The 53,099-nt window shown below is 39.4% G+C and overlaps 1 protein-coding gene across 1 annotated transcript; it reads left to right on the top strand.

Annotated features, from left to right (window-relative positions):
* Positions 1-573: 573 nt before the first annotated feature.
* Positions 574-52,130, top strand: itga9 (integrin, alpha 9). The gene is made up of 28 exons (XM_077581166.1): positions 574-1,008; positions 1,204-1,331; positions 3,131-3,237; positions 5,739-5,862; positions 7,119-7,186; positions 10,060-10,189; positions 10,276-10,361; positions 10,442-10,504; positions 11,755-11,892; positions 12,135-12,240; positions 13,541-13,635; positions 14,746-14,836; positions 15,147-15,192; positions 15,290-15,441; positions 16,675-16,835; positions 34,271-34,423; positions 34,978-35,054; positions 36,415-36,562; positions 40,214-40,300; positions 40,401-40,480; positions 41,578-41,661; positions 42,053-42,161; positions 42,246-42,353; positions 44,380-44,505; positions 44,586-44,705; positions 44,791-44,886; positions 47,918-48,037; positions 49,093-52,130. The coding sequence occupies exons 1-28, from the start codon at positions 833-835 to the stop codon at positions 49,189-49,191; spliced, it is 3,078 nt and encodes a 1,025-aa protein (XP_077437292.1). The 5' UTR covers positions 574-832; the 3' UTR covers positions 49,192-52,130.
* The last annotated feature ends 969 nt before the right edge of the window (positions 52,131-53,099 follow it).

Genomic DNA, 53,099 nt, shown 5'->3' with positions numbered 1-53,099 from the left:
TTTATTTATTGTTGCACTTTTTTTGTTCAATATGTTGCACATGCGTGTAAAGGAGTGTGTAGTGTAGTCATCAGTTATTATTGTGGGTGGTTGGAGTGTTTGCATTCTACAGCTTGGTAGTGGAAGCTGTTTTTGAGCCTCGTCGTCACTGCTAGACTTGAGTATTCTGTGGCGTTTTTAATTCTGTATTGTGAATTATCTCTCTCATCCATAGATCCCCCCTAATTTTAGTTTGAAATTAGTGAGTTTACATCATTTAAGGGGGGCGTGCACGCACTGTCAATGTATAACCGTTAGAGGGCGGCACAGCGCCCTCAACGCAGTACCAAAGAAATGCAATCTCCAGAAATGCGACCTTCAAAGCTAGAGTGTAGAAACTAAATGTGACGGTACACGTTCCTTGTTTTGTCCTTTCAAAGTAAAACTGACCACGACAAGCTACCGTCGTCAATTTCATCAAACACTTATGCTTTTACTTTCTTAAAAATCTGTGTTACTTCCTGTCCCGCCTCTGCTACTTCACGTGAGTTTGATGTTAGATGACCGCGTTTATCTGCGCGACAGGCTGCCAGAGTGCAGCAACTTTATCAGATGGACTCAGAATGGAGAGAAGCTGACGCACCGTTATTCTGTGGACCGTTAACTCTCCTCCGAGAAGCTTTTCCTCATGCCATTACAGCCTACGTTCTACGATAGAGCGGGAAAAACGCTCCACCTTGTTTTGGGAACTTTTTGACTCGCGTACAACCGAAATATCCTTATAGTTTTTTTTTTTTGCTTTTTACTCCATTTGGACACATACTGCGTAATTACGCACGATACGCAAAAAGGAATGGCTCCTCGTCGAAGACAAAAAACGGGAGTACAAACAATTTTTCATGTATGCCTCTCTATTTCTGTGGTTTTCTCATACAATATAGACTTGGAACATCCATTGGTGTTCCGTGGACCTAATTCTAGTTTTTTTGGCTACTCTGTGCTGGAGCATTATCATGACAACACACGCTGGTGAGTCTCATTTGTTGCCAATGCTGCTGTTTTACCTTCAGGTGAACGTAATAGAAGAAAAAAGTCACAGCTGTAGCTGTGTTTTTGAGCTATAACAAAATGTTCAACTAAAGACGCTTGAGGGATGCTCATTGATACAAACTTTTCATGCATGCATTTAAATGGCTGTATCCTCCCCCTTCTTGGTGTGTTCAGGGTCATAGTAGGGGCTCCCAGGGCCAACTCTACCTACAGTAGTTCTGTGCACGCTCCTGGTGCTGTGTTCAAGTGCAGAGTCCACAGCAACCCGGAGCGCCGCTGCACGGAGATGGACTTGGGAAGAGGTCAGTTAAGCTTGCAGCATCCACACCACGGCCGTGTGTTAAGTTGGGACAACATGCACCCACACAAGAAAACCATCCACGGTCTCACCTTCCAAAATCTACATAAACTCCCCCAAACATCTGCTTTGTTTTATCATAATAATACAGCCCTTTACTAGTCTTTTCTTTTCAGTACATAACCAGTGATATTCACACGAGACAAGAGATCTCTGTGTGGAGATTTTCTCACTACTTGCCTGGATAAATATGATTTATTCCCTGGCTAATGTTTCCTGTGCGTACAAGCCAAAAAAGATGAGCTTCCACCACCCACCGTCTGCCCTCATTTTTTGTTCTTGGGGAGAACACCGGGGTGCAAGAACGACTTTGATGTAATCAGTGTGTCACCAAAAACACATGCTGACTTACGGGAAGTATCATCTTGATCATTTCTGACATTAAAGCGTCGAAACATGACTAATCCTAGCATTATTTTGAAGAAATGTTGATGTACTTTATTCACGGTAAAACGTGTTTGACGGTCAGCAGAACACTGCAACACCATTCTGAAGCCATTTTATCCATCGGAAATCGAAGTTAGCCACTGTATAATAAAACAAAACTAAAATTACATACCCTTAAAGATGCCTGAGAGACATAGGGAGAGAGGGGAAAAAAAAGAATAATTTGTGTCCAAGCTAATCTGGTCATGTGGTCATTAGCTTAACATTATGCTTATCTTAATGCTTTTTACTAGGGGTGGGAATCCTTGAATGTCTCACGATTCTATTCCGATTTTTGGGTCTGCGATTCGATTCAGAATCGATTTTCGATTAAGAACGTTTTTTTAATTCAAAATGATTTGATTGCCAATGATTTTTGCTTCAATCTATAGATGTGCAAGGAATTGTAATGATCTACTCCAGTCTGACTCGCTAATGCTAATTAGCGCGCTACTCGCGGCACTTTTACACTCCAAAAAAATTGCTCCAGGCTGAAAAAACAACAACAAACTTTTATTGGAATAACTTGATCGTGACTTTTTCCTTCTACTCTCTTATGTGGATACAACTTAACAGTGTATTAGACCGCGTGGAACCACATTGCCCCTCAGTGGCCAAACCAGGTACAACATGAACAGCGCTCCAAATTAAGGCACACACAGACAAAGGCAAGACAGTATAAAATTATTTAAATAAAATCGATTTTGGGACATTTAAAATCGATTCTGAATCGTACAAAATGAGAATTGCGATTCTTATGAGAACCGATTTTTTGGGCACACCCCTACTATTTACCGTTGCAGTTGTTTGGTAACATTAGTTTGTGGATGAAATGTACCGTATATTTGGTTAATTGTATTGCTCATTTTCTGCTGCGCAGACACTCATATCATAAGTTTAATTTTATTCAGTGGTAGCCTTCTATAGGACAAAAAGCCAAAGGAAAAGCCAAACACGCTTTTGGAGATGCTTTTGAAAATGTGTTGATATCTAGAGTGATGTTAGACACAATGATGATTTGAAGTTTCAACCCCTACTTTCTTATGATTTTTTAAGCCCATTTGTCTTGAAATTGTGCCACTTGAAGAGATACTAATATTGTAGACGTTATCTCTTGGCTTGCAGCTGTGCAGCTACCAAGAGACTACATTTAAACAAACAACTTCCCGGATTTTTAAGCGCCAGGATATTGTTTGCCAAGCTGACAGGACGAGACCCAAAATTATGACAATAGCGGACAAGTTTTTTTTTTTTCTCTACAAGGCATCCTTTGTGCTGATGTTGTGACGTCTGCAAACTGCTCTCATTGTCCACCAGGAAACAAGCCGCGAGAGTCGTGTGGGAAGACGTGCCAAGGGGACAGAGACGACGAGTGGATGGGAGTGAGCCTGGCGCGTCAGAACAGAGCCGACGGCAGAGTTCTGGTGAGTTGATGAATGACAACTGATTAGTACAGCAACATCATTGTTTCAACAAAAAAAAAAAGTCCCAACATCACTTCTTGGTATTTTCTCTCATTAAGACAACAGTTGCTTTCTTTAAGTTGCTTTTTTACATGCCTGAGGCGGTTTTAGTGCATATCAATTATAATGGACTGCCCCCTATATGTCAAAATTTGAACTAAACTTCAATTTGTGCTACTAGTCATCTGAAAGATGTGCCTTTTTTCTATTCATTTCTGCACCTAACCTAAAAATGACAAATGGAGTTAGCCCGCTCTCATTCTCGGTGGCTCATATACAGTATGGTTGCTTGCCTTGACAAAGCTTAAAAATCCTTCTCAGCTTGCATGAATAAAAGGGAATGAGGTTAGCCAATTTGACGGCTATGATAGAAGTTGCCTGTGACCACTCCCACACCGACACACTGGATCCACTAACCTGTGCTGGTCTGCGAAATTACCAACACGTGGTCTAACATGCCTCTGCGCAGATATGCCACGTGCTGGGCAGCTGCCAGTCACAAAAATAGAGCCCAAAGTGAGATTTTATCATTCAAATTAGAGAAGTAAGAACAGTGAAAAGAAAATAATTGCGGCAACTAATAATCAATTAATCTGTCAATTAATTGACAATTAATTTATCGATAAGTTTGATGAAAGATTAGTTGTTGATTAACCTCCAGTTCACATGATAGTTAAGCAGCTTTGTGTAGGCTTCAACCCCTCTGTGGTGGTCCTAATTAACCTCGAACCCCTCTCATAATGGGCGGCAAGGGAGCTATCAGTTAGTCAAGCAGAATAATGTGAAAGCGAGTTTCAAAATCATTGCGAGTCACTCAGATTTACTGTAAATACTCATTGTCTCAAAAACCCTTCCTCCTGACTCCCTCCTCAGGGAGGAAAAATTACAGGAATCTTTCTCAGAGGATTTCCGGGTCCTTCTTGGGACTGTTTAACCTGTATGAATATGTTATCTACACTCCGGCGGAATCTATTGGCGTGATTTTGCATACTCTTGGCTCCATTGTGAGGAATGCTAGTGAGAAGTTACGCAACCTTTGGCTGCAACGTGTTGCGGCTGTCTTCATAGGTGTATGATAAAAGAAAGGTGCTGACTTTTCATAGCCCGCGTGTTGCTTAACTGCTCTAAATCCCTTTTTAACGTTTTTTCGCTCTCGTCATTTGAATGAGCTCATGTTACAACACATCAGGGGGGGGGGGGACCGGCTGCATGGCAGATGTTTCTTCCGAGACACTCACTCGACAAGAACATGACAGTAAACTCTGCCGTCATTTGCAATGTCTTCCTTTAGGTCATTCTATTGCCATTTTTGATGTTACAAAAACAAATCTACAGTCTCGTACGCTGGACTGTATTAACTCATTCACTGCCATTGACGGCTATTGACGTAAAAAAATCATTTAAACTATTTCTATTAGTGTAACTTTTTTTTTCACTTTTGTTAACAGGAGTATGAAAACCTAGAAAAAAAATATTGTACATTTAGAACAGATATAAAATTTGTGATTAATCGTGAGTTAAGGAGTGAAGTCAAGCGATTAATTACAAATCACCTGACGCCACAAATTTTTTTTCTTCTTTTTTTTTTTTCTTCTTTTTTTTTTTTTCTTCTGGAGAGCTCAGTATTGTTCATTCGGTAATTTTACCGATTTGACATTTCATCATCATTGCTCTCTTTTTTTTGTTTTTGTTTTTTTGTATGTGGGTGAGTATGTGTATGTGTATGTGCGTGCGAGTGTGTGTGTATTCATTAGTTCACCTAAAACCTATTAAAAAATCCCACACCGTTCACCTAAACCGAACACTTCCAGCCAGAGTCGTGAGGCCGTCAGGAGACCCGAGGAAAGACCAAAGAAAAGAAAGGAAGCGCCCCTAATTTTTAATAATCTTTTCTTCTTCTTTAAAAAAAAAAACAAAAAAAATGTTTTTATTCATTTTTAACAATCTGTTGTTTTTTTTAAGAAAAGAGTTTTACAAATTAGGGGCGTCAGGCGATTACATTTTTTAGTCAATTAATCGCATGACTTCACTAGTTAACCCACGATTAATCACAAATTTTATATCAGTTCTAAATGTACAATAAAAAAATTCTAGGTTTTCATACTCTTGTTAACAAAAATGGGAAACTATTAGAAATAATTCAAATTAATTTTTGACGTCTATAGTCGTCAATGGCAGTGAATGAGTTAAGAAGTCGGTGTACCATACAAATGATTTTAATGTTATTTTAAGGTCAAATTTGTGTTGCTTCAGGCTTTTTGTATACAATTCCTCCACACTGCATGTCATAAAAGCTGCGCTGAGTTGTGCACCCTGCTGAGTGGAACTGCCGCCTCCATTGAAAAAGGTTCCACATCCTTTGAGACACACTGACTCCAGCCCGGCGCCTTGAACAAATACAGTGCAGTCCAGGTCAGTCTGCTCTCTCTACACAGATTAAAAGTAGTATTTTATTCCCGCAGGCCTGTGCCCACCGCTGGAAAAACGTTTACTACGACTCAGAGCACATCCTCCCGCATGGGTACTGCTCCATCATCCCCTCGAATCTCCAGGGCAGGACGCAGCCCCTCATCCCGTGTTATGAAGGTACAGTGATTTTAGATTTCTTTTGCAACAATTCTCCCCAAATCAAAACGTTGTCTTATTTGAACATTTTCTTTACAATAATATATTCTGGTGTAAACACAGTATTCTGATCAATTTTGTGTTATCCACCCATTATTATTCATTTTAGGTGCCGGCCATTTTGCCACTTACTAGTGTCGACATTGATATACCAGTATTGAGGCTATTTAACAACTGTGTCATAAAACTAAAATAAAGTAAAACCACTCATCAATTGAATACACCTGACTGACACTTACGAGAGGAAACAGGAAGTTGTTTGCGTTGCAATACTGTCACCTAGTGGTGTCTCATTACTGGAATTAGCATGTTTTTGGCTACATGCTAGCATTAGCATCACCTTGGTGAAATGGATTGCAATATGTATGTACATAATTGATGTGTAACTAATTTGTATGCACAGCTATAAATTATGGTTACCGGATACATTTTGGTATCGTTAAACTTTGCTCACATGATGATGATGTTTCCAGAAACTTTGGGTTGAACTCCAAATTGTACCACCTCTGGATTCAGTTGCCTGTTATGTACTAATGATAACAATAATAGCACTAATTTATTTCGATTATTATGTAATTCATGTAATGCCTGAATAAGAACCAAAGGGCATTTTTATTGTTTTTTTTAAACCCCTTGTTTACTACTTGTGAGCGTGCACTTTCATTTTAGTCACGTGAGCCGTCACAGAGCCGCACATCTGCTTTTGAGCTTCTGAAAACAGGTAGCGTGAAGTTTGATCTCCCCTCCGCAAGTCCAACAAAAGTACACTTACAAAGTTGAAAGTATGTGATGGTTTGGTCAGTCCTTGAAGAAGATTTGATAGCCCATATACGCACTATTCCGAGAAAAAGAGAGAAGAGAAAAAAAAGGCATTGACCGGGTCTCTCTTCCTTCCATAGCTTCCGATCTGCAGCACCGGACTTGTGATTTGTGTTGTATTCAACTTACTGTGCATTTTACGCTGATCCAAGTTGAGCTTTTTTTTGTAACCTGAGAGCGTCCCCCTCAAAGTGAGTGGTCTCCTTGGATGTTGCACGGCTCCTTTCTGCCTACGCTCTGCTCCCCCAGATTCCTTTTGGATGTGACCAGCTCCTTGACTAGCTCCATATGGAATGCCGGGAGAAAGAGAGAGAGAGAAAGAGAGAGAGAGAGAACTCCAGTAAATGTTGGATCAAGCACACAGTGAAATAATTTGTGGTTTGTTTTTTTGTGTTCAGATTATAAGCAGAAGTATGGGGAAGAGCACGGCTCCTGCCAAGCTGGGATAGCGGGAGTTTTTAGAGAGGTCAGTAACAGTGCTTGTTCATCTTCTTAATCTCCTTAACACATCCAGTGGACAAATGATGTGTATTTAATGTTTTCATGGTGTGTACTTAATATGACTTCCTTACCTTATTGCTCTCCTATAAGCATTTTATTGGAACTTTGCAACCGTCTATTTTTACTCCTTGACTCTGTGGGATCATGAGAATATTTTTCTTTGTCTGTCGTCAACGTCTTTTAAGATGTGAAATGATGTGGAAAATCAAACATGTAAGATAGTAAGGCATGGATGTTGCCTAATAACTGCAATCTTGTGTTTCCTTTGGCTGCATTGGCCTCTCGTCACCTCTGGGGTCCTTCCCCGAGATAAAACGATTAAGAAAACACACGTTTCCATTTTCTGAATACAGCGAGGATGCACTACTGACCGATGACATCATCCAGTGTCGCACAATAGCTTTTTGTGTTGCACTCCTTCTTTATTTAAGCAGCCTGACTGAAGCCCAATTGAGCAAAACAGTTGGGAAAAGAAGTGTATATATAAGGCATACATGAAAATGTGGCCCAAAAATTTGCATTTCTATACTTTTGCAATATAATTCTTTCCTAGTGTCTCAAATTTCAGTCAAAATCAATTTAGGCAGAGGTGGTCACAGACATGAAATGAATAAATATTAAATGAATTTTACTTCCATTGAGAATCAAATGTGATGTTTGAAGCAAACTTATTTACTATGCATACTTTTTTACTGATTGAAGATGCTTTACTGTGTCACTTAAAAAATCGTAATGGTCATACAAGTTAAACATTAATATTAAAACTGCGCTTTACACGATCAGGATTTTTCAGATGATCAGCGATCAACAAGTTTGAAAAAAACGATAACCGATCACCGACTCGATCAGAAGATGAAGCAATATAGCTTACTCTACAGTCGACCGCCGACATTTGCAGTGGATAGGGACTATACATGTCTAAATGATGCCAATTGTAATGCATGGAATAAAAATAATAATAATTAAAACTCCAATAAACACTGAGAAACTTTAAATATAATATAGACACCTTCTTTAAATAATCGCCTATGTAACTTTTTTCAGATTTTTCAGGAATCACAAAAAAATTAACCATTTGCATCATGACGAGATGATTTAGGCAAAAATAATAATTTGGGGAAAAAAATATGACTTAGGCAATTATTTTTAGAGGGTGACAATATGTAATGTCTCATTTCATGGAGCCGATCACCGATTTTGCATAAAATGCAAAATATCGGCCAATCCCGGTCCAGCCAATCAGATCAATGTAAAGTCTAATTTAATTTTTAAAACCCGTGGGCAGTATTTTATTTTGAAATGGCTTGGTCAGAACCATCAAAAGGCCCAAAACGGGTCACAATACCACCTAGGGTTTTAAGTGTAAAAAGAAGTTAACAATGGCATAATGAAAACAAAAATAAAACACTCTACAATATAACATTTATAATTAACTAAGCATTTTTCCGACTAAAAATGACCGGGCCCACAATGAATTTGGTAATGGCTGTTTCAGTTCCATAGAAGACAATACAGATTCATTTGCGTATATGCAGTATATAGGTCAAACCTGTTACTGAATAATATTTCACAGATGCAAAATGAATAGAATTATCCCGAAAAGCAACATTGTTAATTTGGCCTTTTTCCGCAAATTCATATGAAAAATGTGTTTTGCAATTAGAAATTGGAAAGCAGAAAAAGCGCAACTGCCTATGGAAAGTGGATTGAACATGTTTTCCATATTCCTGATATCCATCTTAAGGTATACACTCTTTATCCTCATTAGTAAGACTATTCAGCGCATTAGTAGAACAACTGTGTCGTACGAATAAAGTTGTTTTTGAATATATATATATTTTATCCCTACTGTATGTCAATACTGCACACAAGTAGTACAACTTTGGCATACTAGTAGGGCAACTCCATGTTTCTAGTGAGGCAAAGCTAATTGTGGGTATTTTGGTGCTAATAGTAGGTTCTGGGACGCTACTAGTGCATGACACATGACTATTAGGTGGACCTAGTGCAGCACAGTAGTTGACCAGTAAGGTTTAATTGTATATTAGTAAGCCAAAAGTACCTCTAGTAATGAAATAGTCTGCCCTACTCATTCTACTAGTGTGTTGAAGACCATACTAGTACATACTGTCAAAAGTTTTAGCCATGACTGTACAATTTGTGTTTTTATTTCATATGAGACTGGAGAGTGTGGTTTTAAATGAGAAAAGTGAAATCATCAAACGCTTATATCGACAATGGTTCGCTGTTGAGGCATTTGAATCCCCCCCACATTGACAAGCCCTCACTCCTGAAAGAATGTATGGAATTCCTTGAAAAGACGTCCAACTGTTAAATCTTAGCCTCGTCTGCACCGAGCTCACCGGTCGCCAGATGTTTGACGTCTGGAACTGATTGCTATGACTGTGTGTGTGTGCGTGCGTATGCGTGTATGACTGGTCCAGCGTCACGCGGTGTCATACGTGACACAATAAAGCAGGACGTTGCCTAATGCAATAATAAAATAAAAGAGAGACATTTAAAGTAAATATATCTTTATTGTCCATCAGCGATCTATAATCTGCTACAATGGCATCAAAGTGTCACAGGGCAAAGCCGTGGCTAAACAAGTCATTCTACAGCTGTCCATTTTGCACGGGCTCTGCATTCCTCGTCACACTTCCTGGCCGCCGGCCGGCCGGGTGGTTTCGCAGCAGATAGCGCACGACCGTCTGTGGCCTTCGGTTAACCCAAATTTCACCCTGTGGCACTCGTGTGCTCAATTTGAGCTGTCCAGATGAAAGGAAATTCACGGGTGAGAGAAATATGTGAATGAACATGGTGGGTGTTCATTTTCAGGAGCTGGTGGTGATGGGGGCCCCGGGGTCTTACTACTGGACCGGGACAATTAAGGTTTACAACCTGACGTCTGACACCTTCTACAGTCCAAACAAAGATGATGTTGACTCGCACAGATACAGCTACCTTGGTGAGAGACGGTTAATATGAATTATTGTGGAAAATATAAAAAGGTTAACAAATCAAAGACTTGTGTTTGTGTGTGTGTGTGTGCAGGCTATGCTGTGACTGCTGGACACTTCTCCTCACCTAATGTGATTGACGTAGTCGCGGGGGCCCCTCAGCACAACGGCAGCGGGAAGGTAGTGACCTCATCTTTCTGCTTAATTCTCTAGCTGATGCCGATCATAATTCATTATGTCTTTTCTTCTTTTTTTTCCAGGTTTACCTTTTCAAAATTGATGGCGTGTCTTTGGTGAAGAGTTTTCAAGCCTCAGGGAAAATGGTATGGATTCAAATGCGGTTTAAATGCACACACTGAGAGTCATGTTTTAAATTATGATGCAGAGGCTATACGTCATGAATTTATGTGATGCTGCTTAGACAATCTTTTACTGCAATGTTTAGATCTAAATTTAAGTGATTAGCTAATATTTCCCATACAGGGAACGGAAGAGGACTCCCTAAACACTCACATTTGAACCAATTGATAAATAAAAGTACATTAAAGGCCAAAATGATGAGACAATTTTTTTAATCTTTTAGCTGGAATTGACACAAAAAAGTGCCAACAGCCTTTTAATATTATGTATAACTTTATCGAATGAAAGATATCCACTCACCAAATAAAAATTCAACAGGGTTCCCGCAGGTTATCAAAAAGCATTAAAAGTCGTTAAATGAATTTTGCTCCAATTAAGACCTGAACTCATTCGCTGCCATTGACTGCTATAGACGTAAAAAGATCGATTTTTACTGGGCTGGCAGTGATTAAATGGCATTGTAAAGCATTAATTATGATGTTCAGAGGCATTAAATGTTGAAATAAAATACATTCGTTCATGCTTTGTTTTACATACAGCGTTGTGAAAAGGAGTCACTATAACACAATTTAGCAATAATAAATGTGACAAAAATATATTTATTTGTGAGGACTGGTGACTAGTTGCAATTTACAATGAACAAAATGGTCCACGAGCTGCTTCATGTTTCTAACACCAATTGCTCTGAATTTGAAAGGGAAAACATACTTCATATGTCCAACATGAAACACTAATGACACCTAGTGGCAGATTTTTTTTTCAACACAAGTGTATGACTCAATGACTCCTTTCAACTGTTTATATTGTATATCTTATTTATATATTATTTATTTGTATATCTTTTTAACTTCAAATAACTTTTTGAATTACTTACTATAAAATTACTGTATCAGTCGTTAAAATGATACAACCACTCTTGTATTTGGTAACCATATTTGTCAATGTCTATGTTCATTAACAAGAGTATGAAAAACCTACAGTACGACATGGGTAATGTTAAAAAAACATTAAATTAGACTTGCTGGTACCTGCAGAAACCCTGGTCAACTTCCTGTCGAACTATTCCTTTCATGTCAATGCACCTTTGCAAGGGAACATACCATCAGTCAGTCTGTCTGCATACCATCAGTCAGTCTGTCTGCATGTCAATGATGAAACAGAAAGAAAATGTCTGTGATCTGACCCAATGCTCTGTGGCTCGGCTTGGTTCCAGATGGGCTCTTACTTTGGCTCCTCATTGTGTGCAGTTGATCTGAACAAGGACGGCCTGTCAGACCTGCTGGTGGGGGCACCCATGCACAGCCAGCTACGGGATGAGGGCCGCGTATTTGTGTACCTCAGCAAGGGCAATGTAAGTGGGGATCTCCTGAGTTAGAATGCAGCTGCCGAGTTGTTATACATTTTTAAGAAATTTGAAATTGGTTCCACACTGGTGGCACTCTTTAACGGTATTGACACGCAATTTCTGTAGGAATTCATTTCTTCTTGTAATGTTATGTGTACAGTGTTTTTCCTACCACCACACACAAGTTATTTCATTTCGGAGCTCCCATCATGAGCTTCCGTTTAACATCATGAGTTCTGTGTTTTCAGGGGGTGATGGAGGAGCAAGCCGTTTTGACCGGGGACAATGCTTACAACGCCCACTTTGGAGAGTACATTTCCGCGATTGGAGACATCGACGACGATGGCTATGAAGGTCAGTGTAAAGTAATAGCATCACGGTTCACTTACTCAATGGCTCCAGGGCCAGCATAGGGCAGTGCGGCTCAGGTGGTATAGTGGCCATCAAGTAATTGGTACTTGGTCCATACCACTTTTCTCCAGGTACTCCGGTTTCCTCTCACATTCCAAAGACATGCATGGCAGGTTAATTGAACACTCCAAATTGTCCCTGCGATTGGCTGGCAGCCAGTTCAGGGTGTACCCCGCCTACTGCCCGAAGCCAGCTGGGATAGGCTCCAGCGCCCCCCGCGACCCTTGTGAGGACAAGCTGTTAAGAAAATGGATGGATGGATGAACAACAAAATGAGTCTTTGTATGCCCTCATGTATGCTCATTGAACAATAACAAGGCATTCTTAGAGATCATATGATGAGATGCTAACTTAGCAACCATTTAACAGTGACCAGTCATTTTTTTTTCCAGTCCCAAGTAAAATATGAAGTGACGATCTTGTGTGTCCTTATTTGTGCAATCGAGGAAGTCTTTCATTAACTTTCAATAACTACTGTTGTTGTCCTTTGGCCACTGTACAAGTTTCTAAAAGTGAATCAACCGGCGAGAGTTAAGAACCTGGTCATGTTTGCTCAACACTCAAAGTTGGTTAAATTGTCCGGTTTTGTTGACTTAAAGGCAATGGGATGTCATAAATGTAGCTCAAAGTCTGACATTTTCTTAATATGTACAAACTGTCTTTTTTCTTGGCTTGGCTCTACGGGTTTGATCCTACTCACACCATACTCATTCATATTCTCGGCCTGCAGCCTGGCACAGTTTTTATTTGTGAGGGAAAAATGGCCGCGAGTCATGTTATAACCCATCATCATTATAAACCTTTTAATGGTGAAAGAGCCAGACTGACTGACAGAGTTGCCATTTAATTTCAAGGGACATATGTAGAAAAACGTTTTTATTAAAATAAATGCCTTGTTGAGTCATAATTAGTTAATGATTGCGTGTTAGATACTCAGACGAGCCATCTTTTATGATTTCTGCTTCGGTATGCTTGAGTGCACATTGAGGCTTATATGTGGCTCTTTCTGTGGAAATGGGATATGGTAATGTTATTTAACCGCTCTTGCCAGCACTTTATAGTCTTGTTTCCACTCTCTCAGAAGTCGCACAACTTTATGTAGCCACTAACAACATTTAATTGTCTTTTAGGAGTCTATAGCTTGTGTACTGCACGCCCGAAACAAACACACACTAAATCCTCAGTGCTTCATAAGCATACATTCTACCATTGTTGTATTTCATTGTCATATATTCCCCTCCAGATGTAGCCATAGGAGCTCCAAAAGAGGATGACTATGGAGGAGCTGTTTATATCTATCACGGGGATGCCACGGGAATCATCAGAAAATATTCCATGGTAAGACATTGCCATTAATGTGCACAAATGCATGTATAATATAGGCTGTATGCTGAATCGTAAATGAATAGAAAGCATATGGTCACCATGCATGTGTGTCGAATAACAACTCTTGAGGTAACAGAGAATTGTGAGGAGAATGTGGTCCATGGTATTAATGGTAGTCCTCCAAAGCTTTTAACTGAGCTATAACTATATGACCCACAATGCATTTCCATGCTGAAAATCTTGTGTAACCCCACAAGCCATTTTAGACCATAAAGCTGTAATCCTAATACTGTTGAATGGTTACAATGTCTTTACACACAAATGAGTGGTGTACCGTATTACAGTAATATTCAATTTGTGGATTAGACTGACAGTTTTCATTTTAGTGAGCATAGCATCATGACTGGCTAGCTTAGCCTAACTTAACCTTAATAACTAAAAAAAAAAATGTATGGTGTGTTTTTGTTTTGTGCATCTTTTTTATAAGGACTGCTCACAAGAACACACTGTATTTGTAATTATCTGGGGGCAATTAACACCCTGAATTGATATGCTGTGGGGTTGTCAGGATGTAACATAGGCTAACTAGCGCAAACTAGGGTTAAATGTGTTTCCTTGCTAATAGGCCAGACCTTAAATACAAGCCAAAATTCTAACGACGGTCATGTAAATATAAATGAAACTCAGGATTTATTTTGCACATAAAGATTTTTTTTCTTCAACAGCAGAGTGAACTGTATAAGCATACAGTGAAGTGATGTGAGAGTGTTATTATTAGCTGCAACGGTTTCATTAGCTACTTAGCCTGTGCCTTGCTGAAATATCGAACTTGATGCGATTTCAGTAAGTAACATAAAACATATGTTTGTGTATAATTTAAGTACTATATGCATGGAATATGTAAGAACTGAAATGATCTACCAGTTGTTTTGTAGAGAAATGTAAAAGGCAACTTTGGGGACATGTTTTGATAATTAGTCTTTATTAATGACTGCTCTCTGACTTGACCCCAAATGCTTTAAAATCTGTCACTGTGGAAAAATAAACACAAAGAAAAGTGGTCTCACAGTGTTCATGTTAGCTTGAACTGTGTATTTTAATGGTCGCTATCTTGTGTTACAGAAAATAACTGGGCGTAGCGTCAATCCTGGTCTCCAGATGTTTGGACAGGCAATATCTGGCGGTGTGGACATGGACGGCAATGGATACACAGGTAGGGTCATATCAGATGTGGTTGAGGTTTGCTAGATTTCCCCAACCACATCATAAAGATTAAATGACAACCTCAAAAAACAAAGATAAAGAACATTAAATACTTTTTTGTTTCTTTTAAAAGTCACAAGTTTCTTCATTCTCCTACAATAGCCTCACTAAAGACACTCGTGACAGAGGCATTTTGTTGACAACATTCCTCAGACAATGTTCAGTCAGAAACAGGATGACTGACTCAGTTGTTTGTTTATCAAGTAATATCTGACACATATTTTGCTATGATCACACTTTGTGACATGTTCTTGTTGCAGATGTCACAATTGGAGCTTTCGTGACGGATAGTGTGGTGCTACTCAGGTGAGCAATTGTTCCACATCAATATAATATAGGTCAAGCAGCAATGTCTTTTTTTCGCTTTAAACTCACTCTTAATCCCTGTCCAATGTGGTGCAAGGTCCCGGCCTGTCATTACAGTGGACGTCTCCATCTTCTTGCCTGTGTCCATCAACATTTCTGTACCTCAGTGCCACGAAGGCCAAAACACAAACTGCTTCAACATCACGGTCTGCATGCGCTTCCATGGAAGACAACTTCCTGGACAAATAGGTGAGGATCAGTTTCACTCACACAGTCTACTTACCAAACAAATGTCAGCTACTTGAAACACTTTGAGTTGTTTTAGCTCGAGATCAACATTTTTGCACCCTGCCTGCTCGCAATTCAGCACATAATGGGAAAATAATGTAGAAAGCCAAACATTCTTTTTTCGTTTACTGGTGCTGTTGCTCAAGTAAATTTCTTGCTTTCTGACCTTTTGGTGGTCATTTAAACAGTGGGAACCTTTTAAAGAAGGATCATACAGGAAAAGCGTCTGTGTGCTTTGCCTTTGCTGAGGTAGAGCGCTGAGGTGATGTCCTGTTCCAGTGTTTGGGTGCGGTCTCTCCCAGCTCCAACCCCCCGGGGAGTAAGAGCCATGTTGCATAATGACTCCGTACTAGCTTGCCAGGGATAAAGCCCCTCTGTTTGGCCGTCTGGCAAAGCGCATGGAAAGTGCAGCGCCATGTGTTTGGTGACGTCCACAATGAAGCCTTCCGTTGCCTCCTTGAGAGTGAGCTCATGGCTCCGCCTCCACTGGATGGAGGAAACAGAGGGGTTCGGTCCTACCTGGGTGTGTTTGCCACCCCTCCCAGTGTTTTACCAGCGTAACACCCTGTGAAGCAATTACTGCAGACTGAGGCTGATTCATACGCGGTACTGGAGTTTGAATGACAAGAGACCTCTCACACTTATGATTCCTCTTCAAAATACAGTAGTTGTTCATTTTCTCCATCACTAAAGCCAGGGGTGGAACCAGCAGGGGTGCAATAAAAACATGGTCTGCTAGACCAGCTGGAGGATTGGTTTCCTTTTTACAATGTTTTTCATCATCTTCTCACCTTAAAATCTAATATTACACAACGTTCTGCTTTATTCATTTTAGAATAAAAATAACTCATTTTGTAAGCAACCTAGAATTTAGATGGCAATCTTAAAATAATATCACCACTCCCCCACCAAGGAGGTTTTTTCCCTCCCTGATTTCTGCTTCACTCTTTAGCACAATACCTTCTAAAAAGGTAGGCCATGGATGAATGTTATCTCACATTTGTGTATGTTATTTGGAGAACTTTAATTTCTCAGTAAATAAGTGCAGGTCTTAATGCCCATTTTCATTTTATGTGCTCAAGTCTTCTGCACTCTACAGAGTGCCATTCACTTGCCAAAATGGCATTTAGAAGTAAACCATTCAGTGCTGTGCCCATTGGATTCAATTGATACTGTGTTTGTGATCCGGTTCAGAGCTGCTTTACAACCTGACGGCCGACGTGGATAAGAGACAAAAGAGCCTGCCATCACGGGTCTACTTCATTCAGAGTGGCTCTCAGATCAGCCAGAAGAGCCAGCAGCTCAACCTGGACATCAACAAGGACGAGTGCCAGCACTACACCGCCTATGTCAAAGTAAGTTTAGACTGTCTGGTCTTCTTGTTGGTTTGTTTTCTTTGCCGTTAACTCCCTTAAATAGTCTCTCAGTCTGTTTCCCACGAAGGAAACACTCATCATGTTATGTGGCATTAGAACTATTTGCCTCAGAAGTTTGTTTTTATCTTCATCTGTTTATTTGGGAGGCCAAGTGTACACTTTTCCAGTTAAATTGTTTACGCTGGTTAATACAAACAAGCAAAATACACAATAAAGGAAGCAACGTCACAGAATGCTATGAGAATATTGGCGCCCTCCCTACCACCAGTTGCTGAGGTTGATGTAACAGTCACGTGCTTGATGTCTGGTGAAATCATGCTGTCATAGGGCTGTGTGTTATTAGCCTCAAGTGTACCGGTACTTATCTCAGAAAAAAGACAGAAACAAAGTCTCCTTTGTCATCACAGTCCCTCAATTGTGTTCCGCTGTGATTAAGCTGTGCAGTCACAGGGAGGGTCCACGTCCTGAGGGCACCGGCCATGCTTTCCTTCCTTATGCATGGCAGCCTATAGTGCATGCTTGTAAATTTCATGGCCATTTTTGTACAGAGCTCTCCTGGTACTTTCTCTCTGGGAGGCTTGGCTACCTACTGGGGAGGGGGCAGGGAACATAATTCTCTTCAGTGACCCACGGAGACAATAACGAGCATCACACACTACAGGTGGAGCAATGAGCTCCTTTATCAACAATATGTTGATGTGTTCCGGGTTTCCGCGGCTCATTAAAAAGTATTAAAAGTCATTAAATGGATTTAGCTAAAATTAAGGCTTCAAATGGCATTAAAACGCATTCAATACAATGTACCGAGGCATTAGAAATTTAAATACCATTGATGTAAAAACATTGCTGTTCATGCTTTATTTTACGACAACGTTGTACAAAGGAGTCACTAAAACACAATTTAGTAAGAATAAATTTGGTAAAATACAGAATATTTATTTGTGGAGACTGGTTACTAGTTGTGATTTACAATGAACAAAATGACCCGGAGTCCACGAGTTGATATGCTTCATGTTCTAAATACCAATTGCTCAGAATTTGAAAAGACGTACTGTTCTTGTCACCAATGTTCAATATGAAACACTAATCCCACCTAGTGGCACAAAATTACTTCAACATAAATGTATGACTCAGTTATTTACACTCCTCTTAACTGTATAGTATATCTATTTAATTTCAAATAACTTTATGAATTACTTACTATAAAATTACTTTATCAATGAATGAACATACGATGGCTGAAATGTTGATGCTTGTGTATGTATACTTTACTGTAAGTGTCAACAATCCATACTTCATGAGCACAATATTGATATATTGTTCCTCTGCTATTATATTGCTTGGTTTATTTCTGCTGTATCTGAAACATCTATAGGGCTGTGGGTGTTTGATGGGATTATCACCAATTGTGCTAATTTCTCATAAAATGCTGACGATGGTCATGTAAAGTGGTTGTTTGATTATTATTATTATGATATATTGTTGTGTCATGCTACTAAAAGTCAAATAATCAACCTGACATTTGACAACTGGCAGAAACGCATAAGTGTGAAAATGAGAGCGTCCCTGAAAAATCATTGGTTTGTCACATGTCATTCAGGGATTGGTAGAGGAGATAGTTGGATGAAATTAATTGTAGTGTAATGTAGAACTAAAATGACACAGTCTTAGCTAGGCCAGCTAGGCTAGGTTAGCTAGGTATTCCAGTTTACCGAGGCTAGGCTAGGTTAGCTCGGTTTTCTAATATACCGAAGCCATCTAGGCTAGGTTAGCTAGTTTATCTAGTTTACTGAGGTCGGCTAGGCTAGGTTAGCTCGGTTTTCTCATATACAGAGGCCAGCTAGGCTAGGTTAGCTAGGCTAGGTTAGCTAGGTTATCTAGTTTACCGTGGCTGTGGTGAAAATGAAGATGAAGAGGTCTATGACCTGCTGTGACTCTTTATTCTTTTCCAGCATGTGTTTTCCCTAAACTTTAAAGAATCATCAGTATCACAGGTGATGCCCTTTCAAAAATCCTTCCTGACCAGTGGCGTCATTTATCTTTCTCACATCAACCAGCCAGTACTCCCATTCTCCAGAAAAGGTATGCTAATAGAAAGCATCTGGTTTCCCAGTTCTATCCTTATGGCTGGGTTGTAAGGCTTTCCAGGGAATCTTTGTATACAGTGCCTCATCAGGGTGTAAGACTTGGGTTGCTTTTATGTCGGCTGCACGTCAAAGTTGATTTATTGAGCTGTGATGGGTGAGAGTTGCTAGACGTTGACTTCAGGCTATCAAATGAATAAAAGATACTTGCAGATACTCAAATCGTCTGTCAACCTGTTGGTTGTTGGCCAAATAGATTAGTTTTAAAGATCATTAAAATGAAACCTAATAATATACTGTTATGTTGAATTTGTTCAGCAAAATGCACAGGACTGGAACAGACATGCTCAATTTCTACCATCTGAGTTCAAGTGAAAGTCTAGACCAGTGGCTCAATAAATCACACCTTGAGAAAACATATAACATAACAGCAGGTAAGCCGCACGCAGAGGCTCATACTTCAGCACATATTCAGTATTACCTCCTGAAATTATGCAAGTCTTTCATGTTGGCCATTTTCAACATGTTTTCATTGGCATGGACTTGCGGCATACCAGCCGTCCAGATGGTCCATGTTTGGTTATTTTCGGCGAAATCAACCGCTCACTTACTCTTGCCCCTGTTGGAGGAAAAAATGATTTTGCACAGTTATGATCAATTAGGATTTAAATGACCAGAGGTGATGTGTGCCACTGAGTCATGTTGTCAGGCAAGCCAAAGTCTTCAGTGTGATTTGTTGCCTTAAGTGATTTGGAATAATCGACATCCTTTTCTGGTGTAGTGAGGTTTCGATGTATTGTGCCAGAATAAACACTTCTTGAAAGTTTGGCAGCTGAGGACATAGAACTAACAATGAGAATATTTTTTTATTTATGACTTTTTAGGTGACAACATACTTATACATCTAGCATGTTCTTGTGAACATTTAATAGGAAGCCCCATGGAAAGTTGTACTATTTTCTACTAAAACAGCTTTGTTGATGCTTACTGGTAGTTCCGTCTGCATGCATGCACAAATGGAAATAATGAAACTCTTCAATTATGAAAATAGCAAATATGGTTTGAAATGTGGAAGGGAAGGTTTATTATTATTATTATTATTATTATTATTATTATTATTATTCCAGGTATCTGGCTTTATTTCAAGGTATTGGCTGCCTTTTTGTGGGCGTTCTACCATTAGGAACTACAAATTAAAAACAAGAAGAATTTTTTTTTTTTTTTTTTTTTGCAATTTTATGGAAAAATGCTATATTGGGATATATACAGTTTGGTACTTAGTTTTTGTGTGTGTGTGTGTGTGTGGGGGGGGGATCTCAAAAGAAACAGGTGCGGTGTTAACATTACATTGGTATAAACAGTCTCACTATAACATAGTTATCATTCATTATGTCCACGCATAGAGTCGACATGGCTTGCTTTGCTTTGATTCATTTGATCCATAGCTCGTCCAAGTAAACAAACTCCTTAAAATAATCCCTTTTTAGGTACTCTGCACTTCTCCTGAACTCTGTCTCTGGTCTCATGTCGTGCGTATAGCTTGTTTACATCGCTTGTATAGTGTCCATCGTCATATGTGTGTTTTTATTCCAGTAGGTCCGTCACAGGCTCATGCATGCGTGCCTTGAAATCACAGCAAGAGCATTTGTGGACATTGACTGGTATTTTGTAGTAGATACATCTGTGTCTCTAAGGAGGAGCTAAAATAAGCTGCTAAAGCCCTGCCTGCAACAGTTGTCCGTTTAATTTAGCTTGTAAGTGTCCTGCTTTCTACACCCCAAACACATGCACTTCACTCTGGCCTATATTCCACTGCCCCATTAACATTTGCCTGGCACCAACACAGTCATGGAAATTTACTTTTGCTTCTGGTCACGGGGAGGATGTCTCATCATTTCTCATTGTTTTCATTCATGATCAGCTTGTGAGCAGCTGTTTTCAGGACAAAGCACTGACAGACTTTTTGATACAATTCAGCATACAATTAGCCAGTAACATCTTTTATAAACGGTAAAGGCACTTGTAGCAATTAAAAAACTAGATACGAATTGGTTTTGAAATAGCGATAACCACAAAATTTATGATTCTCCAACATTGTTTAAATAACTTTTTAATTTTGTTTAATCACCTTCGAGTCCAAAATGTAATTGCAGCTTTGATTCATTTTGTAGCTAATTAAACAAGCTAATGATTCTCAATTCATACTCTAAACCAAAAGAGGCAACCTCATATTATGTGGTACAAAGTAGTTACTGTTTGTAATAATCTGGGGTCTACTTTTTCCCCAAGCAAGAACATTCTAACTTTGTTCCACCCCAATCCACCAGCAGATTATATTGCAACAGTCACGTGAATGTGCTGATAAATGAGTTTTCTCTGTAGGGTGACTGGTCTGCTTTACTTCCCCATCATGCCGGCATCTATGGTATGTGACGCATTGGGACTCTCGTATCATTCCGTTTTCCCCACTGCTGATGAATGAGGGCCGTTGGGAACAGGCGTATGATAAACTCCATTAATTTTGACATAGCCACTGCTTATTCTCACCGCTTTGATTTACTGTTGCTTTGTGATAACAATATGATATTACGAGAAAAGACAGGACTTCATCAGTAAATGATCTCTGAGGTTAGATATAATTCTACCTCCAATTTGTCAGGTTTGTAAATCATTTCCCCGAAGGAAAATAGAAATAATCTATTAGCAGGTCAAACTGTTGCCATCATAAAATCTCCTTTTGAGATTTTGGGAATAGCTGTCACTTACAAAAAGATGCACTGCAATCTCTAGCAGTTTGCACTCTGACCTTTGTATTCTGCACCATTTGACCTTAAGGGACTACTTCCACTGTGAGTGCTTTTAGGGCAAGTCTTTTGTTGAACAAAAGCAACATTCAAGGCAAAACTGTAAAGTGCAAGGTAAAAGTTGAAAGAGTGACCTATAGATTTAACAGCTAACTCATTGTATGTGGTTATCGGTATTGCCACAGTTACCCTAAAAAAGCAACTTGGCTACTTTACTGATTACTTGCTTGGAAAAGTACCTTAGTTACTTTACATATTATATCATTTTAAAAGTAACTGCATTACAATACAAGTTACTTTCGATTACTTAGATTACTAGTTACATTCAGAAAATGCAGACAATCCTGCTTAACATAAAAATTATACCCGGTTTTGCCACTTAGTTGGAAGTGCATTTTTAACAGTGAGGTTAAAGCATAAAGTATGTTTACATTGAAGATATAATAAAAACAACCTTTTTGACTTATTTTAATTTAAAAAATGGTTCTTTTATGGTCTTAACGTAAATGGGCGACTTGTTTATAATTTAAAAAAAAGACTAAAAATACAGTCTTTGAGACTTCATTGAAGAAAAATACATTTTCTAAAAAAATAAAAAATTTTTTTTAATGTAACAGCAAAACTCAACTTTTTTCAATGAACATTGTAAATAAAACGGTCATTTGGGGACGTGCTGCACTCACACAATCTGGCGTGACTCCTCTTTAAGCATGAATGAGTGTGAAATAAACTTTTTTTAAATCAAAATAATGACTGTACTTTCGGCTTGAAAATGCGAATCTCTCAGACTCGTTCCTCTATTGCTGTTCATGGACACTTGAGTAGCCAATGGGCTGAAAACGATGATGTCACTCCCTCAGAAAATTTGTCTACTCCCACAATGTCTTTAGCCATGTTTAAGATTGTAAATATGCTTTCTACACTCTAAAAAGAGAATTGCTGAACCAATTTCAGATTACAAATTTAATTGTTGACCTACAAAAATTGGTTCAAGTGGTAACACACGATTGAATTAAGTTAGTCCAAAGTGAATATATTAAGTTTAAGTGATTATGAGTTCATTCAATTTATTACTTTGGATTTGAGTCACTTTGGATTAACTTTATTCAGGTTTGGACTAATTTAATTCAGTCGTGTGTTACCACTTGAAGCATTTCTTTTTTCCAGTTGGTCAACAATTCAATTTCTAATCTAAAGTTGGTTCAACAATCCTCTTTTTAGAGTGTATAATGTGTAGTTATTTGTTTGTTTGTTGACTTTAGTAAGTACTGTAGTGTTTTTCTGTATTTTATTATTCATTAGTTTTACATTAAAACACGTGCGTGAAGGAGACACCGTGGGTGAGAAGAGTGTGTTTTTCATTTAACTCTGGTCAGTTGGCATCACTGGTGCTTTTGTCAAATGTAGCATAATAATGTACACTGGCCCTTTTGTATTAGCCATTTTTAAAGTTAATCAAATGCATTGACACTTTGAAATCCTATAATCCGCTCCTTTAAGTGAAGGTTCAAATGTTCCATGTCAATGGCACCTGGCAGCTTTCACTTGACAGACAAACAGGAAACCCTGGCGAGAGAAAAGCAAACCAGGAGTTCCTGTAACAACCTCCCAAAGAGTCCCCCGTGTGGATAAAGTCCCAGAGACGGCATTGTGCGGCACGTGGAAGCCCGGAGCCGGCCGGGCCTGCTGTCACACTGCCTACTTTGTTTGCCGCTTTACAGACAAAATACAGACTCGCCCGAAATGTGCAGTTCCCTTGATGCCGCCCCCTTGGTTTCATTTACCAAGAGAGCTGATACAGTGAAAGTACGTAGCGGGAAGGTAATCATATCCAGCTGTCTTCTGTCACACACGGCTGCACGTCAAGCATCGTGTCTAAAGAATATAATTAAAATGTGCTGTAACAATATCGTGAGTGGAAAACGTCAATGGCTAATACTTGGTGCTTTGTCCTGAAATTCCGGCTGTTTATATCGCAAGGTAGTAAAAGATGAATTGTTCCAGTTAAATTTAGCAAAGACTAATATTTTCATCAGGATTTCCCTAAATGGTCGTGCCAGAGGGGAACGTGAGACAGTTCGTCTTCAGCCTTGTTTTGGGAGTGCACAGCCAGCAGACTTTTTCTTACAGTAAAACATCTAAAGTTGTTCTCATGAACGTGTAATCGAGTCTTTAGTAAGGTGTTGTTACTACCACCATGGATCATTATACTGACTACCGAGTCTGTTCTTGCCATCGTAAATCCGTCGCCATATCTGACTGACCCAAAATTTCGCTGATTGGATGATTTGTTGCCTTTGGCAGCTCAGCACACCGGGCAAAATGATTCTGCAGGATTTTGGCAATCTTCCTACCACACGATGCCACCACAAGGAAACATTATGGGTGGCCAAGTCTGACCGCAATGAAGGGGATTCTCTGGCCATGTTTCCCCAACTTCCACTGCCGGGGAAAGCACACGGGGCTGTTATCCTATGGAGGGGAAAGACAAAAAGCTGCCATTACTTCATCACTTGGCGTCTCCGTGGCACTTCCCTGAGAGACACGGCCGTGACCGTGTTGTCATTTCCCACTTGTCTTTCTTAATGGTTGTTATTTTAGATCGTCCTTTGTTTCCTGCATTAATAGCCAACTTCTGCAGCAAAGTGAACATACAAATGTATACACTAGATATCTGTTTATATCCAGCAGAGAGGAGCTCTTGAAGGATGAATTTAGCGCACAATTGGTTTTGTGTGTTGCAGCTTTATCGGGGGTTTGGCCCGTAAATAATGTCTCCAATGACAACAGTAAAGCAGAAGTGGCCAAAGGCGTTTGTGTTGAGTGACGAAATCAGCTGCAGGAAGCATCTGGAGCCTTCTTCCATCATCAGGATGGAACAGTCTCAAACACAAACACTGCACTTTTTAGGCCGCCCCTCCCTGCTGCTTGCTCTTGTGTTTGAGCGCTCTCAGTTGTTCGCACTTTAAGGCGACTTTCAAAGAAATTCTACTATAGCAAAACAGTCATTTGAACATTATTATGGGACCATCCTCACCCGGGTTTAACTGGTTGCGCGAGTGTGGAGATGATAAGCTTCCTGTTTATGGATGAAAGTTAATGGCTTTGTTGGAGGAAGTTAATTTCTCAAAGTGAGGAAGTCTTTAAAGGGCTCCTTTTCTAAACAACAACACCATTTTGGCTCGCTTAGTGAATTATTTTACAATGAAACTGCCTGCTTGCATGCACATCTAAATGTTTATTTGGATACTATTATTTAGTTTCCTTTTTATGGGGCTCTTTGAGATACTTGCTGCAGCAGTGACCCGACTATTTGATTGCCTGTTGTTAAGAACCCAAACTGTTTCCTTACAAGGATTGCAGCTGGACTCAGCTCCTTTTTTTTTATGAGGTTTTGTTTAGTTTCTTGCATGTGACTCCACAGTACACCAGCCATGTTGCTCTAGCGATAATTCAAAGGTTAAAGGTACTGGACTGATGATGACGATGATGCCGGGTAAAAGTTGGGTTAAGAATTTGTGGAATGTAGAAGTTCTAAGAGTAAACCTTTTGACTAGCCCACCTCTCGGTTCTGCTACTGTGCTGCATCGGGACCATTTCCAGAATTAAATCCTGTGATCCTGAAAATAGAACAGAAGCAAAAGCCTGATAGAAAATAAAACAATGTGGGAGGGTTGAATGAGAAATCTGCGAGAAAAGACATCTGTGTATTTATAGACCATTGGCAGGCTTTCACATTCAGATAGTACACAACTGTGGTAACTGGCGTTGAGTCAAGTAGCTGTTGATAGAACATAGTAAAAATAACAACACAGATGATTTTGGTATGTTTGACCAGTAAGCTTATTCCATCTGCCTATTTCAAGCAGGAACGTGACGCACCTATCTCTCCACTTTTATGAAACCCAGCTGTGGTTTTCACTATCTGAGGGTCAAATGTTGAATGCCTTATTTGTGATGCATACGAGTAAGGTGACCAGACATCCTGGGTACCCGGGACAGTCCCGCTTTTGAGCCTTGTGTGCCAAGTCCTGGCGGATTTGGAACTAGAACTACTTCCTGCTTCTGTGTCTAAGAATCATTGGAAATGTAGCCTTACTAGCCGAATGCTGTGGGCGCCAAACGATAGTTGAGTTAATTCTGCCAGCCTATTTATAACGTTACAATGTGGGATTGGCACAAGGTAAACAGCACAGACGGTTTCCAATAACTGTCGGATAATGGTGAGCATTGACTTGTTTAGCGCCGTTCAACTGTCAACCAAGATAACATTTAGCATTAGTTAAAGCAATACCACAGCCACTGCTCACTAAATTGACTAGCAATTATATTTGTTATATTTCCTGGCGAGCATTTATTGTATACTTGATTTTCTGCGAAATTGTAGTGTCCCGGTTTTTAATTTAGAAAATGTGGTGACCTGAAAAGTGAAACATTGACTTTAAATTGCTAATTGCAAGTAATTTTGTAAACTAACAATGTGATATGCCTGATATTTGACATGTGAAACAGCTTCTGGCATGACAGTGCAGATGGTGTCTGTTTCCCGTCTGTTAAGTGATGGTCGTCTGCCGTGCTAGCAGGAGGAAATATGTGTTTGCTCATGGGATGTATTTCAACACAGCTATACAGTCATCTGTTTCGCAAATGTTTCATTTTTGTTTTCATGAATAATGGCAGCCAAATAAAGTACAAAAATGTGTTTTGTTCTGTCTAAAAAGCTGAAGATGTTTTTTTTCTTCTTCTGTTTTGTGGGGAGTGCAAAGGTAGCAGGACTCTGCCACAGATCAAATCTTATTTTGGGTTGGACAATGATTTAGGTCCACATAATTTAACTGCAAAAACAATACAAATGAATACAGAAGCATCCCAAGAGTACATACCGCCGCTGATGCATAAACATTTGTCACCTTGATGACTGCGCACCTGGTTATTATCTGCGGTTAGGTGGTGGTAATTTGAAAAAAGCCAAATTCTAAACATTGAAAGAAATAGAAGACATGTCCGTCATATTTAGATTAGGAATGGGCAAGTATCGGGCCGATACTGCGCCTTATTTCAAGGTATCGGTACTTGGACGACGGCCGATACTGGTTGTGGCTGTTTTATGATCAGGAACTAGAAATAAAAATATATAACTTATAAGAATAAAAAAATGCTATTAATTTCATGCAATTTTAAGGAAAAATTAGGGATGTTTGATAACACTTTTTTTCAGGTCGAGAGCAGTAAGTGGTCAACTCTTGAGTAGTCGCCAATATCAAGTATTGATAGCATACCACTAGTGCTTTTGATACATAAAATTTCTCAAAACAATGACAGATATTTTTTAAAGATATATGCAGTATATATATATATATATATATATATATATATATCAATGGCATTTTGCCTTACAAATTGGATCTAATCATTGGCAATTTTCTATTCTTCTAATTTCTCATTTGTAGTTCCTGGTTGTAAAACGGCTACATTACTGGCTACAAATACTGGACTCGGCTCATGTTGCAAGTACCGATACCTTGAATTAAGGCCTGGTATCGGTACTTGCCCATCCCTGGGAAAAATGCTATATTGGGATAAATAGGTCCGACCGTCTTTCTTTAAAAATATATGTCATTGTTTTTTCGGGGAAATTTTATGTATCTATCAATAGTTCTAGTGGTATCGGTCACTACTCTTGAGTTGAGTATTTGTATTGGTATTGGACTAAAAACAAAAGGGGGTATCGAACATCCCCAGTTTTTATGATAACGTGCATTCCTACATGATCTTTTAAACAATCACATACAAACAAAACCTACCATTGTGGGTTGTTTTCCTTGTTCAAATTTAGAAATTCACTAAGTTAAAACATGTTCTCTCAAAAATAAATTGCCTTGATGAGTTGATTTAATAATAAATTTCAGAAGCTAACAAATGGACTTTTGCAAAGGGGGCAATGTGCAATAACCTCTTCGATGCTGTGTTTGTTTGTAGTGTGTCAGGTTCGCTATGTTGTGATGGACAGCAGGTTGTGGAGGTTATCAGGTTAATGCCTGAAGCTGGACAAACATCTCAGCCTACCTCGGCCACTAACATCAGACAGGCCGAATGTTTGATCGCGTGTTGGATGTTTGTTGAAGTTTTTCCCAGCATACATCTGGTGTGAGCTGTACTTTCCAGTGACTCTCAAGCTTCCAAAGTCCAAATGCATGTTTTGCTGGCTTGTAAGCGTTTTTGTAATCAGACTTCCAATTACCAACAGTTGTGATTTTGCAGACATGATTCTTTCTCTTGAACTTTGCAAGGTGTCATGTGAAAATGTCTCTGCTTTGTGTGAAGTTTTTTGTAATCGATAGCACTTTATAAAGCGCTTTTAAAAGGAAAATACAGCTTCCAGACATATTATTTTCACAAAGAAAGTAGGAAACTGAGAGGTCATAAACTCAGAATTTGGAAATGTGTCGTTACGTGACAAACAATAAGCGGAATAAGATCATAAACAGCTTGAATATAACATGTGCCCGCCCAGTCGCTCTGTCCTTGACTCTGAAAGAAGCGGCCAACTGTTGCATGCAGGTGGCTGCTATTTGCTTTGACATGAATGTCAATTCATACCGACTGTAGTATGTACTGGCACGAAATGAAACAGATCAAGAACTTATGACTTCACTTCACTTCACCACCAATAACTACATTTGAGTGGCATGTAATGCATGTGGAATGAGCGAGTAATGGGCTGTACTGTGATCTGCCATTTTCTGGAAGGTGACTTACATAAATGTGTATTTTCTGTAGCTCTGCCATTGGGTCATTGAAGTGGAGTGGTTCATATGTTGGCAGGCGATCCATTGATTGATTGATTGGTCAGTAGTCTGGACTTAAGTCAGCTGTGTTGGGCTGCAGCTCATCCTGTGACCTTGAACAGGATAAATGATGTCGTTGGATGGATGATATCTGACTTGTATGGAGTGTTTTAGGACAGGACCTGCCACAGCAGAGTGACAGGGTAAAATGGTGACGTTTGATCATACTTGACTATTTCCTACTGAATTCTCATGAGAATAACAACTACATACCTTTCATAAGCCGAGATTCATTTTCCCAAGACGCTACTTCTCATTACTACTTTAGTCCAGTCCAAACTTGTCACCTCTTCAAACTGGATTGTGGTTCTTGTGGAGCACACCAATTCTCGTCACATTTCTGGATATCGTGTCATAGTACAGTATATGCTGGAAGCGTTCTCGCAAGTAATGCCTGTCTCAGGCACACATCTCACGCTAAAGTTGGACAGGCTGGATTCATTCATCACTTAACTCAAAAGGTTTTTCCATTCGGGCTAAGATTCCCTGGCATTCAGCCGTCCAATGAAAGGGCCTCAAGCTGCAAGTCATCCAAACGGCTATTGTCCTAATAAGGAGTAGTGTGTGTGTGTGTGTGTGTGTGTGTTTCCCTTGCAAGTTAATAAAACTTCTCCTGAACAGAATCCAACCATATGCTTTTGAGGGTTTGGCTGCGTGAGGAGCTCTTGTGCATTTCAGGCAAGCATGAGGCGTTTAAAGATCAGAGCCCCTTGCAGCCTGACGTCACTCCTCCCAGAGAACCACTGCGGTGGAGCTGCGCGCCTAACCAAAGGGGTCCCGGGTTATGAGAGGGGGGACGCTTAGTTTGTTACCATTATGTTGCTCAGATTAATGTGAGTATCAGAGCTTCTGAAGAAATGGAGTTTTGCATTGATGTAAGAAGCCTCAGTCATTGAACTCTTCTATGTGCAAACATACATTGTGTTTATGTATGGATGTAGAGTGAGCACATACCAAATTTGTTGGCCCAGTGTGAACATAAACACCCAGCGCTGGCTCAAACTTTGTTCCAGAGTGAGGTGGTGTTATCGATAAAGCTTTGTGGCACAGCTGTTTTCTTTCACAACACAACGAATGGCGAGCTTCACTACATGAATACAGAGATGGCAAAGAAAGAAAAACACAACTGTAGTAACATGCACATGTGTCATGTTATGTTTGAGAATTTACAGTTGCCAAAGGATAGTGGAAAAGAAAACACTTGCTGCTGGGTTACAGTGTGACTGGAAGCATTAAGAAGTCATTGGTGAGAAGGTGACAGGGGATTACTTTCACCATGTAGTAATTTTGCCGTTTTTAATGATTTTCTTTTTAAAGTCACTGAGGCCTCTGTTGGCCTGTTAAACCAGGTGATGATTTTTTTAGAACCCCCCTGGTGCTTAACATCTACACAGGGACTACACCTGGCAAGTTATTTACAATAGTGAATATAATTCAGTATATAAAGAAATGTTATTAGTAATGTAGGGAAGAATGAAGGTTAAATTAATGTTTATAGTTATCTTGTTTGGGTGTAAAGGTTCTTCAAATTGCTCTACATTTGGAGCAATTAATGTTATTTTTATGTTGTGGTAGTCCCTTGAGGAAATGTCCAAATGTCAGCAGTGTCGCTGCCTCTGCTCAATAAGCGATGGTAGTGTCTCTCTTGCTCTCTGTCATGTTTGCATGCTGCTGTGTCAGCCTGGGATTAAACGGTCATCCTATTGACTGAGGTCAAGTACCATGTCGCAGGAGTTGTCAGATGATCCGGCAACAAAATACCCCCTCAAAAATTTCGACATGCTACACTTCCTGCACTAAGATGTTTGAGAATGTCATATATCATTGTGTCACTACTAAAGCTAATGGGCGGCAGAAGTTCTTCTGTAAGGACGGTCATGGTCACTATGAGAAATGCTAGTCTGTTGTTGAGGTTGAGCAAGGCTTTACACTCTCTTTCTAGCTCAGGATGTGCAGCATTGTTTGTGCAGCAAGTCATGGTTACTAGGCTTTATTTACATGATCAAGATTTTGGAGCCGGTCATCGATCAGCAAGTTTAAATTTTTTATTTTTTTTTTAAACATTAAACGATCCATTCAGAAGATGGACAAATTAATCTAATCTATTTAACCAACTTGTTTCTGTAGGGAGGGGGGGGGGGATTAGATCCCGACAAACTTTGCATATAATAAACGCCCATTAAAATGCATTGGGAAAAATAAATAATTCAATCATAAAACTCTCCCAAAAACGCTGATAAACATTCACTATGTTCACTATTGTGTATAAGTTGTAAAACGTCTGAAGTCCTGTTATTTTTGTGTTTAACAAATTTAAAACATTATAAATCATGCTGTTTCTACTAAGTACTGTTTCAAATGTTCTCCAATTCCGATACTGTAATGTATAGGATCATATGCTGAGAAACATTTCTTGGGAGTAGTAATATGGCAGCCTCGCGAGGCTTCTAAAGTGTTGGTGTATCGGCTATCCAGTAATATATACAGATCAGTGGCACAGGCATACTTATCACAATTTTAGAGACAAATACTACGATTTATAGTCGCGGCGGAGAGTCGGGTAGATGTAAAAAAACAACAAAAAAAAATTGGGGGAGGGCGTAACAAAAAATAATTGCAGAGCCGATCAATGACGTCATTGATTGAGGGGCAAATTATGACATTACAATTGATCACTGATTTTGCTTAAAATGCAAAATATCTGCCAATTAACATTTCTTCTTATATTACATATGTATGATCTAATTCTCTGGGTAATGTACAACAAAAATGATTTAAGTTGAATTTCCCCTTGAGGCATCTTAATCAGCATAAATAATTATAATTTCATGGCAATCAAGTCATTTCCAGACGAGTAGAAGCCTTAAAGTCTAATAATCTTTTCCCTTTTTCGATTCCAACGTATTACATATAAGCACTGTTGATTAAAAGAAGCACATTCTCAGAAATGCTGTCATCTGATCCTTACGGAATCCTTTGATGTAAGAACGGCCCTCTCACAAGCTTTCTCTTGTCAACTGTTTAGTGTCAAACAGTTGTTGAGTATATTTCCATAAACCTACCCAGCAGTTAACACTATATGTGAGTTGCCTTTTCAGTTGGTGCTCAGGAATTCTTGGATGATGTCGGCCCAGGATCAGTGGGGGGGAAGGGAAGGTTTGTGCCAGGGGTGTGGAGGCAATTGGGAGCATTGATGAAGGGATAAGTGAAATACGGAAGACTTGCAGAGTATTAGCGAACAGCCTCCAGCACGTATGATGTGAGCCTCCTGTAAGCACTGGGAGTTAAAAGTCGGCCGGCTTGTGTATCTTATGTCAAAATGCCTCTTTTTGCTAAATAAATGGATGTTCTGTTAAAAAAAAAAAAAAAAAGTGATGCGGAAATCCCTTCACAGCACAGTCGTTTAATAGAATGATTAGGCCTATTTAGTCATCCAAAAAGTCACTCCTTCACCAAGCAATTGTGCAAAAGCTCAACATTTCAAGTCATTATGCCCCATTCCCCCTTAAACCCTTCGTTCTCATGTGGCTTGTGAAAACGTGAGATAAGCAGTGGGACTTTAGGGGGCTACAAACCCGAGCAATGAACTCCCGGGGGGTTCAGTTCACGCAGGGGCCAGTGGACAGGGCCCATTTGAAGCATGCTGCTTTAATGGCTACTGGGGTGGAGGCTTTTGCTGCCGCCATTTCTCATGTGCTGACTCCAACGCTGGTCATGTTACCACCCCACCAACTTGAACGGCAGCACAGTCCCAACAACAAAATCTCTGTCCAATATGGCATGAATCGTAGTCCACTGATGGATTGGAGTCTGACCTCTGTCGAGGGCCAGCTGCTTTATTGTTATTGATCAGTTGTACTATGGAGTGTGCGCTGCGTAATTGACCAAAAAATGAATCAGCTTTTGGTTTGTAGGTGTCCAACCAAGTTGCCAAAAGGAGGCCATGCAAACATTGAGGGGGTGAAATAATCAAGGATCAATCATTATACAAAACTCTTTTTCTGTACTAGCAACTCAGTGTTGTCGGCAACCAAATAATGACGTGATATCATCTCCAAGGCCAGCTCTTTATCTACGTGCTACACCGCTTCCCAAAGCAGACCCAAATCGTCTCTTTCTGTCTGTTCATGTCCTGCTCTAATGAGCACTGTTTCCTGCTATTACTCTCTCACTGGTGATGAGCTGGGTGGGTTCGCCGCTCGTGACGCTCAAAGCCCCGAACTGGCTGCGTGCCTGTCTGAGTAAAGAGGATGGGTGGGTGGTCAATGGAAAATGTTGTGAAAGTGGGTAAAAGTGAGTGTGTGATGCCCGGAAACGAGGGGTGTTTTCATTGTGGATTTTGGCTCACTGTCGTTAGATTACTGATGAAGCCTCTGCGTGGTTATACTGTTGACTTTGAGGCAGTGCGACCTGACCCACTCTTTATATATAACGGGCAAATGAGATCAAGTTTTTTTTCCGTATTATTCTGCCATCTAATGAAGATATAAGACTTGATCAAATGTAGCGCTATTTTCATTCTCTGCATGTTTCCAAAGCCGATGCCAAATCAAACTGCCCTCCCATGGTCACTGATTAAGCCTGCTGGATACTCAAGGATAGTTCTCATAGTCACATTTATCATCTTAAAAAAATGTTGATTACTCAGAACGTCATCGTCAGTGGTCACGTTTGCGTTACTTTCTATAAATTAAGTGTTTTGAGGAGTTGTCTGAATCAGACAATATCAGCAGTTGAGATGATCTTGTTATGAAGGAATTCACTGAAGGCATTGACGTGGATTGAGTGCCATTAGTCTCTCTGTCTACTTATATTACTAAAATTCAGGACTGTGAGGGATATTATTTTAACAATAAATTAATTAATTAATTAATAATAAATAAAACATTACATAAAATAATCAATAATCAATTAATTAATCATTAATAATAATTAAATGATAATATACAATTTAATATAAATATAATGTAATATAATAATATTTAATAATAATTAAATAATACATTTTTAAAAATCCTTAGTCCTTAGTCTGCTGTATCTTGAACAGTTGAACAAACATGTCTAACTTGTACAGTCTTTGTTTTTCTTTTTAACTCATTCACTCCCAGCCATTTTCAGTGAAGCAACCCCCTTCGCTCCTGGCTATTTTACTGCATTTTGACTGATTTTACAAGGCCCACAGAATATTGTGTTCTATTGCTACAAAGTTGTGGAGCCTACCAAAAGAAAAATTAGAGTGTCGTCTTTCATCAGAAAAAAATATAGTTATATCCGTTTCTGTTTTGAGGCAATTAGCATGAGAATATAGTTAAGTTTCATCATTATTCACAAACCTGTTGAAAACACTGGTGAAAAAAGCTTGTTGCAACATGGTCCTGGCTGATCTCTTATACTTTGCTGCTATCTGCTGGTCGTTTTTTGTAATAACTACCATTGTTCTTCAGGTTCGAAGCTGCATCAAAGCCTTCTGTATGCTCTAGCATAAAAAATATTTAAAAAAATGTATAAATACATTTTCGGGAGTGAAGGAGAAAGTATTAAAAACTTATTTATAGGTTTTGGGGTTTAAATGAGTTAAAAGTCACAAAAGGTTTTGTTTCCCTTGACTAGTTTCGGCGTTGACTGCCGCCTTCCTACAAAACCCATTTATGCTTCTTTTTTGTTTTGTTTTTTAACAGAAAGATGTGAAGGACGTGTTCACGGCCATCACGTTTGAGGTGGCGTACAGCCTGGGCAAGCATGTAATAAGTGGACACCAGGAGCAAGACTTGCCTGCTCTCACCCCTGTGCTGCGGTGGAGGAAAGGGAACAAGATCGCAGTGAGGAACGAGGTATAAGACACCCTAGAATTTGGGTATTCTCACCCCAGTCGTCTTGGGCTTGCCAGGAAAGGTGTAAAAAAAAAACGGTGCCAAACAAATAATAGGAGTGAGTGACTGGTTGTGGCAACACCTGACAGGGAAAAGCCAAAAGTCACTTCTACTTTTTCTTCTTCTGTGGTGGTTACCAGCTTGTTATTGTTCGTGTTCGTTTTCTTGAGTGGAATCCAAGAGACAGATTCATTTATTTTCACTGTCACCACTTCTAACCTGCCCCACATGTTTCCAAGATGGGCTGCTCTTCTTGAAAAAGAAAGGATTTACATCTTTCAGCACCCACAAATTCCATTTATCTGAAATTAATCAATACTGTAACATAAAACAAAAACTTCTAATCTGCTTGTCTTCTCATTATTGATTATCCCGACCATAGAAAGACTGATGAAAAAGTTAAAGATATGGAGTAAATAACCTGTCCCCTTCCTATATGACAGTCCAACATCAACACAACACTGCCCCCTAGACAGAGTAGGAAGTTATTGTGAACTTTTGTGTTTCCTCCTCAGACTTGGTTTGAGAAGAACTGCCTGTCCGACGACTGCGCTGCGGACCTGCGTCTCCATGGGAAACTGTTGCTTTCTGGGTAAAAACAAAGCTACTACCTCATTGTTCTGATTGAGTCTGTTTTGGACTTTGTTGCAAAGAGGAGACATCAGCCCTGTGGGTGTGGGTCCATGACGCATGTTTGGAGGATGTCCATATGTTTTTCCATGCACAGGGAGTTCCCTCTCTTTTTATGGAGTATTACTCTATGAACACTCACTCGCAGTATTTTGGGTTGATTATTATTATTTTGTTTAATTATAAAGTAAACCGCTGAAATTTATTGAAGCAGTCCTACATCAATAGCATAACTCGGGTTCAGTCTTTCTGAGAGCTCTTGCTAACTTCTCTTCAGTTGTTCTTTTTTGTCATTTATATTATTTATGGAGCTGTGGAAATCTTTTTCCGATGGTCAGACAGATGTTTTCTTACGTTCATCCTCCCTCTTTTACATAAGTGGAAACCACCTGTTGGCATGCAGGAAGATTAGACACCTCCACAAACTGCAGCCTTCTAAAACGTTGCCAACTTGGAATAATGGCATTGAATTACCATATTTTTCAGTCTAAATCACACTCCTGTATACAGTATATTGAAATTAGAGGTCTCAAACCCAAAGTCCCTATTTTCTATTCATGCAGCAAACGAGTTAGGTTGGATTGGACACTTCTGCTTCTAACTACCTAAAAGTATTTATTTTTATCTTAGGGTGAATGTTGTGGTATTGCACCGAAAGTACTTACCAACTTCCCAAAGAAAGTGCAAAAAGAAATGGAAGAAGTAGTAGTCATGGATTGGAAACTAATATGTGACGTATACAGATAGCTCGCCAGTTTCGCATGCGGCATCTGCAACAGCAAGGATTTATTAAAAAGTGCAATAAGCAACCTAAATGGTACCTTTGGCCTCCATGCGATATGGGATTAAGGTCAACCATTTTAAACAAAAAAGGAAAAACTTGCCCATAGTTGGAAGAGGACGTTGCAAATCCACCCCGTACTCGTTCAATGCCATCAACACAATTAGGGAACGGGAATTTTGGGTACGAGTCTGAGCTCTACTGCTATTGCTTGGTTTTTGTAAAATAAATTTCCTATATTTACATACTGAGCGGTGTTTCAATATATTAAAAAGGGAGAAAAGAAAAAACTAAAACCACGATAATATACATTATGTTAAATTATGTTTAAAGTGATTATACATTGAGAGCTTAAATCAACTGAACATAATTATCTTTGTAAATTAGCCAACCCTTGTATTGGCTGTCAGTATTCTGCATTATGCTGTCGCTTTTGAGACGTGAATAGCCTTTCACAAATCCTCTCCTGTGAGATTCCTCAGAGTTGTAGAGACAATATTTTATTGGCTGAGATACATTGTTTACTTTACGTTTCAATCAGGACATACAGCAGGCCCCATTTGGCCCTGGGAGGCGTAAGGAACGTCTCGTTGAACTTGACCATCTCCAACGCTGGAGACGACGCCTACGACACCAACGTCTATCTAAACTTCTCCCGAGAGGTTTTTTATATCAACTTCTGGCAGAAGGTCAGTTACTCACCTCACACTTGACCATTTATATGCTTCCCCTCCTCCCTTCTTCCATTTACCTGTCAGGTTAATACATACAATAAAAGGTAGACTAAACAATAGGAGATAAAACAGACCTATGGTAGATGGCTTTGCTTTATATTCCTATGCAACTTCACAATATACTGCATCATCATGTAAATGAATCTCAATTAGAGAGCTATTACACATCATGGAAATTCATCATGATGTCATCTTTACAATAAAATTCAACTTGCTGCAATTTCCTGTGATACCTGGCGAAGAGATTTTCTTAAAGGCAAATAGCTTTCACAGTGGGCAACCTCTGCACTGCCTCCGCTCACGTCACTTGGAAGAGGAAGCAAGCAAGTCTCCTCCAACTCAGAAACGCCCCATCAGTTTGCACAGGACCACATCCTGTTGGCAGGCTCACATCAGACCCAAGCTCACATCCAATGACATAAAGATGAAATTCAATTTCAGCAGAACCTGAGGTATAAATGAGTGTTATTAGAAAAGCAGATTTGGAGTGCCTTAGTTAATTTAATGTCCCCCGCTGACGTCATTTATCAGGTTGCCAGCATCCACAGAGCCTCATTCCGTGCAGGAACCCGATAGTTCGGGTAACCTGCTGCACACAGGAAGCCAACTTTATGAAGAGATGACAAACAACCCTTTGACCAAATTTAATGCTCCTTCCTAGAGACGTTCTAATTACTACCGGTGAAGACCAAAGTGATGATATGTGCTGTATTTATGCAAAGCTGAAGCCAACTTTCAGTCCTCCCCAGAGGCAATTTCCTCCAGTAAACCCAGCATGAACTTGTCTGCCCCTCAGATTGAAGAGTGCGGGGTCTTAGCTAGCTGTTGTTCTTGCAATGAAAGCTGTCAGAAAGCCGTGGAAGCCAATTGCTTGGACAAGGCTGCTGGGACTCATGTGGGGCTGCAGCAGCTTCACTGTTTCCTTTTTATTAATTAACTCTTTGAAAATCCACCAACAAGATTTTTTTTTTATCCCTCTCATGCCTTTTTTTGAACTTATGTGATGTCAAATGGAAAAAATACAAACTGCCAGGGGAAATGTATCTAATTTGAATGAAAACCAAATCTTGCTTATAATTGTTTTCATTAACACAGAGAGCCATGTATCAACAACTGGTGCTACTACATTTTCCAAATGAATATAATTTAAAAATATATTGTTATACTACATTTTATTGATAGGCACCTTTCTGAACATGTTGTCTATGTTGTGGATGTCTGGGCGAAGGCAGTTCCACAGGCGGGGTTGTAATTGATGTTATATTGACAGAGGATATTGCCAAAGAGAAAAAGATACAATATAAACACAAGGGGGGCATCATCAGAACCTTGTGGAACACCAAAAGTGATTGGAGATGAGTGAGATATGAAAGATTTGAGCTGAATAACATGGGGGCGATTAGACAATAGATTTGAAATAGTCATAGGGCATGTCTAAAAATCTGTCGAGGAAGATGCTATGTGAGATGCTGTCAAAAGCTAGCTGCACTTAATTTCTAAGAGTCTCAGGTGAAGTGGTGGTCATATAAGTGATTTTTGCAAGGGGTGTCACTGTGCTATGGAGGGGGGGAAACCAGATTGAAATTGTGTGTAAAGATTATTTTGAGACAAATGAAGAAACAATATTAACTAAACGTGTATGCTCATTAACTCATTCAAACCCAAAAACGTGTAAATATGTTTTTGTTTTAATATATAATTTATCCTTCACTCCCTAAAACATATTTACACATTTTTGTTTTTTTTTTTCATGCAAGAGCATACAGAAGACTTTGATGCTGCTTCTGACATGAAGATGTGGCTTAAGGCAATGGTAGTTATTACAAAAAAGTATAAGAGTATAAGAGATCAGCCAGGGCCATGTTGCAACAACCTAGCTATTTTCTAATGCTAATTGCTACAAAACAGAAACAGATAGAAATATACTTTTTTTCCTGATAAAAGAAGAGACGCTAAACTTTCTTTTGGTAGGTTCCATGTTTTTATAGCAATAGAACGCACTATTCTGTGGGCCTTGCAAAATTTGTCAAAATCCAGTAAAACAGCCGGGAGCGAAGGGGGTTGCTTCACTGAAAATGCCTGGGAGTGAATGAGTTAATAGTAGCCATTTGCACTTTGACTTTTAATCACACAGATGCAGACTTAGTTCTACTGTTCCTGAACCTGACAAAAACTCAAGTAACTTTCTTTAAAAATAAAATAAAAAAGCATTGTTTATTTGTTGTTTAAAAATGTCAATTCTGGGAACGTGACACTAGTTAAGAAATCCAAATGTTTACACATACTGAGGCTGAGGTGATGCCAAAAAACAGCACCACCGGACTTGTCATCCTAATCTTCTTCCTACATTAGAAGTTCAAGATGAGACTAAAGAACACTAAACAGTCCCAGTGACACTTAATGGGCCCGACATTTGTGAGTGTGCGTGTGTATGTTTTCATATGAGCCCCAAAAAGTAAGCAAGCGACAGAAAGTGAAGAAGTGCTGAACAGTCTTGTCATTATTCTCATCCATGGAGGCACCTTGCGCCCTAAATCTGTGCGCTCTGCTCTTGCTCAAGGACTGCCAGGTGGGTGATGAGTAAACAGACCGTTTCCACTCGTGCACTGCATGCGCAGCCTCACGGGATGGGCGGTGTTTGCACAGAGGAATACAGGAAATAGAGTACATTCCATCATTGCCAGTTGTGATTGGTCCTCGCCCAAGATCCCCTAAGGGGAGAAGCACTACTAGTTAAGTTGAGTTAATGATGCGCAGGTACCCTGATCATCGATATATGTCACCAGTGTCTACTTACTTATCATTTGTAGAAGTGGTTTCAACAGGCCTCTTAAAACTTGGCTGACATCCTCCAAGGCCCCCTGCAGAATGTTTCGGGAGGGCCAGTATGTCCTCTTAGTTGTGTCTCTCTTCCCTCGTCCACAACACAGGCTCGGCCAAAAGCCTCGCAGTGAACCTTTGGTTAAAAGAATCCTTACTGCTCGCAGGGTCAGGGCCTGAATGTTTACACAGTGCAGCCGGTAGAGCTCCATTTTGTTTAGACAAGCTTCCAAACACGCAGCCTGGAGCTTGGCCAACTTACCCACCCGCCAAGATTAGTGTATGTGTGAGTGCGCGCCATCTCTGCTTTGTACATTCTTTGTAAAATGTAGGACTTGTATAAAATGAAACAATCCATGAAGAATATACAGTATACCAGCTAAACATAAGGGGGGCAAGATCAGAACCTTGTGGAACACCAGAAGTGACTATAGATGAGTGAGATTTGAAAGATTTAAACTGACTAAGTTTAGAAAGATATGATTTGGACATGGACAGGTATTGATACAGTGGGCCTGACCTCGCAAATTAACGGACAAAGATGACCACTGACACACTCTTCAAATTTGTGGAAGGTCTTCCAGAACCTTTCATTTTCACTTCCTGTAGGTGCAATATGCAGGTGTCCCAACACTATTGTCTTGCTACCACTGACAAACTTCACCCATTATCTGAAGTGATTGCTCTGTCACGATTAGTCTTGTCTTTGAAATGTCTTCCTTTTTACAATTCCCATGTCTCCAGTCCGTCTGGCACCCCTACTACTCTGTCTATCTCCTTTTGCAGGAAGAGAAGGGCATTTCCTGCGAACTTGTCGACTCGGACTTCCTCCGATGCAGCGTGGGATTTCCCTTCATGAGAGCACAGACTAAGGTGTCTCCTAGCAAGTTGTGATTAAATTCTGTGTTCGTGAAGAGGTTCACGGCTTCAGAATTCTCATAATGTTTGTATTCTCTATGCTTGTCTTCTTTAGTATCATTTTGCGGTCCTTTTTGACACAAGCCAGATCTCTGGGGAAAATGACACATTGCAGTTCTTGGTGCAAGCAAAGAGGTATGTAACCGTCCTGATATACGAGTTCTGTCAAAAATGGTGCCATTTGAAAGACGTAATGATCAGTTGTATCATGTATCAAATTCAAGTGGAAGTCAAACTTAAACGCTTCTTGACAATAAAATGTTATATGTGACCTCACTACTCTAAACATTACATTCTGATTAATATTACATTTGTGGAATAAGAGTTATTGAGCAAAATCCAGCCATTTTTGTCCATCACAGGGGGCGGCCATTTTGCCACTTGCTGTGTTGACTGAAGATGACATCACAGTTGCTCAGGCAACAACCAATCACAGCTCACCTGTTTTCTGAAGCTGAGCTGTGATTGGTTGTTACCTGAGGCCTGAGCAACATTGATGTCATCTTCAGTCGACAGCAAGTGGCAAAATGGCCGCCCACTGAGATGGATCAAAACTGCTGGATTTTGCTGCTTAACGCATACTGTCTTCCACTAACGCAATATTAACCAGAATACCATATTTAGACCAGTGGGGCTGCATAGAACATATTGTCCAAAAAAAAAAGAAATTTGGGATTGATTTAAGATTGACAAGATTGTTTTTGTTTGTAATGTATGTATGCTATGTTTTTAATTATTTAAAGGGGAATTAAATACAAATAAATTATTTACAAGAATATATTGTATGCAGTCCCACTAGTCTTAATATGACATTTTGATAAATATTGTGTTTGTGGAATATGAATTGGGCAGTCAAATCCTGCACCTGTTTAAATCCATTTCAGGGAGCGGCCATTTTGCCACTTGCTGTCAACTGAAAATGTCATCACAGTTACTCAGCGCTATCGATCAATCGCGGCTTACCTGTATTCTGAGTTTGGTCATGTGACGTTCGCAAACTAAGTCATGATTGGTCGCTACCTGAGCATTTGTAATGTAATTTTGAGTCGACAGCAAGTGGCAAAATGGCCGCCGAGATGGATTAAGAGTGGGTGGATTTTGCTGTTATATTCATATTCCACAAAGGCAGCAATAAGAATACCAACTTTAGACTAGTGGGAGAACATATTATTGTAAGGAAAATTATTGGGTTCTCTTCCCCTTTAACTGGATAGCATCTTTGTTTGTTTTAGTGCCAATCCGGAGCACAAACTCTCCGACAACATTCTGGATCTGTCCATCCCACTGATTCATGAAACTGACACAACAATCACGGGGTAAGAACAATAAAAAAAAAAACACACTATGCTAATGCTAATACCTTAAACTTGCAGAATAGCCATGTAGCATGAGTGCCTGCTTGCTGGCTCTCAGGAAATAAGGGAGTACTGACTGTTGTCACACATCAACATGAAAGGCCTTATCTGGGAATGTTTTATCACGGGGCGAAAGGGAGAGAGATGTAAAACAGCTTAAATCCAGCAGAACTTTGACATCGGGATAAGGCTGCTGTGTCTGCTGTCTGTAACGCAAAGGGAGGCGTCAGAGCACATCTGGCTCTTATCTCAACTACTACAGTATTCAGGGATGCTCATATAGCGCTAATCCCGCTATGAATCACACACTTGTAAAAATAAAAAAAAAATGTAATCATGACTTCTCCTGCAGTGTGGTGACACCAAGCTCCTTTGTGTATGGAAACTCCATCGACGCCTCACGCTTCGTCCAGCTTGAAGGCATGGAGTGCAGCTTCCAGCCTCTCAATGTCACTTTCCAGGTAAACATACACACACACACACGTCACCTGTATTTATTTAGGTTCCCGTGTGTGCTCATGTCTTTTCTTCTCCATGTGTTTCAGGTGATAAATAACGGGCCCAGCCGGCTGCCGGGCTCCACTGTGGACATCAGGATACCCAACCGGCTGGCTGGCAATGGAGCTGATATGTTCCACATTGTTGAGACCCAGGTGCATGGCGACACTGATTTAATTTCCAGACCGAACCATTGGTTGTTTGTTTATTCACCTGCAGCCAGCCACATCTTTAGCTCATTGTCTGTGCGACTTCTTGCGGTGGCGCAGCTGGGTGTTGAGGCGAAAAGTCAAACTGTTGACGTTGCTACTGAAGCTAGCCAATCGTTTGCTTTCACAACATTTTGCATTTAGATAAAGGAACACAATATTCCCAGATATTTTCTTAACCCTTACATTGGCCCTTTCATTGAGGTAGATCATGGGGGAGCTCAAGCTGTTAATTGTATTTACTATGAATGGGCAGACGGGGTTGGCTATATCCCACCCTCCTTGAGCCCATCTGGAATCACTTGTAAGGGATCAGACAGCCTGCACGGAATGGGAAAGGGACACCTGTGGAGCGGGCTACTGCGCCATACCATCCTTAGCTTGGGACCACAATTCAAAACGTCTTGAAATTGTCAACCAGACAAGTTGCACACTTGTATTTTATGACCATATATTCTTACTTTTCACTCATTCATTCATTTGTTTCGATTATGACACCCCTTCCCCATATGTTTCGAGTTTTCCACGCAAATCCCTCAATCTTGCTTATTTGACGTGTAAATAGGGTTTTCCCGGGGAAGAATCCAGCAGGTTTAGGGCCGATGAATCATCAACGCAGCGATGGCGGGATGAAGGCAGCACGTGAGCAAGCGATGTAGTAAATAGTGTGCGGTCTGGCGTGCTGGGTGGCAGCAGAGCACACAGGAAGTTTGAAAAAAGGGCTCGTTCATACAGTATGCTTGATTTTATATGTAAGCCTCTAGCATACAGTGCATTGGTTGTAGTGAGGTAAATGAGCGTCTGCTACATTTATTAGGATTAAGTCACCTTGAGTTTTTTTGATGTTTGACCCCCTGCAAATGGGAGAGGTTCACCTACAGAGCTTCAGGTCAGACTTGAGAGAGGGGAAATGGGAAAGCGTTCCCTTGAGGGGGGCCTGAGCTGTAAAGCAGCTACTTATAAATCACTCCATATAAGAAACCTTATTAGGAGGGGTGCAGCTTCTTGTTTGGAAAAACATCCTACTTTCCCCATGGGGTCATGCCATGCCAAATTACCAATTTGGTTTAACCAAGCAGATTTAGGTTTGAATGAAACTTGGTGTACTTGTTGACAGTGATGGCACAACACAAAATCTCACATTTTTGGTCAATCACAACAGGGGTTTGTGAGTTATGGCCCGCTGAATTTAGACATTTTCTGCAAAAAGGGGCGTGGCCACCTTCCTCTGAACACTAATATTTCAGAACTACTGCGTTAATTGTCACAAAACATGTATTGTTGGAAAGGAAATTAAACAAGGATTCCAAATTTGTGCATATCGTCGCTGCTATGTGAAAAACATTTATGTCCATTTGTTTTATTTTTTGTTTTGTTTTTGGGACGTCTGCATTTAGTTCCATTCCAAAAATGTGTAAAAAAAAAAAATAAAATGTATTTTTACGTTTCAACCCAAAAATGTAAATTAAAAAATGGACATGTGTTTTTCACATAACAGCGACGATATATTCGTAACCTTTTGACCTATTGTTAAGGCCACGTGTTCCACAAGGTCAATTTCAAGGTCAATTTAAGCAAAAGGCTACTAAAATCTAAAAGATTGCAAATTTAGAATCCTTGTTGAATTCACATCAATACCTGTTTTGTGAAGATACACCCAGTAGTTCCTAAGGTACAAGGGTTCAAAGGACGAAAATGTCCACATTTGAAAGGCCGTGGCCCCCAAACCCCTCCTCCGATTCACCTAAAATTTGCGATTTAGTGCTGTGCCATCGCTATCGACTAGTACACCAAGTTTAATTAAAACCAAAATCTGTTTGGTTAAAATTTTGGATCGTTTTAGGTCACACAAAGCTTTATTGGAACATTTTTGCAACTAATAGATTCTAGCTAATCTCCTTCTAAGATGACATCAATTTAATGTTCTGATGCACAATAAGCAAAAATGTTTACCAATAATCTTTTTTTCCAGGTGGCTGACAACCGAGGAAACTGTACCCCACATAAGAACCCGACACCTTGCACAATCCCTCAGGACCGAGAGAGCATCTTCCACACTATATTTGCATTTTTTACCAAATCAGGTCGCAAAGTCTTGGTAAGTATGCACCATGCTCACGTTTACATGTCTCTCATCTTGTCGTCTGTTCAACCTGTTTCCTCTTCTATCTGTATCAGGACTGTGACCGGCCGGGAAGGGCGTGCATGACCATCTCCTGCAGCCTGGGGCCTCAGCTGAAAGAAGAAGCTTTGAATATAGACATCAAACTTTTACTTAATACTGAAATTCTAAAGACGGTAAGAGATGTTTGACCACCACAAAGTTCAGTCACTTGCAAGTTGTTGTGACCAAAGACTCAGTACAATCCTGTATTTTTTGCAGGATGCTTCTTCTGTGATTCAGTTTGTGACACGAGGCCACGTGCAAGTAAATGACAGGACGGTGGAGGTGTCCAAAGGCCTGCCAGAAGACATCTCTGTAAGTACGATGTAATGTACATAGACCTTTTTTTTCTCCTTTTTTTCTGTGTAACCAGCAGAAGAGGCTGCTGTGAAAATATGTTTGTTTAAACTCCAATAAGAAGTGTTCACAGTGAGGTTTGTGGCTTTCGAAACGAGATGCATACCTTAAAAACCTCACCAAAATTCAACATCAGTTCATGTTGTGGGAAATATTTTAAGCGAATTGTACTTTTGAGTAGGGGCCAGTCTGGGGTGTACCCCACCTCTCGCTCATAGGCTCGCTCGTAACCCAAATGAGGGCAAACGCTATAGGAAATGAATGGATGGAAGGATGAATAGACCTTTTGAATTGATAGACCTCTTGTTTTTATATTTTTCTAGTACCATTTTTTAAATACTCAAAAGTTAGAGTGGGAGAGTGCTTTATAACACTTGAAATTTTGGGCCAAATAGTCTAAATCAGGGTGTCCAAACTATGGCCCGGGGGGCCATTTGTGGCCCGCCATTAATTTTTAAGCAGCCCGCAGCAATTGGCGGCCAGCATTAAAGTGACATCTGACACAGCCAGCAAGGCTAAGGTTTAAAAAAATGAAGGTGGGTAGAGTGAGAAGGAAGGGTGTAAAAAGTGCCACTACTAATAAAAATATTTATATACTACAGAGCTTTTCTAAATATAAAAAAATATATATACACAAAGTATTTAAAACTACAATAATAACACAATTTCTCTTCAAAGCACTGATTTAATCTTAGAAGCAAAAATAGTTTCTCGAACTTTCTGTGCTGTCAAAGATATCACATTATTCATCCTCAAGTAAATACAGACCGTAGCCACCCCAAAATCTTGAAAAATTCTGAACTATTTGCATACCACCTTTATCAAATTGACTAGAAAATAGTGTAAATTTTGTTAACGAAAACTAAATAAAAATATTTCCGTCCACACTAATTTTTCACCGGACAAAAACTAGACTAGACTAGACTAAAACCTCCATTAATAAACAATAAATGGGACTAAATCAGGATACATTTTTGTCGACTAATAAAGACAAGACAAAAATTTATCTCACTTAATAAAGACTAGACTAAAATCTATGGACATTTTAGTTCACAAACAAAGACGAGATGAAAATGATCATTTTGTAAAATCCTGTTTCTGATAATCTGTCACTAACACACAGTGACACGCCCCCTTTAAAATCTTTCAAACAATGTAAATCCGACCGCTAACTAATGCTAGCTAACTTACCAACTTGTAGCATATATATACTGTAATTGTGTTCTGTAAATTGTTTTAAATCCAAAGATGAGAGGAAATTTTATGTGAGCTAAATAGTTTTAGATTAGATGGAAATGTTTAATTTTATCTGCTGACAAAAAAAAAAATAATTGAAAAAGGTAAAATGGTTGTCCTGACTAAAACTAAACTAAAATGTTGACAGTTTCTATTGACTAAAAATAGATGAATAAAAATAAGTTTTCTTGGACTAAAAATGGGATGAGGTTGACTAACTATGATAAAAACTAACAAGTGTAATTGAAATTGGACTTAAACTGAGACTAAATTGGAAAAATGGCTGATAAAATTAGCACTACTAGAAAATATAAAGACCATATAATTTTAAGAATTTTTAAGTTCTTTATGTGGTCCTCAATCAAAACCGTTTGGACACCCCTGATCTAAATCCACATGAAAATCTAAGTCTGCTGTCAGATATAATGTGTTGAGCCGCGCATAGAACAGCTGGGGTCCTTCGGTATGTGGCGGCCGCGTAAAAGGGCAGGCGCTCCCCCCGCTGTTGGTTGCTGACTGATTGAATGGCTCAGAAGATCAGTCATGATGATTAAAGTGAGCACCCGGGATGCTCTCGGTAGCATCTCTCACATGATGACATTAGTGACCAAGCGGCAGGCTTTCTGACCCCGAGCTCCAGACACCCCCCCCCCCCCCCCCCATTGAGTAGTAAACACACACACTCCAAAGTCTGATTTGTGGTCCCAGGTTGCATTACTTGCAGCTGACCAGCAAGCTGGGTTTCTCATCACTCATTTTGTGTAAACACAGCAATATAAATCCGTGATGTATGAACTCGACGTTGAACCTCACGTTCCCACATTGAACAGATTTCAGGTCCAGAAGAGCATTCGTCTGGCCATGCAGTTGTTGAAGTCCAGCACTGAGCGCTGAAGGTGTTAATGTGAGAAATTTTTCAACAGAGATTATCCGCATTTTATGTTCTCTCGCCATCTCGCACTTCAGAGGCAGGCAGCTGCATTCACGATGACGTCGTGCTTCTTGTGTAATTGTCGAGCGTTCCTGTGGCAAATTTGCATTTGTTTGAGATCATTTTTGCATAAATAAATAAATCCGGTGAGCTTCCATTTGATGACTGCATGCCAGCATAAACATAAACTAAGTCGTTTCAGAAGAATGCTATTTTTCACTCAAGCTAATGCAGTGTAAATACATGAAAGCAATCAAAGTAGTCATCTTGGAAATGAAGCAAAAATGCTCTCATCTAACTGCGGTGGAATCAGAAGCAAATGTGAGAACATTAAACAAAAATCAAATAATTGGTTAGCAGTGGTACTGTAAGTACATGCTAATAGAAGCTTTTTGGACTTGCTGACAAAGATGGATGATCCAGGAGGTCAATGCAGTGGGAAGCAGCCTATGAGCTGTAAGGAAAATTTAGTTATGATATGTGGAGACTCTAAATTTAAAAAAGGGAGTGGATGATTTAGAGAAACTCTGATCTAATATGATGAATGTTCACGCCCTTAACATGTGTGATCATTTAGATGAAACATTGAAAATATGAAGTTACTTATTAGGAAATGGTCACCGAAAACATCTTCATTTATCAGAAAATATGTTTAATGTAATAGTGCTGCTTTTGTAAAAATTTTTCAACTCAAGAACTGTCTTTGAATATGATGAAAATACATCATGTAATGATGTAATATTGATGCTATGCACATTAACTAGTAATCTTTATTAACATCATCAACAAACTTGACCTTAAGTGTATACACGTGTGTTACAGTTGATCTTTGAGGCGCTGCACAGTCAGGAGCCCCGGGGCTATGTGGTGGGCTGGATCATCGCCATCAGTCTGCTGGTGGGGATCCTCATCTTTTTGCTCCTGGCTGTGCTGCTATGGAAGGTAAAACTCTTTATAATTGTACTTTTTGTCAAAGGCATTGTCTGTGTGTTTTGTTGTTATTATTAACCCATGTCAGTATTGATTATATATTTTTGTATCATATCACCGTGCAGAAGCATGTAGATTGTAAAGAATAGAGAGACGAGTATTGATCCCTGTGGGACTCCATAGCTAATATTGCAATACTCTGAGCTCACGTTGCTCTTTAGTCCCTCTCCTGGGCTCCCTGTTGATCTCTAAAAATAAATAAAAATTTAAGTATATATATATATATATATGTATTACAGATTTTAAATTTTTAGATAAAATATTGAAAATATTGAATATTTTATTAAATATTCAAAAAGGTCAGAGTCATATACAGTACATATATACTGTATGTATGTATGTATGTATATATATATATATATATATATTTGTGTGTGTGTGTGTGTGTGTGTGTGTGTGTGTGTCTAAAAAGTGACCATAAAATGTCCAAAAAGGAAGAGGAAACGCAACAACAAAAACTTATAATGTACACAAAATTGCCCCCAAAAAGTTTTTAAAAATGTAGTTTAAATAAGGCAGAAAAGAAAAGTGACCATAAAATGTCAAAAATCAAAACAAGGCAGAAAATTACCATAAAATGTCTTTGGAATTGCAAAAAAAAAGGTCAGAAGATTTGTAAAATAAATAAATACATACATACATACATAAAAGGCAGAAAAGAAAACATTAAAAAAGTAACTATAAAATGTCCCAAAACAAAAGAAGAAATCCCCAAAAATTACCATAAAATGTCCACAAAATTGCCTAAAATATCAGAAAATTGATAGTGAAAAGGTAGCCACAAATTTAAAAAAATAAAATAAACATAAAATGTCCCAAACAGGAAGAAAAGAGGCAGAAAATGACCGTATGCCAAAATAAGATCTAACCGAGAAAGTGCTGAGCCTGTAATATTTGTCAAATAGTTTTGCTATTTTGACAAATATGTTGCTATTTTGTTACTAAGTACTGTAAACGTAATAACACCGCAGCAGTCCAACATTACCATTTGTTGTTGTTTTTGACAGATGGGCTTCTTCCGTCGGCGGTATCGCGAGATCATCGAGGCCGAGCGGAACAGGAAGGACAGCGATGATAGCTGGGACTGGATGGAAAAGAACCACTGAGACTCGCAGTGGCGACGGTGGCGGGGGGGGCTCCGTGGCGCCGCCAAAAAGATTTCGGCTTTGGGTCAGGATGAATCCCTTGGCCCTGCCGCCCTGGTGGCACCGGGCCCATCAAAGCCTTCCATATGTGGAAGAAGAAGAATATTCTCCATATTTTTTGGAGACTTGATATGTTTTTGAGGGTGGAAGTCCAGGAACTTGCGAGTTGACAGCATGGCATGCCAGAGGACGAAGAATTACGATGACGTCCGGCTGCCGCTTGAAAGTCCGAATGTGGATACTGGTGGACAACAAAAACCTCAGGGCTGTGTTACATAGCAACTTTATTTTTGTACTCTTTAAGCCATATTGTGCAAAAATGGTCTTGGAGAGGAGTGGCGGCCATTTTGTTTGTCCTATGTTTTCCTAAAAGCACTGATATCTGATATGCCTAAATGCCTCAGCTACGGAGTATAATCCTGCCCACAACAGATTGGACATTTTCCTCATATTGGGAGTGGACGATTGAAAGCAAATGTTGTCTTTGAGACACAAAAACACACACATGGTTTAAAACACTGTAGCCTCTGCCCTCTGAGTTGGCCCACAAGTGCAGTGAATGTCCCGACTGAGGTCATTAGAAATATGAACACTTTATGGGTCACGCTTGTTTATCTTCTACGCTAGTGTTTGACAACATTTATTGAGCCAAGGCACATATTTTACATTCATCTTTAACTCATTAACTGCCATTGACGGCTATAGACGTCAAAAATTCATTTGAACTACTGCTATTAGTTTCACATTTTTCCCACTTTTGTTAACAAGAGTATGAAAACCTAGAAAAAAATATTGTACATTTAGAACAGATATAAAATTTGTGATTAATCGTTTGTTAACTATTGAAGTCATAAAAAAATTAATCCTCTGACGCCCCTAATTTTTTAATAATATTTGTTTTCTTTTTCTTTTTTATTAGGGGCATCAGGCAATTACAATTTTATAATAGTTCAAATGAATTTTTGACGTCTATAGCCGTCAATGGCAGTGAATGAGTTAATGGCATCAGCATTGCTAATCAAGTAGTTCACCTTCATTTTCCATGAGGTCTCTCTCCTATGAAGGAATATTTTTGAATCAGAATCAGATGTATTGGCTAAGTATGTGAAAACAAACAAGGAATTTGTCTGCACAGTCACAAACAGCCTGAAGGTTCGCTACTCAGCGTCACGAGTTTCTTTGACAGAAAATAGGACAGCTAGGAAAGGGAGGGGATAGAAAAACAAGGCCCAGTCTGTACTACTTTAAAGGGGCACAGTATGGACCTGGAAAAAAAAAAAACTCTGAACATAGCAACGCAATGATGACATACATTTTATCATAACTCAGTATGAAGATCACTGACCCAAAAATGTGTAAATAAACTCACCGGCCACAACATTAGGTACACCTGTATGTATGTTCTCATTGCAGAATCCAGCTGCTGCTGTGGAACCTCCAAAGTCTGTTCCGTGATATTGGTTATTGTCCTTTATCTTTTACTATCAATAAAAAACCTCTGGGTGACATCATTACAAAAAAACATAAATTTTCAAAATTATTTAAATTCTCAAATTTTTTGGGTGACATTTGAGTTTGGAGGTTTCTGCTTAAAACTGCTGCCTTATATCTAACAACCCAGTTTGGATTCACTGTATTTCTAATATGAAGTGTGATCTAGTGCAAACCACAATAATAAACAGTTTATTCTGTAAAGGCTGATGTACCTAATGTTGTGTCCAGTACATCCTAATGGCTCGTCATCTAAATTCTCAATGAAATGTTTGACTGAATGTCATGAGCTAAAATGTGATGATTTATGTGCGAGGTGATCCCAAATCGACGACAGCTGCGAGGATTAAGTTTCACTATGATGTTATAGTATACTACTGTATACTGTAGTTCTAGTATCATATGGAGTCTGGAGTGAGAAATGTGAGCTGCAAGGCCCTCCACAGCCAGATGTGGGATTGGACCCCCTCATGAGTCATGTCCTAAAAATAGGCAGCAATAGGCTACACTAAATCACAACACATACTGGAAATGAACTTTTGGGGGCTTATTGTAAGAAACAGTTAAGTCATAGAACGTCCAATTGCTTTGATTCCACACTTCATGACTACGAAATGATAACAAACTGAATGAAAATGGGCTTCCCCTCAGGTGTTTAACTGACTCAGCCATGTCATTGTGACCTAATACAGAATAAAGTGAAAGGAAATGTATATAAAATGTCCCACAAAATGTAACATTTTTAAAAAATTTCAACATTTGAAATCTTCGTTACAAACCGAAATGTGTAACTCGTCTACCCAAAAAGGCTTTATGCTATTGTTCACGTTAATGACTCCCTTTTTTTTTTTTTATTCCATGTCCAGTGTGTTTGAAATAAATGGTTTGTAGAAATGAAACGTGCAATGCCAAAGATCAATGTATATATTTAGATGTAATTCAGACTTTTACCAAGACTGTAGTGCTGAGAGGCTCACATGATTTTGTGTTGTATTAATTGGACGGGCCAATTTTTTTTTTACCAATGAATTCCACTGGCATGACAAGCATATACTTTGTACACCGTCACATCTTCAGTCGGCTACAAATGATCATTTAAACCTGAATGCAGATACGAGCGACACTTGACATTTTATTGGGGGTCAATTTGAACTGTGATGGAAATAGTTTTGCTGGTTTGCTATGACCATTAGTCACACTTTTGGGGGGTTGTTTTCAATATACTACTGTCACGGATTGTCATTGCCATTATAGAGTGTTGGATGTTTGTAAAATGGTGTTGACTTTGTATATTTATCACATGATAAATAATTTTAGAGTGAAAAGACGAATGTTGTTTTCATGTAGTTGATTCGTGGTGTGTAGCGCCCTCTACTGGTTGTTGTTGTTGTGCACACAACATGTTCACGTTTGATACTAAACCACTTTTTGATATATTTCACACTTTATTAAAGAAAAAATACAGCTCATTTAAAGAGATACTTGCAAAAAGAAAATTTGATTTACAAAAATAGTCTTTGTTTTACTTTTGAGGGGTCAAAGCAGTGCTAAATTAATGATAAATATAACACTTTAGAATGTAAACAAATAATGAAGTCCATTAATAAATTTCTAAGTAGTAGCAAGTAAAATAAATACATAATTATTATTTTTTTTAAGTTAAAATTGTGTATTGATAATAGTCAAATTTCGGTACATCTGAATAAAGATCAGGAACAAAAATTATTTTGCACAAGATTTTTTCAATTGAATAAAAATCTTTGGCATGGCTGTTTGGTCATGTGACCCCCGTTGCTTAGATACACTGTCATCGAGCACATGCTGCTGGCTGCACTAAATTATTAACACACCGCATAGAACATATTTGGTTGGACCAGCCAGAAGCTCTCTCTGTAAGTTATGTCTTCATTACTGGACCACGGCCTGATAAGGACAGCGGTGGCGGACCAGGTGGTCGCCCCGTTTGCTTGTCACCTGTGTCACCTTGTGCTGCTGAGTGACAGCCTAGAGGAGCCCGAACACTTCAGCCGGTTAGAGGAAGCAGCTCGGGCTGTGGCTAAAGCTACTGGCAACATGGCAGCGGTGGTCTCCAGGTGTGTATTTAGTGGATTGTTTTCTGTTGCGCAACTGTGGATTGGGAATCACTGGTGTATATATTATGTCTAATCAGCAAATACCACCAAATTAGCACCTGTTTGTCCATTTCCAGACAAGTTAGTGACACTGGTGATGATGTGCTGCGTAAGGAGATGATCTCCCTACTGGAGCCCATCAAGGTGTCAGGCCAACATGTGCTGCTGGCGGCCCAAAAGCTCAACATCCAGCCCAGTTTGATGGCACACAAAGAAGAACTCATCTCTGCTGCGCAAACAGTTTTC

Source organism: Vanacampus margaritifer, chromosome 12 (assembly GCF_051991255.1).
Source record: "Vanacampus margaritifer isolate UIUO_Vmar chromosome 12, RoL_Vmar_1.0, whole genome shotgun sequence".
In the NCBI taxonomy this organism is placed as follows: Eukaryota; Metazoa; Chordata; class Actinopteri; order Syngnathiformes; family Syngnathidae; genus Vanacampus; species Vanacampus margaritifer.
Note: the sequence above shows the minus strand (reverse complement) of the source record. Positions and strands in the feature narration are given on the sequence as shown.

Coding starts and splice junctions, on each gene's coding strand:
- itga9 (XM_077581166.1), top strand. CDS start 833: ATGGCTCCTCGTCGAAGACAAAAAACGGGAGTACAAACAATTTTTCAT. Junction 1,009..1,203: donor TATCATGACAACACACGCTG/GTGAGTCTCATT, acceptor TGGTGTGTTCAG/GGTCATAGTAGGGGCTCCCA. Junction 14,837..15,146: donor GGACGGCAATGGATACACAG/GTAGGGTCATAT, acceptor TTCTTGTTGCAG/ATGTCACAATTGGAGCTTTC.